The following is a 72,089-nucleotide window of genomic DNA, read 5'->3' on the forward strand; positions in this document are numbered from 1 at the left end:
ATCGAGCTGCACGCCGCAGCGGGTATTGTACATCGGTGAGTGATTGAGTGTGCTGAGCATAGTGAGAGTGAATGCGGGACAATGAGGTTAAGTACTCGTAGAGTGTGAGTACATGAGCTCATCATTGAGATGCATTGCATTTGACATGCGTACTTGTGATACATGCATAGAGGTGCATTTACTTCTGCTACCCATTTGTGGGGACATTTATGATTTTACCTGTATCTTGGCATGTAGGCATAGAGACGTACTTTCCTCATGCTATATGAAAATGAGACATCTTACTTATTATTGAAAGAAGTTTTGGGAAAAATCATAGTTTTCAAACTTACTCGTATTTTGGCTTTTTCGGTAAAAGATTTGGGTTTTCACTGAGATACTTGAAAAGAAATGCCTACTTTTCTGGAAATGTGAACAAACTGAGCCTTTTATTTCTGAGATACTCTTTTATTACTTGTACTATGCTGTTATGTTGAGTTGTGAAATATTGGTGTTGGACCCGACCTTCGTGTTAGCTCGTCACTACTTTTAACCTAAGGTTAGGTTTGTTACTAATTAAGTAAATGGGGTCGGTTGTACTCACACTACACTTCTACACCTTGTGTCCAGATGTTGGATGCTGATATTGCTGTATTCGATGGGAGCTGGATTGAAGATGTACCTGTGTCCCGGTTGTAGTTGCCTCTTGTTCGTGGTAGCTTTAGATCTGTAAAAATCTATTTATGTACTATTCAAACAGACTATGTATTTATTTCATTTCCCCTTTGTAAACTCTATTCTTAGAAGCTCATTATTTGTACTACCAATTTTTTGGGAATGTATTAGATTCGGATATTTCTTTACTTAATTGCTTTATTAATTGTTACTTGAATTGGTTAGTGGTTAATTGGCTTACCTAGCGGGTTAGGTTAGGTGCCATCACGACTAGTCGGATTTTGGCTCGTGACATACATAATCTAATCAACGTAACACAACATGAAAACAATACTAACAGTGGCCTCATAAGCAATATATTACTAGAAAAGAAACGCCATTAACATCAACTATTCAGGTGATACGTAACTCATAACAGATAAGCTCTCAACATCTTCATAGAACATACAAATGAACGTTTAAATTAAAGATGATATTTTTGGGCCATCACACCCATACTCCAATATGACATATATATGAAGCTCAAGTGAAGGGATTGCCTCTTGGTGGAAGAATCTAACTTTTTCTCTTTTTGGTGTTCTTGAAGATTCAACCCATTTCCTGTGGATTTGATCCATAATAATGTTAGTGTTATCACTAAATGATGTTATATAATCATCCTTGTGCTAAAACAACTTACCTTGAAGTGTATCCATGGTGGAAGAGCTCATCCTTCTCTCTAGAAATCAATTCCAAGTTGAAGAACTAATATTTTCTCTCTCTAAACCCCTTGTTTCAGCCCCTTTAAAATGGCCCCTAAAGCTGCGTAGGCTACGCAGGGTGGACTTCTATCCCCCTTTAGTTAGAAGCTGCTGGATTTGACTACGCAATGGTGCGTAGGCTACGCTGCTATGTTGCGTAGGCTACTCTACTATGTTGCGTAGGCTACACAAGACTCGCATAGCTGTTCTTCCACCCTTTAGTAAATAGGTCCTAACTTCTTGAGGGAATCTCCAAATAACAAACGGTTTAAATCAGTAGAAACTACACATAGACCTTGCCTTTGATAGGCTATACACCATATAAACCTTCATATCTTGAGAGTTATGATCATTTAAATTTAGGTCTTGTGCGAACTTACTTGAAACTTTACCCTATCGTATAATTTCCAACTTGACTTAGCCTTGGGGCTCTTCTTAGACCATAAACCATTCTTAATGCACCTCATACATATATTATCATGATCAATTGATATTATTCATATTATTAGTCTTGTTCATACCCGAATTAATATAATTAGTACCTGCCAATCTTCTTATTGGTCTTAAAACACTCCGAAATTTTTCGGGGTGTTCCATTCTCCCCCACTTAAGAACATTCGTCCTCGAATGTTTTGCAAGTCACTATTAGGCACAGTATTATCCTTATTTCACCTTAACCATCATCGTTAAATGTTTTTGACTTCATATTGATCTTAGATATTCTTCCTACATTTCAACTTTCTTAAGGCCCCAAAGTTTGGCTAACACTCTAAATTCTTAAAATTTTTTGCAGAGTATCCCCTGTAATTGAAACCATCCAAATAATTCAACTTGTCCAGAACAAGCCCCCACATGGGCACCAATTTCAACATAATTCAACAACCAAATATCTTTACATAATATGATGTCTAGGCCCCACACGGCCTCACATATATTCTCAATGTACAACAACAAACTAAGCCCCACATGGCTGTGCATATACAAAATTACATCAAACAACACTAAAACCATGAATCATGCCCCAATTCAAGCTTAATGAAACTAAGAAATTCCTACTTCTACATTCGATACCGAAACCTATCAAATCAAGTCCTATTGACCTCAAAATTTGGACACAAGTCATAAATGACATAACGGACTTATTCAAATTTTCAGAATCGGAATCCGGTCCTGAGATCAAAAGTCAATTCCCCGGTCAAACTTCCAACTTAAATTTCTATTTTCACCATTTCAAGCCTAATTTATCTACGTGCTTCCAAATAATTTTCCGAACATGCTCATAAGTCCAAAATCACCATACGGAGCTATTGGAATCATCAAAACTCTATTCCGGAGTCATTTACACATAAGTTGACATCCGGTCAATATTTTAACATAACCTTTAAACCTTGGGACTAAATATTCCAATTCATTCCAAAACCTTGTCGGACCCGAACCAATCACCCCGCCAAGTCACATAACAACTGTAAAGCACAAATTGAGCAGTAAATGGGGGAACGGGGTTGTAATACTCAAGACCAACCTCTGGGCTCAAAAACAACCATGGATTCGGGTAATTTAACTAATATTGAGTTAGAAACAATTACCCCGTTGTTTTCCCTGAAAATCTCCTGAAAATCCTCTCTCCGAGCTCCAAATCGGTAAAAATGGATGTCCAATTTTCAGAACTTAAACTCGCTGCCTAGTGATTTCTTCTATGCGATCGCGGACCAACTCACGCGATTGCGAAGCACAAATTTTCATTGCCCAAAAATAACTCTACGCGATAGCAGAAAATTCCTCGCGATCGCGAAGCACAGTCTCTGCAAGCCTACACTATCACGAATCTTCTCATGTGATCGCGAAGCATTAAGCACGTGGCCCAGCTCCTCCCTCTATTCCTCTTCGCGAACGCGGCCTAGCCCACACATTCGCAATGCACATCCTTGCCAAACCTACGCGATCGCGGTTAACGACACGCGATCGCGAAGAACAAAAATCAACACTGCCTCAATAAGCCTACGCGATCGCCGGTGCCTTCATGCGATCGCATAGAACAAATCTTACCTCTGTCCAAAAAAGCCTATGCGATCGCGGACCTTCTCACGCGATCGCATAGAAGGAAACGAGTAACAGAAAACCAGCATTTTTAGCAGTTTACCAAGTCCAAATTTCGATCCATTAAGCGTCCGAAACTCACCCTAGGCCCCCGAGACCTCAACTAAATACACCAACTAGTCATAAAACATGATACGAACTTAGTCAAAACCTCAAATCACATCCAACAACGCTAAAACCACGAATCATTCACCAATTCAAGCCTAATGAACTTTGAAACTTTCAATTTCTACAAATGACGCCGGAACCTATCAAATCACGTCCGATTGACCTCAAATTTTGCACACAAGCCATAAATGACATAACGGAGGTATTCCAATTTTCAGAATTGGATTCCGACCCCGATATCAAAAATTCAACCCCAGTCAAACTTCCAAAAAAATTGACTTTCGCATTTCAAGCCTAATTCCTCTACGGACCTCCAAATAATTTTCCGGACGCGCTCCTAAGTCCAAAATCTCTATACAGAGCTATTGGAATCATCATAATTCAAATCCGAGGTCGTTTACACATAAGTCAATATCCGGTTAACTTTTCCAACTTAAGTTTTCAATTATAAGACTAAGTGTCTCATTTCACCCCGAAATCCTTCCGGACCCGAACCAACTAACCCGGTAAGTCATAAAAAACTTTAAAGCATAAAGTTAGCAGTAAATGGGAGAACGTGGTTATAATACTCAAAATGACTGGCCGAGTCGTTACATTCTCCCCCACTTAAACATACGTTCGTCCTCGAACGTGCCAAGAGTTATTTCCAAGCCACCAAATCACTATTCCATCATACCACGCACGAACCCGGGGGTGATCCCACGTCATCGTATTATATATAGGCGTGACAACACAATACAACTGAAAATCATTAATTTAACCTTAGCCCATAAACTTAGAACCCAAATTTCCGACATCTAGAATTCTTTTCAAGACACGAATCTCATCTCTACACATTGTATAAGTTTGAACAAGTTGTATCAATCCATAACCATAACCCCATATATAATCACATAACATACTACACAACTCACATGCTCGCAACACCATTTCTGATCACAGTAACTACTCAAACCAACCGGTTTTGGTATTAACCCCATATCAAACAAAACCTCATTACAAAACCTTCGTACACTGCTGAAAATGAAAGACATACGCAAAATCTCATAACCCTTTATCAGATCAACAAGTCATGGAGCTTTCTTGCCCTAACAAGAATCATAATCTCCTTCTAAGATGACTTTCAATATTATCCTCCCAATAAACCGTAATAAATTCTGATAGTACCCATTCTAGGTCCAATGACCATATATTATTAAACACAACTATCTCACTGACAAGCCACACCAATACAACTCTAGCCACAACTGCCCAACCTGGTACCCAAAATGGAAGATGTCTCAAAGTAGAAAACTGCATTACAAGTTCAACAAGAACTACCACAACTGCAATGCTATAAGCTCATTATATATAGTGGAACCAAGACACACTAATTTAATAATAGTAACCAGCTCTTCTAGAGCTCCCATTAACATCACTCGCAGGGACAACTCGCGTGCTATAGTATCAATATCAGTATATGGATTCGCACGGACAACTCACATACCAATAATATAATATCTAGATTTGCACGAACAACTCACATGCTGCATGGACAACTCACGTGCTATAGTATAATATTTGGATCCGCACGGACAACTCACGTGCCATAACATAATCAGCCCGATATAGTCCCACGCCTCCAGTCCAAACATATCATATGGGAGCATTTAAACAGGTATATATGTATAAGCTAAATGAAAGAAGATTCCCATGCATCTGGACTGGTATAAATAACACGCTATAGTGTAGGCATGAGTAATTGTGCTATCACAGCTCAAATCGGTAAGTTAACGCAAAATTAGTAACTACCCAATTTAATTAGGGAATTAGCCTCTTTGTAACCTCAAGTATAGTCCAGATAGTTCTCAACAAAGGTATGAATACAAGAAACATTATAACTTTAATCTTAATAGTCAACTCTAGGCATATCATAACCTAAACATGTTTTTTTTCCGAGTAGGAATACTTGCCACGATACCCGCACATGGCCTCAAACCTCACATATATGTGCACTCATAGCGCGTAGCTATCACAAATAATTAACGCAACTAGTGCCTCCACTGAGTTTAAATAAAATATTCACCTCAACCAGGTCGCAACCTTGAAACAATATGCTTATAAGAACTCCAAGTCTCCAAATTCATAAGACTCATGAATCACCGTAGCTGATCCCAACTCCAGCACTCGAATGACTAACATATCTTTCATGCACGATCCTCTAACTAGGAATACTTCCAAAATTCTTCCGTGCCACGTAGCAATAATTTCAATATCAACAGTCTATCAACCAGGTGGGTACTATAATACCAATGAACATCTGTAAGTCAAAACATAATGTACCTTTTGAAATGCGCACCCTTCTCATGGATTATCGAGAAATTATAACATTCATCTAAATATCTGAAACTAACCATTCTGTCCAAAATTCGTGACCTTCCCTTCAAGAATGAACTTCCACCTTGTACATGTAAATCTTAATCCCGCACAACACACCACACCTATCATGCCATCATGTGACAAGTACAAGAATCTCATTATCATCATTAAGTCACTAGAAAATTACATAACCTATTAGATAGAAACCTTTCTCTTGCTTCATTCCAGGAGAAAATCACAATACACAACACGTTCCACACACCGGTAGAAAATATCCGGTTCAACCATGGTAGAAACCATCAAGAACACTTTGAAATCCATTTGCACATAACCAAGCTATCAAAACTAAATTCCTCTAACTCGACTAAGCCACACAGGTTGCCAAATCCGAGAGTATTGCCACAAAATACATGTAAAGCCCCACCTCATCATAAGAACCAAAAGAACCGAGCATACCATTACCATACTGATCCAACATGTTACCCATTTGTCCTATTTTCTCCGAGTTTCTTCTGAATTACCCTCAAGTTGACATTTCTCCTTGTCAGAAGCTACTATCCTTACCCAAAGCTTATTACAAGACATCCTAACATAATACCACACTGCCCTAAGGCCCGTAAGCCATTGTATTCTTCTTAAGCACCTCCATAAATACCACAACCGTAACACTCACTCTGAAAATACCTTATGTGAATTTCAAATTGTTCCTCTTTACTTTCTTATACGGAAATGTAGAATCCATAGTCAAATAGAATTACCACACGTCCTGATACCATCCAATGTACGTAACCGATTCTAGTGATATACAAATTTGAATGAATTTCAATTGCCACATATACATTTTGAATCTCTTAGAACCCTCTCGAGAGTCATCTACTCTGCTGAAATCTAATTTGCTCTGCCCCAAACGGATCGAAAGACATGTGCTCCTTTAGCACAATCAACACTCAAAGAAGTAACCAGGCCTTAACACAACCAATCAAATTCATACTTCGTGTGCACCACATCTTCAAAATAACAACTTAATCATTCCATAATTTTCATATTTTCATAAAATGCAATGTAACCTGTATCCAGGAATTTACTTACCCGAGTCATTCTTGATCTCCACCTCTACAAGTCATAACTAACCCACAAGTATGCCTCAGACCAAAATTAAAATTTAACATATATCCATGAAAATGAATTATCAATAGCAGACTCCCCCACTTGGCTCAAAGCCATAGAACAAAACACTCGATAACTCACAATACCCATACTTTATTACACCCATATACTTTATTAGCCTCAAATTGGCATATTGCTATACCATTTCGCAACCACAATTACCACGGAATCACTTAATATTTCTCAGTTTGAACTCATCAACACGACATAAAAATCTACTTCGCTCCATAATTAAACAACATGATAGATCCCTCAACGCACACACAACTCAAGATTGTACGTCACATCAAACGGGAATCAAGTACCCTATAGCAAACTCTTGAGTCACAAGTAAAATTTATTTGTCTCATTCAACTCATCTGGACACATCCCGCATTCACATCATACTTATCATATAGTCATTCAACTGCTCATCGAGCCACAAATTTCACTCATAGGAACACTACTGAACGCATAAGTCCAATTGCACAGGTTCTCACAACTAAAACTATCGAGCTTAAGCTGCAGTATAACTCCGGCCTCAAATCCTCCAGACTGGCCCATCAACAAAACACATAATACTCATCTCGAACCTCGTTCATGGAATCACAAGCCAGCAATACACAACTGATACTAAGCTCTCACATTCGCACGATAGAATAAATTTCGCACGATAGAATACAAGTGAAGTTTTCCTAAGGGTTCAGCAGCCTCTCGAATATAAGTACAGGCATCTCTGTACCGATCCACAAGACTCTACTAAACCTGCTCATGACTCGTGAGACCAATGTAACTTAGATTTAAACCACCACATCTTTTAAATTTAAAAACATAATTATTAAATTCAGCGGAAGAAAACCTCACAAATACAAATACAAACAGTCCCAAAACCCGGTGTCACTGAGTACATGAGCATCTAAATTAATACAAAGTATGACTGATAAAAAACATCACTGTCTACAATATAGAACAGTACAATAACTAAACAGGAATGGAATCAAGTCTGCGGATGTCAAGCAACTACTTTGATAGTCTCCAATAGAAATAACTCCAAAATCTAGCATCCGTCGTATCCGGAAGCACCTGGATCTACACACGAGATGCAGAGTGTAGTATGAGTACAACCAACTCAATAAGTAACAAGACTAACCTTTGGGCTGAAAGTAGTGACAAGATCCGCAGGTACAGTCCAGTATAAATAATGGTACAAAAATGTAGGCATGCTTTCAAGTTCAACAGTTAAACTCAGTACAAGTGAAATATATCAATATTGCATGATATAAGGGATATGACATCTCAGTAGAAAGGACTCATGTAAATACTGGTCACAAATTATTCTGTCACTCGGTACTGTTTATGGCCAATCCATCCTAGGGATATTCCGTCCCGTATATATATATATATATCGACCTACAATCAGTCACTCAGTACCGTATAAGGCCATTCCAGCCATGGGGTTATTTATCCCCTATGTAAATGATACAAACAAGATCTATGTCCGGGGAAAATTCATCACAACATATAAATAAGTAAAGTAAGTCCATGCCCTAGGAAGTCCATCCCGAATATATATAATCATCTACGCTCACTGGCGTGTGTACAGACTCCGGAGGGGCTCCTTCAGCCCAAGCGTGATATAAAGCCTATATGGCCTACTACAAGCGGGCAATCCCGATCCGTAAAATAATAAAGCCTATATGGCCTGCTGCAGGCGGGCAGCCCCGATCCATAAAATAGTAAAACCTATAAGGCCTGCTGCAGGCGGGCAACCCCGATCCATATAATAGTAAAGCCTATAAGGCTTGCTGCAGGCGAACAACTCTGATCCATATAATAATAAAGCCTATAAGGCCTGCTGCAAGCGAGCAGCCCCGATCCATATAATAATAATGTATAAAGTCAATATGGCCTGCTGTGGCACGCGGCTCGATCCCATAAATATCCTCACAATGGATGAATATGACTGAGTGTGAACTGTATATTTTTTGAATTAATTAATTCAAAAGCAACACGACCCCATGGGTCAAAAAATAGTGGCATGTAGCCTAAACATTATATTTAATAGGGGTCTCAACTCAATTTCTCTAACACGTGGAAAATGTTCAGATAATAACATGATTCATTAATTTTACAACTGCACAGGATTTATTCTAGACACAATTTCTATGGTGTACGTCCACATGCTCGTCGCCTATCGTGTGTGTCACCTAAACAATTTATATCATACCAACTTCGGGGATTCATACCCTCTGAACCAAGTTTAGAAATGTTACTTACCTCAACCTGTGTAATTTCTCACTTTGCTATGCCCTTGCCTCGAGAATTGGTCTCCGAAAACCTTGTATCTAGTCACAAATAACTCGATTTAGTCAATAAAAATTATTGGAATTAATTCCATAAGAAAAGACAAATTTCCCAACAAAATCCAAAATTTAGCTCAAAATTCGCCCATGGGGCCCACGTCTAGGAACCCGATAAAACTTACAAAATCCGGAAGCCCTTTCGACCACGAGTCTACCCATACTAATTTTACCAAATCCCGACATCAACTCGACCCTATAATCTTCAAATTAAACCAAGAGGGTTTTCTAAATCTTCCCACTTAATTCACTAATTAAATGTAAAAAAAAAAATCAATAATTTGGGTAATTTAACCAATATTGAGTTAGAAAGAGTTACTCCATTGTTTTCCTTGAAAATCTCCCAAAAATCCTCTCTCCAAACTCCAAATCGGTAAAAATGCAGAACTTAAACTCTCTGTCTAGTGATTTCATCTATGCGATCGCGGACCAATTCACGCGATCGCGAAACACAAATTTTCATTACCCAAAAATAACTCTACGCGATCGCAAAAAATTCCACGCGATCGCGGAGCATAGTCTCTGCAAGCCTATCCGACCACGAACCTTCTCACGCAATCTCAAAGCATTAAGCGCGTGGCCCAGCTCCTCCATCCGTTCCTCTTCGCGAACGCGGCCTAGCCTATGTGTTCACGATGCGCTGCCTGGCCAAACGTATGCGATCGCGGTTGACCTCACGCGATCGTGAAGAACAAAAATCAACACTGCCTCAACAAGCCTACGCGATCGCAGGTGCCTTCACACGATTGCATAGAACAAATCTCACCTCTTTCCAAACAAACCTATGCGATCGCGGACCTTCTCACATGATCGCATAGAAGGAAACCAGTGACAGATAACCAGCAATTTCAGCAGTTTACCAAGTCTAAAATTCGATCTGTTAAGCATCTGAAACTCACCTGAGGCCCCCGAGACCATAACCAAATACACCAACAAGTCCTAAAACATGATACGAACTTAGTCGTAACCTCAAATCACATTCAACAATGCTAAAACCACAAATCATACCACAATTCAAGCCTAATGAACTTTGAAACTTCCAATTTCTACAAACGACGCCGGAATCTATCAAATCACGTCCGATTGACCTAACATTTTGCACATAAGTCATAAAATGACGTAACAGAGGTATTCCAATTTTCAGAATCGGGTTCCGACCCCTTATCAAAAAGTCAACCCCTGGTCAAACTTCCAAAAAATTCGACTTTCTCCATTTCAAGCCTAATTCCTCTACGGACCTCCAAATAAAATTTCGGACGTGTTGCTAAGTCCAAAATTGCCATAAAGAGCTATCAGAATCATCATAATTCAAATCCGAGGTCGTTTACACGTAAATCAACATCCGTTTATGTTTTCCAACTTAAATTTTCAATTGTGAGACTAAGAGTCTCATTTCACCCCGAAATCCTTTCGGACCCGAACCAACTAACCCGGTAAGTCATAAAACAACTTTAAAGCATAAAGTTAGCAGTAAATGGGAGAACGGGGTTATAAGCTCATTATATATAGTAGAACCAAGACACACGAATTTAATAACAGTGACCAGCTCTTCTAGAGCTCACATTAACATCACTCACACGGACAACTCACGTGCTATAATATCAATATTTGGGCCCGCCCGGACAACTCACGTGCCAATAATATCAGTATATGGATCTGCACGGAAAACTCACGTGCCAATAATATAATCCGCCTAACATGATCCCAGGCCTCCAGTACAAACATATCATACGGGAGCAATCAAACAAGTACACAATGTATATGATAAATGAATTAAGATTCTCATGCTCCTGGACTGGTATAAATAACACTCCATAGAGTAGGCAGGTGCAAAGTGTGCTATCATCGCTCAAATCGGCAAGTTAATGCAGAAATAGTAACTACCCAATCTATTTAGGGAATTAGCATCTTTGTAACCTTAAGCGTAGCCCAGATAGTTCTTGACAAAGGTACGAATACGAGAAATGTTATAACTTTATGCTTAACAGTCAATTCTAGGCATATCTTTACCTAAGCATTCTTCCGAGTATGAATACTTGCCCTGATGCCCGCACATGGCTCAAACCTCACATATGTACGCATTCGTAGCGTGCAGCTATCACAAATAATTAACGCAATTAGTACATCCACTATTTTAAAATAAAATACTCACCTCAAATAGGCCGCAACCCTAAAACAATTTGCATCTTAGAACTCCCAGTCCCCCAAATTCATAGAACACATAAACCATCATAACTGATCATAACTCCAACACTCGAATGACTATCACATCCTTCATGCACGATCATCCCACTAAGAATATTTCCATAATTCTTCTGTGCCACATAGCAATAATTTGAATATCAGCAGTCTATCAACTAGGTGAGTACCGCAATACCAATGAACATCCGTAAGTCAAAACACAATGCGCCTTCTGACATGCGCACCCTTCTCAGGAATTACCAAGCAGTTATAACATTCATCTAAATATCTAAAACTGATCATGTTGTCCAAAATTCGGGACGTTTCCTTCAAGACTGAATTGTCACATAGTACATGTAAATTTTAATCCTGCACAACACACCGCATCTATCATGCAATCATATGAAAAGCACGAGAATCTCATCACCAACTCTGAGTCACCAGCAAATTACATACTCAATTAGTTAGAAACCTTCCATTTGCTCTCATCCAGGAGGAAATCACGACATACAACATGTCCCCCACACCGGTAGAAAATATTTGGTTTGAACCATGGTAGAAACCATCAAGAACACTTTGAATCCATTTGCACATAACCATGCTATCAAAACTGAATTCCTCTAACTCAACCAAGCCATTCAGGTCACCAAACCCAAGAATATTGCCACCAAAACATCTGTAAAGTCTCCACATCATAATTACCCAAAAGCACCGAGCATGCCATTACCATACTGGTCTAGCCTACTACCCAGTTGTCTTATTTACTTCGAGTTTCTTCTGAATTACCCTCAAGTTGATACTTCTCCTTATCAGAACTCCACGATCCTTACCCATAGCTCACTAGAACACATCCTAACATAAAACCACACCGCCCTAAGGCCCATAAGCCATTGTATTCTTCTTAAGCATCACAAAGTATCACAACCGAGGCACCCACTCTGAAGGACCTTATGTGAATTTAAAATTGTTTCTCTTCCCTTTCTTATATTAAAATGTAGAATCCATAGTCATACATAATTACAGAAAGTCCCGACACCATCGAATGTAAATAACCGATTATAGCAATATACGAATCCGAAAAATTTTCAATTTCAATATTTACATTTTGAATCCATTAGAGCCCTCTCGAGAGTCACCCACTTTGCTCAAATCCAAATTGCACTGCCCGAACGGGGCAAAAGGAATGTGCCCCATCACCACAACAACACCCAAAGAAGTAACCCTGCCTTAATACTACCAATCAAATTCATACTTCGTGCGCACTACATCCTTCAAATAACAACTTAATCATTCAGGAATTTCTTTATTCGAGTCATCCTCAATCTCAATCTCTGCAAGTCATAACCGATTCACATGTATGCCTCAAACCGAAACCAGTACAACACATAACCATGAAATCAAATCGTCAATAGCAGGCTCCCCCACTTGGCTCAAAGTCATAGAACAAAACATTCCATAACTCACAATATCCTTACTCTATTACTACCATAATACTGCATTCAGTTCAATAAAAATTATTTACAAGCTCAGGTAACACAAATCATAAAATACCTCAATCATCTGCTAAGCTCACCTTCATTCTCGTGATAGTCAAGTCAACTTTCTCAACCGGATTCAACTTCAAATCTCAACATATACACTCCGCTAGTAGAAAAGAAACTCTCCACTCAACATTATAAGGAACACACCTATGTAGATTACTTCGCAGGAGATAACCCACTTGCTTAGCCTCAAATTGGCATCTTGATATACCCTTTCGCAGCCACAATTACTACGCAATCACTTAATCTTTTCGAGTCCAAAATCATTAACAAGACATGAGAATTTAATTTGTCCCACAATTTAACAACGTGAAAGATCCTTCAACACATTCATACGCGAGACTATACGTCGAATCAAGACAGACACCAAGCACCTTTTTTTTTATCAAAAGGAAAATACTTCTCATCACATTCATACCATTTTAACACATCCCACAATCACATCATACTTATCATATAGCCATTTAACCATTCATCGAGCCACAAATTCTTCTTATAAGAACATTACCAGATATATGAGTCCAAATGTACAAGTTCTCACAACCAAAACTGTTGAGTCTAAGCTGCGGTCTAAACATGGCCTCAAGTCCTCTAGACTAATCCATCATCAAAACACAGAATACACATCTCGAACCTCCTTCATGGAATCACAAACTAGCGATGCACAACTGATACTAAGCACTCACATGCACACACGAATACGTTGAAGGAATTTAAAGAGTTATGTTTCAAGATGAATCAATTCCGCATGATAGATACAAGAAAGTGAATTTTTTACATCCACAAGAATCTACTAAACCTGATCATGACTCATGAGATCTATGAAACCTAGGCTCTGATACCAACTTATCACGACCCAAAATCTCACCTGTCGTGATGGAACCTATCTCAATGCTAGGCAAGCCGACAATCTTAATAAAATACCATATCTTTTAAGTTTGAAAACATAATATTTAAATTCAGCGGAAGAAATCTCACAAATATAGATATAAACACTCCCAAAACCCGGTGTCACTAAGTACCTGAGCATCTAATATTAATACAAAGTCTAACTAAGAAACATTGTCTGATAGTATAGAATAGTACAATTACTAAGAGAAAGAGAGAGTCAAGGTCAGCTAACGTCAGGCAGCTACCTTGATAGTCTCCAACGAATTGCACTCTGAGATCTAACAGTCGTCGTGTCCGAAAGCACTTGGATATGCACACGAGGTGCAGAGTGTAGTATGAGTACAACCAACTCAATAAGTAACAAGACTAAACCTCTGGGCTGAAAATAATGACGAGCTCCACAGGTACAGTCCAGTACATAAATAATGGTACATAAATGTAGGCATGCTTTCAAGTTCAACAGTTAAATTCAGTACTAGCATAATAGATCGATTCTGCATGATATGAGGAATGTGGCATCTTAGTGGAAAGACCTCATGTACTACTGATCACTAATCACTCGGTCGCTCGGTATTGTTTATGGCTAATCCAGCCCAGGGATATTCCATCCCGTATATATATACCCATCGACTAACAGTCAGTCACTCAGTACCGTATAAGGCCAATCTAGCCTTGGGGTAATTTATCCCCAAATGTAAATGATACGGACAAGATCCATGTCCAGGGAAAATTTATCACAATATAAATAAGTAAGGCAAGTTCATGCCCTGGGAAGTCCATCCCGAATATATAATCATCTACGCTCACTAGGGGTGTGTACAAACTCCGGAGGGGCTCCTTCAGCCAAAGCGTGATATAAAGTCGTTATGGCCTACTGCAGGTGGGCAATCCTGATTCGTATAATAATAAAGCCTATAAGGCCTGCTGCAGGTGGGCAACCCCATTCCATAGAGTAATAATATATATAAAGCCAATATGGCCTGCTGCAGGCGGGCAACCCCGATCCCATAATTATACTCACAATGGCTGAACATGACTGAGTATGAAATATACATTTTTAAAATATATAAATTCAACAGCAACACGAACCTGTGGGTCCCAAAATATCGGCACGTAGCCCAATCATGATCTTTAATACCAGTCTCAGCTCATTTTTCCTAACACGTGTAAAATGTTCAGATAACAACCTGATTCTTTAATTTTTACAACTTCACAAAATTTGTTCAAGTCACAATATCTATGGTGCATGGCCACACGCTCGTCAACTATCGTGTGCGTCACCTCCAAACAATTTATATAACACCAAATTCGGGGATTCATACCCTCGGAACCAAGTTTAGAAGTGTTACTTACCTCAACCTTCAAGCTTCGAAAACACTACAATGCTCCAATTTATTAAAATGTCCAAATATCATCCACAATTCAACATCTACCATTAGATACCCCAACTACATCAAAACAAATACGAAAAGATTCATAATTATCCATGTAGGTTTCACAATTCGGTAACAAGCCTTCAACCATCACAAATTATCCAATGGGCTCACCCATTAGCCTATTCAATTCCATTCTTATCATTTAATACTCATTTGGAGTCATTAGTAATACTATGTTAATTATCCAACATCATCAAGTCACTATTCATTGCCTTCTCCAACAAAACTCTAGGTTCAAGAACATCCATTTCAAGAACTAGTGTTGTATCTTATCCAAATGGTGATTCCCAATTATATTCGCTCATCAATTAAGTTATCAAGTCTATTGGAATCATTAGAAACTCAAGACATATGTATTTATATTAATTCATCTCTATTCATCTTCTTCTTTAACCAAAAATGGCATTCTCATGACCCACCCTTAGGATTCATACAATATCCCATTATAACTTCAAATAAAACTCATAACCATGATACCTATACTCTAATATGACATATATATAAAGCTCAAGCGAAGGGATTACCTCTTGGTGAAAGAATCTCACTTTTCCTCTTTTTGGTGTTCTTGAAGATTCAACCCATTTCCTATGGATTTGATCCATAATAATGTTAGTGTTATCACTAAATGATGTTATATAATCATCCTTGTTCCTATACAACTTACCTTGAAGTGTATCCATGGTGGAAAAGCTCCTCATTCTCTCAAAAATTCAATTACGCATGCTAGGTCTTGAAGTCCCGGTATTTCTTATAATGACAGTCGAACTACTAGGGAAATACTGAATAAGTAGATCCACTAGCCCTGTTAGCAAAAGGCGTGCCAAAATTGTGTCTTGAAACTCTATTTTGAAATGGAAAAGAATCATCGGAACCATATGAAGATCTTTCCCTAGCACCAATAGGAGCCAAGGTACTTCCAAAGGTGAGAAATGGAAATGCATTACTAGTCACCATTTGTTGGTTTTGTGCCTCTCTTTCAACTTCTTTCTTTATGCTTTCCATTGCCTCCTTCAGTTGTTGCAGTTGAAAAAAGCTAAGTTTTTTAATTGGAGCTTCCCACAAATGACCGATATCTCTCTTCCTTGCTTGTAGGGTTTCTCTACGATTTTTTTCCATTTGGAGAATACCCTCAATGTTCGTGAGCTCCATATTGAGATCACGAACACTAGCATTTTGATGAGCCACAATGAGCTGGTTATGGCCATTATTTGGTTGAAAGTTCCTTGTGAGAAACCTATCCACTACTGAATCCACACAAGGGTGGCTAAATAAGTAAACTTTCTTTCCTGGGGAAGTGTAACGACCCGACTTGTGATTTTAAGAATTTACGCACGTTCAGCGACATAAGGTCCCGAACAATTTTGTTATATTTATTATGACTTGTGTGTGCGGTCAAGTTTGGTTTTTGAAGATTCTGAATTAAATTGAAAGAACAATTCTTATTTTAGAAGCTAAAATGAAAAGAGTTGACCGGAGAGTTGACTTTTGCGCAAACGGCTCCAGAATGGAATTTTGATGATGTCAATAGCTTTGTATGATGATTTCAGACTTAGACGTATGTCCGGATTTGGATTTGAAACTCCGTAGGACAAGTCGGCACATTTCGGCGAAATGTTAGAAAGTGAAGTTCTTGAAATGTTCATAAATTCGACTGTAAGTATATTGATTGATAACGAGGTCATATTTCAATTCCAAAAACTAGAACAGATCCATTACATCATTTATGACTTGTGTGCAAAATTTGAAGTCATTCCGGATTGATCTGTTACATTTCAGTGCAAAATATAGAAGTTGGATGATTTGAAAACTCATAATTCGATCCGAGGAGCGATTCATAATTTCAGCGTTGTTTGATGTGGTTTGAATACTCAACTAAGTTCGTATTGTATTTTGGATATGTTGGTATATTTGGTTAAGGTCCCGAGGGCTTCGGGTAGATTCTGAGGTTAACGGATCGATTTTGACTTGAAGGTAACTGCTGGAAATTTCTGGGAGGTTGTTCATATTTGTTTCCGCTTTTGATTTTGACACTTGTATCAAATTGTATGTTTTAAAAACAATGGCTTGAATTATTATTATAATCGGCTTACCTAGTCTTAAAGATTAAGTGCCATCACGACGCTTGTGGTACGATTTTGGGTCGTGACAAGTTAGTATCAGAGCTCTAGGTTCATAGGTTCTACGAGTCATGAACGAGTTTAGTAGAGTCTTGCGGATCGGTATGGAGATGTCTGTACTTATCTTTGAGAGGCTACAGAACTTTTAGGAAATTTCAACTTCTTTCATTCATGTCGTGTGGAATTTGTTGATTTTATACTTTGAGCCTTTATATCTCTATTCTCTCACGGATGGAGAGGAGACGTGCTACCGGGTCAGCTGAACAGATAGTCGCGCATTGTGCTAGGGCCGCAAGAGGCCGAGGCCAAAGTAGAGGCTGAGTAAGGGCACGTGCCGTAGTTAAAGCACTTGTCAGAGTAGCAGTTGAGGAGCAGCCAGTAGCTTCGGTTGGGGGACAAGTACCAGAGACACCTGTTATTAACCCCGCACTTAAGGAGACTTTAGCACAGTTCCTAAACATGTTTCGTATATTACCTCAGGCAGGGTTGATCTCCGTTTCTCCCAATATTTCACAGATTGGGGGAGGAGTTCAGACTCCTACCACCCGTACTCTAGAGTAGCAAGTTCACATTGGTCAGGTTTCGGGTATATTACCGGTACAATCTGTTATTACAGGTTCCGCCTGAGTTAAGGCCAGAGGCTATCAAAAGAAGAACAAAAGAGATTTAAGAGGTATAGTCCACCTACTTTCAGTGGCATAGCTGCCTAGGATGCCCAAGGATTTCTAGAAAGAAAAAAAAATGTCACTGCATTCTCCTCACCATGGGCATTGTGGAAGTGAGCGGAGTTGCCTTTTCTACATTTCAGCTGTCAAGAGCAGCGTATCAATGGTGGCAAGTTTATGAAGATGATAGATCAACCGATGTAATACCACTAACTTGAGCTCAATTTTCGGAGATGTTTTTTTTGAAAGAGTTCATTCCCCAGACTCTCCGGGATGCGTGGTGCACAGAGTTTGAACAATTGTGTTAGGACACCATGACGGTGTCAGAATATGCCATCAGGTTCGGTAAGTTAGCCCGTCATACTCCTACTTTGGTTCCTACAAATAGAGAGCGAGTCCAAAGATTCGTTAAAGGACTCAATTATGATCGTAAAATTTTGTACGACTCATGAGCTACTGGTTGATACTTCATTTCGACTAGTGGTAGAAATTGCCAAGATATTACTATGTGTTCGGGGTGAAGGGCGGGCGGGTAAAGGGCATTCTAGAGGTGCATGCCCGACCCGTTGATATAATTGCTATGAATTGGCTGAGACCGATAAACCAGATGGTGTCGTTACAGGCATGAATTAATTTATAATAAAAGGAGAACTATTCTTATTTTGATTAGATTCCGATTATCGAGGTGGGAACTCCTATCATGCTCCTTATATGGTGGATTTGTGAATTTGTACTCCACTCTAATATTTATCCTTGTTGGGAGACTTGATGGTGTTAGCCCATGTCTATCATTTTTGTTTTGTACATTATTGTAGGCTATGAGTCCAAAAGGTGACTTTTTATTACTCACTACAGTGGGTTTTGATATAATTTTAGGATAATTCATTACAGTTTTATGAATTATATGCCCTACCGGTATGGGGGTTAATTATGTATTGTGAAATTGTTTCACATGATATATTAAAAGAAATGAAAAATCTCAGTGTCACAATGTGCAAAGTACTTGTGATTCAGAGTTGAGGATAGGATCCTCGCGGTGTAATGTGAGTTGGTATGCTTAACCCGGGCTACATGACGCAGTGGAAGTTATATCTGGATAAGATCCTTGTGATTAAATTCATTTGTTTTAAATTCTCCCTTTGTGAAATTTAATTTGTACTATAGTACTAATAGGGGATCATGCCTGATAGGCTTATTTGATAATTCTTTTATGTATTTCTGTGCATATTTAACCATAATTGTGATGTAAATATTGAGTTTTAGCCTGCGAGGTAAGTGCCCAGGCAGCGCTAAATATGACTCATTAATTTAGGTAAATAATTATGAGGTCTTCATGCCTCGCCTGTTGCTGTCAGTGTTGTAAAAATTTAAAACGAGATTTTGGTTAATATGAAGTTAATTATGAGCAACTATTATGACCCGAGATGTGGTTTTGGGCATACATATGATGTGTGCGTAGGCACGAATTGCTACAGCCATTTGAGACTAACAAATTGTGTTAATATGAAAATCAGGCCTTTTGAAATTAATTAGAGTGTAAGAAATTTGTTTTAAAGATTATAAATGAGGATAAAAGAAATAATCTCAACTGAGATGGTGTTGTCGGACTCATGTTAAAATTGTAGTAGCGTAGAATCACCAACGAGTATGTGTGTAATAGTACACTCAATAATTTAACATCCTCAAAATAACTCTTGGCACGTTCGAAGACGAACATATGTTTAAGAGGGGGAAAATGTAACAACCCGACTTGTCATTTTAAGAATTTACATCCGTTCAGTGATACAAGGTCCCGAGCAAATTCGTAATATGTATTATGATTTGCGTGTGCGGTCGAGTTTGGTTTTTAGAAGATTCGGAATTAAATTGAAAGAACAATTCTAATTTTATAAGCTAAAACGAAAAGAGTTGACCAGAGAGTTGACTTTTGAGCAAACAGCTTGGGAATAGAATTTTGATGATGTCAATAGTTTCGTATGGTGATTTCGGACTTAGGCGTATGTCCAAATTTGGATTTGGAAGTCTGTAGACAATTCGGCACATTTCGGCGAAAAGTTAGAAAATGAAGTTCTTGAAATATTCATGAATTCGCCCGTAAGTAGATTGATTGATAACGAGGTTAGATTTCGATTTCGAAAATTGGAACAGCTCTATTACACCATTTATGACTTGTGTGAAAAATTGGAAGTCATTCCGAATTGATTTGATATATTTCGGCGCAAAATATAGAAATTGGAAGATTTGAAAACTCAACTAAGTTCGTATTGTATTTTGGGACATGTTGGTATATTTGGTTAAGGTCCCTAACGCCTCGAGTGGATTTCGGGTGGTTAATGGATCGATTTGGACTTAAAGGTAGTTGCTGGAAATTTCTGAACTGTTGGTGCATTTCTTTTGCGATATTCTGGTCGCAGAAGCGAGGAAATCATCGTAGAAGCGACCTGGGCAGAGCTGGAGGGAGGTCGCAGATGCGGACAGTGTTGCGTACCTGCTCAAGCTCAGGTGCGATATCTTGAAGACGCAGAAGCGGACTGAGGCAGAAGCCGGGCATGATTCTCGCAGAAGCGATCCTTCGTCTCAGAAGCGACATCGCAGATGCGATGCTTCTGTCCGCAGGTGCAAAAATTGTACTGCAAGTGAGGATCGCAAATGCGAATTTTGGCCCGCAGATGCGGCATTTCTTTCTGAAGAAGCGAACTGGACAAAAACATTAAAGGACCAAAAATTGTAATTTCGCCATTTTCGATTGGATTTTTGGAGCTCGTTTTGGAGGAATTCTTCAGGACTTTAACTTGGGTAAGTGTCTTATACAAATGTGATTATATTTCCTAAATCCATGGTTATATTCATCATTTATTTCGGATTTAAACGGAAGAAATCCAGATTTTTGCAAAACTTTTCAAGAAGGGAAAATTATGATTTGGAGGTTGAGTTATTATCGGAATTTGATAAAATTGGTATGGTTGAACTCGTATCGGAAAGAGTGTTCAGATTTCGTTAATATTTTATCAAGTTCCGAGAGGCGGGTCCCGCTTTCTTTGGTTGACATTTTAGAATAAAATTATAAATTGACATTATATTATCCGAAAATTGTTCCGATGAATTTAATGAAGTTATACAATTAATTTTGTAATGACCCGACCAGTCATTTTGAGCATTTTCTCTTCGCTCGATAGTTTACGGGCTTGAGTAGCTCCGTAAGATGTATTATGAATTATGTAAATCGTCGGTTTTGGTGTTCAGGTTATTCGGGACTGATTTGGAAGAATGATTCTCAACTAGGGAGCTTTAAATTTGAAAGAGTTGACCAAGTTTGATTTTTTAGCATTTGATTTCGGATTGGAATTTTGATGGTTCTGGTAGGTCCGTTGGGTGATTTTGGACTTAGGAGTGTGTCCGGATTGTGATTTGGAGGTCCGTAGTGGAATTTGGCTTTAAATGGCGAAAGTTGAAATTTTGGAAAGTTTGACCGGGAGTGGGCTTTTTGATATCGGATTCGGATTGTGATTCCGGGAATTGGAATAGCTTCACTATGTTATTTGGGACTTGTGCACAAAATTTGAAGTCATTCCGGATTGATTCGCTATGTTTTGGCACGAGTTATTGAATTTCAAAGTTCAAAGTCCATAAATTACGATTGGAGGTACGATTCATCGTTTCGATGTTGTTATGCGTGATTTGAGGCCTGGAGTAGGTCCGTGTTATGGTATTGGACTTGTTGGTATATTCGCATGGGGTCCCGAGTGGCCCGGATGAATTTTGGATGAGGTTCAGATCATTTTAACTTCATGTGCAAAGCTGAAGGCTACTGGTTCTGGTATGATCGCACATGCGGTTGGTTTGCACAAGTGCAATGGCCGCAGAAGCGACAAAGGCATCGCAGATGGCAGAATAGTGCTGGGCGAGGAAGACCACATAAGCAGAGATTTGGGGGCATATGCGATGCCGCAGGTGCGGTAACCCGAGCACAGGTGCGGAGTTGGAGGTTGTCAGTAGAGGTCACAGATACGATGGAATTTCCACACTTGCGGTGGTGCAGATGCGGGCAGGGAGTCACAGAAGCGGAAATGTTGAGGAAGCCGGGCAGCGCAGGTGCGAAGTGTTTCCGCAAAAGCGGTGGGTCGCAGGATGTGCTAAGTAGAATGTTATATACAAGGGTTCGTGATTTTGGCTTCATTTTTACATTTTCAAGCCCGGGATGAGGCGAATTTTGGAGAAATTTTCATCATATGAATTGGGGTAAGTGATCTCTACTCGGTTTTGTTTATATTCCTTGTATCTATCTTCGATTTTAGCTTTTGGTTGATGAATTTTAAATAGGAAATTGGGGGGTTTTGGCCTAAAGTTTCATAATATGAAATTTTGAGTTTTGAACATCGATTTGGAGTCAGAATTGAGTGAAACTAGTATGGTTAAACTCATAATTTAATGGGTTGTCAGATTTTGTGAGTTTGATCGGATTTTGAGGCATGGGCCCGGGGTGTAATTTGATTGAGGAATCGATCTTTATCATTTGGAATTGTTTCCTTGGGCTGTATTTGATGTATTTTAGTTGCTTTTGGCTAGTTTTGAGCCGTTCGGAGTTCGCTACGCGCGTGATGGCATCTTTGGAGCATCGCTTGGCTTGCTTGATATTTGGTATTGCCTTGTTCGAGGTAAGTAAATTTTCTAATCTTAGTGCTGAGGGTATGAAACCCCGTAATACGTGTTCTGTGATTGGTATTGAGGTGACGCACATGCTAGGTGACAGGCGTGTGGGCGTGCACCATGTGAATTGGGACTCTGTTGTTTCTATGGCACTGTATAGTGGTCATATTTTGTCGATATCTGTGTTTTCACCGTGTGATAAAGTAATTGAGCTGTCAATCATGCTAGATAACATGTTTAGGCATTATACCGATACTGTTTGGACCCAAAGTGGTCGTTTCTTACTGTCATCTCACTGATTTCATTGATATTTCGTACTCAGTCATTTTCATGCATTCATATCATATCTCAGTCATACTTGTTATTTATTGGTACATCATATCATTGTTGTCGGGCTAGTTTCATGACATTGTAAGCCCGTGAGTGAGACTGGAGAGATTGATGACTGAGTGAGGTCGGGGTCCTGTTGTGAGGATATTGACACTATAGCACGTGAGTTGTCCATGCACATCCAGATGCTGATGCTATAGCACGTGACTTGTTTGTGCGGATCTAGATATTGATATTATGGCAGATGAGTTGTACGTGCAACACGTGACTTATCCATGCGGATTATAGCGCTTGGGCTGTAGGAGCCCCTCCAGAGTCTGCACAACCCCAGTGAGCATAGTCGACTATATATTATATGGATCGGGCTGCACGCCGCAATGGGTATTGTACACCGCTGAGTGATTGAGTGTGCGGAGCATTGAGCATAGTGAGAGAGGATGCAAGACAGTGAGATTGAGTACTCTGGGAGTGTGAGTAGATGATTCATCTCTGAGATACATGGCATTGGCATGCACATATGATTTACATGCATATAGATGCATTTTTTTTCTCACGTTGTACAGTATCACGTCATTGATGACTTTTTACACACATTGATATGTAGGCATAGAGAGGTATTTCACACTTTCTATCTGGAAAGAAAATGAAACATTTTACTTATTGTGGTAAGGATATTTGGAAAAATTACAATTTTCAAACTTACTCGTATTTTTGGCATTTTCGGTAAAAGATTTGGGTTTCACTAAGATACTTTAAAAACATGACTATTTTCTGGAACTGTGAACGAACCGAGCATTTTATTTCTGGGATACCTCTTTTATTACTTGTACTATGCTATTATATTGAGTTGTGGAATATTGGTGTTGGACCCGATCTTCGTGTTAGCTCGTCACTACTTTCAACCTAAGGGTAGGTTTGTTACTTATTGAGTACATAGGGTCGGTTGTACTCATACTACACTTCTGCACCTTGCGTGCAGATATCGACTGATGATGTTGCTGTGCTCGATGGGAGCTGGATTGAAGATGTACCTGCGTCCCGAGTGTAGCTGCCTCTTGCTCGTGGTAGCTTTAGATCTATAAATGTCTGTTTATGTACTTTTCAAACAGACTATGTATTTGTTCCATTTCAGCTTTGTAAACTCTATTCTTAGAAGCTCATGATTTGTACTACCAGATCTTGGGGATTATATTAGATTCAGATAATTTCTTAACTTATTTGCTTTATTGATTGTTATTGGAATTGGTTAGTGGTTAAATGGCTTACCTAGCAGGTTGGGTTAGGTTCCATCACGACTAGTTGGATTTTGGGTCGTGACAAGGTGGTATCAGAGCTCTAGGTTCATAGGTTCTACAAGTCATGAGCAAGTGTCTAGTAGAGTCTTGTGGATCGGTATGATGACGTCCATACCTATCTTCGAGAGGCTACAGGACATTTAGTATATACTTCCCATCTATTTTTCCTTATCGTGCGGCATTGATTCATCTTGAAGCGTAACTCTTTCAATTCCTTCCACGCATTCGTATGCGCATGTGAGCGCTCGGTATCGGCTGTGTGCTGACGGCTTGTGATTCCATGGTTGAGGTACGAGATGTGATTTTGGCATGCTGATGATGGACCAGTCTAGAGGACTTGAGGCCGAGTTTTGACGATGGCTTGAGCACGTAGATTTTGATTTTATGAGCATGTGCTTTTGGACTTATACGTCCGGTAGTGTTCTTATGTGTGGAATTTGTGGCTCGATGAGCGGTAGAATGACTATGTGGTGAGTATGATGTGACTGCGAGATGCATTCAGATTGTTCGAATGTGACGAGAAGAGTTTACTTTAGATGTAGCAAGGACTATGGGGTGTTTGATTTTTTTCTTGATTTGGCGTATGGTCTCGAGTTATGGGTGTGTTGAGGGATCTCTCATGTTGTTTAGTTGTGAAGTGAAGTAGATTCTCATGTCTTGTTGAGGAGTTCAGAATCAAGAAGATTAAGTGATTGCGTAGTAGTCGTGACTATGGAAGGGTATAGATAGATGTCAGTTTGAGGCAGAGCAGGTGGGTGATAAGTTTGAATTTTGACTGCTTATTTGCACTCTTTTACTTGCGTTTTAGCTCAAAATTGCTCAAAGGTATTCCCAAAATCTAACGAAAAATGCTTGCTTGCAGGAGTGTTAGAATATGAGCTAAAGAAATTAAAATCAACTCAAGAAGGAGTAATATTGGAGAAGGACAACAACAAGGCTAAAAGGGAACCGTGCGGACCGCAAAATATTGAGTACAACCGTAGATAATGAAGAAAACCTCTAACAAGAAATGACATATAATGTGCGGACCGCACAATTATGGTGCGGCCGCAGAAGACAGAGATCAGAGAGATGGGATTTCAAGATGAAGAAGAAATACGGATCGCACCATTTTTATGCGGTCGCATAATCAAGAGCGTGGCCGCACTCAATTTTATGCGGTCCGCAGAAATCTCACACAGCCAGAGCCTAAGATCAAGGAGTGCGGACCGCACTATAATTGTGCGGCCGTAGAAGCAAGAGTGCGGTCAGCAGTAGTTGAAGGAGTGCGGCCATAATCCAGAATTGTGCGGCTGCAGAACTTGAACCTGTCAAGACAAGTCTCGTTGTGCGGACCGCACACATAATTATGCGGCCACACAACCTCTATATGGGCATTTTTGTTAGATATTTTCAACTTAGTATAAATAGAACTTTTTGTCATTTTTTTAGGGTAAGTTTTGTTTTGGGAGAGCGATTGAGCCATTTTTCTTTACCTTTTTGAGTAATATTGTACTAGATTAGCTTCGAAACATTAGATTTTCTTTCCCTAATCAATTATTATGCATTCTATCTTAATTTCGTCTTGTATTTCTTCATTTTTCATGAGTAGCTAAATTTCTAGCTAGGGTTGTGGCCTAACCCTAGTGTGGGTACTTAATGGGTATTTGATTTAGGACTTGTTTGTGATTGGGATAGTAATATTTAGCCTAGTTCTTGCTTGAATTGAAGAATTAATGGTTGCAAATATTGATTCATGCCTAATTGACTTAGTCTCTACTTGAGAAAGAGAGACTAAGTCTAGGAAAACTTGACTACCAAGAAATTGGGGTGAACACAAGATATTGATAGCCCCAATTAAAGGGCTGAATCTGGAGATAGTAAGACCCGACTTGAGCATTTATCACTTGTTTTGTGCAATACCCATTTGGACTTGAGAAAGCCAAATTGGGCAAAACCACTCAAACTACCGAGAGGTATAGAGTGAGTAATTACGTGTGATTGCTATATTACAACCCCAACCAATCAAGCTTGTCCTAGAGTTTTCAACCCATTAAGTAACCACCTAGGTGGAAGTCATGACCCTAGATCTTTTATCATTTGGAAAACAACAAAAACCAAAAACATTGTCTCCTAGTTTTATAATTGCAATCAATTGTTTAAAGTAGAAGTAGAAACAACAAAAAGAATGCGGAAGTGTAATCTAAGGAATATTGTACAATTACACTAAATATATTCCTAATCCCAATTCTAACACCCTCAGGAATCGACCCCGTCTTGCGTTGGATTTTATTATTGCTTCGACCGCCTCACTACATATATTTGTGGTGTGAGTTTGGGCGACATCAATTTTTGGCGCCGATGTCGGGGAGTTAAACTGATTTAGCTATATATCTAGGTTTTTGTGTGATTTGTCTTCTTTTCCTTCTAATTCACTAATTTTGTTTTTGAATTGCTTATAGGTACAAGAATGGCTCTCAACAAGGAGCCCATTGGTAATTTGCCATTGGGGGAGGAAGTGGACGATGATCAAAAAGATGAGGTTCATCCCGAACCTCAAGCAAATAGGCAAGTCCGACCACCTCAAGATAATGTTCCCATCCCTCCCCAACCTCTACCAAGAGCGGTAGTGCACCGGGTGTTTCCGAACGAGGGTTATCCAAGTGCTATAGTCCCGCCCCGCATTAGGGCTGGCAAGTTCCAAATAACCAACCTGATGCTTACACTACTTGAGCAACAGAGATTCTTCACCGGGGCTCCAAATCACAATGCTTACAAGCATCTTAAGGGGTTCGTCGATACTTGTTGGGGGAGCAAGAAAACCAATGTTACTGAGGATGCGTTGAGGTTGAGGCTATTTCCCTTTTCTTTACTGGGAAAAGCATTGGACTGGCTAGTGAGATTGCCCAATCATTCCATCCATACATGGGATGAGTTGGCCGAAAAAATCATAGCCAAATTCTTCTGTCCAGGGCACATGGCTACACTACGGGATGAAATTCTAGCATTCAAGCAAGATCCCAATGAGCCATTGCACGAGATTTGGGAAAGATATCGTACCATGGTTAAAGAGTGCCCGAATAATGATATGACTAAGGCCATGATCCAACAAACCTTCTACAGGGGGATCAACTTAACAAATCAATATGTGGTAAATCAACTCGCCGGCAGGAACTTGATGAACACACCTTATGCCGAAGCTTGTGAAATTATGGATGAGATGGTGGATACCTCATCGGCATGGCAAAGTAGGGCTAATGTTCCGCAAGGTGACCCCAATGTCATTCACCTACACTAGGAACTACATGATCTTGGGCAAGCTATCGCAGAGTTAACAACCACAATAAACCAATTGGAAAAAGCTCAACTGCAACAAGTTCAAGGGCCGAAACAAGTGAATGCGATGGAAGGCGTAAATATGATGATGAACAAGAGACGACAAAAAGGTCAACAAGGGAAAAGCCGTCTGGAACAATTCATGCAAGATGATAGTGAGTATGACCAAGGTGATTCGTATAATGAGAAAGAAGAAGAAGTGCAATACGTCACCAATTATCAAGGTCAAAGAAACAATGCTCAAAATCAATGACAATGGAGATCACAAGGAAATTGGAACAACCAAAGCCACCAAGGCAATTGGAGTGGGGTCAACAACAATCAAGGCAATTGGGGAAATAACAATAATCAAGGCAATTGGGGTGGCAACAATCAAATTAATTCGAGAGGTAATCAAGGAGGGTGGAATAACAACGACAAACCGGGGGTCGAGTTTTCAAAGGCCCCCGATGATCCAACAACCGCGCAATCTACCTCCCTATCCTTCTCAAAGCCCGAGCTCTTCTAACAATGAGATGGGACAGATTGAAAATATGTTCCAACAAATGATAGAGAAAAATGCCGACCCTAATGCTCAATTAGCATCCCACAACACTTCAATATGCAATTTGGAGATTCAACTTGGCCAAATCTCACAAACATTGAACACTCGTCCTAAGGGGGCACTACCAAGTGATACGGTGGTGAACCCAAAGGGTGGGAATAATATGGGACATGCTATGGTCGTGACTACGAGAAGTGGAAAAAGTGGAGATGCAACCATCCCAAATCAAAGAAGAATTGTGGATGATGATGTTGTGGTTCAAGAAGATGAAATTCCAAACAATGTGGTTTAAGCTAATGACGAAGTAAGAATTGGTATTGATGAAAATGTGGAGGAGACACAAGAAGAGGTGAACCCGTCTAGGGAGCACGTGACTGATATAGCGGAACCGGTAGTGCCGAAGGCTAAGGCACCAATGCCCTGGCCTCCTCCTACATACCCCCAAAGGCTTGCAAAGCAAAATAGTAAGAACCAATTCAAAAAGTATATTGACATGATGAAGAATTTGTCTATCAATGTACCATTGGTTGAGGCATTGGAATAAATGTCGGGTTATGCAAAGTTCATGAAGGACTTGGTCACCAAGAAGAGATCGATGAATTGTGACACTGTCAAGATGACACATCAAGTGAGTGTTATTGTACACTCAATGGATCATAAATTGGAAGATCCGGGTGCGTTCAAAATCCCTTGCACTATTAGGAGCACTGACTTTGCCAAAGATTTATGTGATTTGGAGGCAAGTATCAACTTGATGCCCTACTCTATGGTCAAAACTTTGGGAATTGGGCAACCAAGACACACATCTATGAGGTTGCAAATGGCGGATCCGACTATGAAGAGGCCATTGGGAATTATTGATGATGTGTTAGTCCGAGTTGATAAGTTCATCCTTCCAGTGGACTTTGTGATCCTTGATTGTGAGGTTGACTACAAGGTGCTTATTATCTTGGGTAGACCTTTCCTTGCTATGGGGAAGGCTCTTGTTGATGTGGAAGCCGGTGAGCTCACTTTCCGGGTGGGTGATGAAAATGTGGTTTTCCATGTGTGCAAATCGATGAGGCAACCAAATAGCAACGAAGTATGTTCGTTCGGGGATTTAGTGACCGGAGTAATTGTTGATGATGCTAGTGCTGTGATGAATGTTGAGGATACCTTGGAAGCTGTGTTGCTCAATCATGATGATGATGAGAAGGAAGGCTTTGTGGAATGTGTCAATGCTTTGCAAGGAATGGGGTCATATACTTATGAACCTCGAAAATTGTCCTTTGATCTTGAGAACCGAAAGACTCCTCCAACAAAGCCCACAATTGAGGAGCCTCCCACTTTTGACTGTCCTTCTTTCCTCTTGCTTGACTAACGTGCAGGTAGATTCTACTTTGGCGGTGCTCCAAAAGAGGAAGAAAGCTATAGGTTGGACATTGGCAGATATTCGGGGTATAATCCCCGCCTTTTGCATGCACAAGAATATTTTGGAGGAGGATTCCAAACCTTCCATGGAGCATCAAAGAAGATTGAATGAAGAAATGCGAGAGGTCATGAAGAAGGAGATCATGAAGTGGTTGGATACCGGGGTTATTTACCCTATTTTCGATAGCTCATGGACTTCTCCGGTGTAATGCGTCCCAAACAAAGGGGCATGACTGTGATAACTAATGACAAGAATGAATTGATCCACACAAGAACTGTCACCGGGTGGAGAGTGTGCATGGACTATAGGAATCTCAACAAAGTCACTCAGAAAGATCATTTTCCGCTTCCATTTCTTGATTGAATGTTGGATAGGTTGGCCGGACGTGCTTTTTATTGCTTCCTGGATGGATACTCCGACTACAATCAGATTCTTATTGCTCTTGAGGACAAATAGAAGACCACTTTCACCTGTCCATATGGTACCTTTGCATTCTCGAGGATGCCATTTGGGTTATGTAATACACCGGCGACTTTTCAATGGTGTATGATGGCTATTTTCACCGATATGGTGGAAGATATTCTTGAGGTCTTCATTGATGATTTCTCTGTCGTTGGGAATTCTTTGATGAGTGCTTGAACAACTTGGACAAGGTATTGGCAAGATGTGAGGACACTCACTTGGTTTTGAATTGGGAGAAATGTCACTTCATGGTCGAGGAAGGCATTGTCCTCGGTCACAAGATTTCAAAGTATGGTATTGAGGTTTATAAGTCCAAAGTTTAACTGATCTCCAAACTCCCCCCCCCCCCATATCCGTGAAGAAAGTGAGGAGCTTTTTGGGTCATTCGGGGTTCTATCGCCGATTCATCAAGGATTTTTATAAGGTGGTGAACCCTTTGTGTAAACTTTTGGAGAAGGATGCCAAGTTCCATTTAAATGAAGATTGCATGAAGGCATTCTAGTTTCTTATGTTCAAGTTGACTACTACTCCTATTATTACCGCACTGAATTGGAGCTTGCCATTTGAGCTCATGTGTGACGCAAGTGATGTGCCTGTTGGAGCGGTGTTGGGGCAACGTATCAACAAATTCTTCGATCAGGTCTATTATGCAAGCAAAACCATGAATGATGCCCAAGTCAAGTACACAGTGACCGAAAAAGAGCTACTTGCTATTGTCTTTGCTATGGAGAAGTTCCGCCCGTACTAGATGGGTACAAAGGTGATTGTTCACACCGACCATGCGGCGCTTCAGTATTTGATGAGCAAGATGGATTCTAAGGCAAGGTTGATGCGGTAGTTGCTTATATTGCAATAGTTTGATCTAGAGATTCAAGACCGCAAGGGTAGTGAGAATCAAGTGGCAGACCACTTGTCCCGATTACAAGAGGAGGGGAGGACACATGATGGCCTTGAGATAAATGATTCATTTCCCAACGAGAAATTCCTAGCTATTTCTATGACCGGGATGCCATGGTTCGCCGACTTTGCCAATTATCTTGTGAGTGGCATTGTACCGAATGAGTTCTCTTCAAACCGAAGGAAGAAACTCAAACGGGATTGCCTTGACTATTATTGGGATGAGCTATATATTTTCCGGATATGTACCGACGGTGTGATCCGACGATGTGTGCCGGAGGAAGAACAAATGGGTATTCTTGAGTCTTGCCACTCTTTACTGTATGGTGGTCACCATTGTGGAGAAATAACGACAGAAAAAGTTTTGAGTTATGGGTTCTATTGGCCTACTCTCTACAAGGATGCTAGTGAGCTTGTCAAGGGGTGTGACGAACACCAAAGGGCCGGTGGGATCTCAAAGAAGAATGAAATGCCACTCACCACCATTTTGGAGATAGATATTTTCGATGTGTGGGGTATTGATTTTATGGGTCCGTTTGTTAGCTCTTGTGGGAACACCTACATTCTAGTTGCGGTGGATTATGTATCTAAATGGGTTGAGGTCATTGCTTTGCCTAACAATGAACCAAGGAGTGTGGTGGCATTCTTGAAAAAGAACATCTTCACGAGGTTTGGTACCCCAAGAGCCATTATTAGTGATGGGGGTTCGCATTTTTTTAACAAGGATTTTGATACCTTACTCACAAAGTATGGTGTCACTCACAAAGTATCAACCCCCTACCATCCTCAAGCAAGAGGACAAGTTGAAGTCTCCAACCGGGAGATAAAATGTATTTTGTCAAAGACAGTCAATGCCAACCGAACGGATTGATCAAGAAAACTTGATGATGCTCTTTGGGCTTATAGAACGGCCTACAAAACACCGATAGGGATGTCTCCATACCGGTTAGTGTTCGGTAAGGCATGCCATCTTCTGGTAGAACTTGAGCATAAGCCATGTGGGCTTTGAAGAAGTTGAACCTTGAATGGGATGTCGCGGCAAATCTAAGGGTGTCACAATTGAATGAGCTTGATGAATTTCGGTATCATGCCTACACACGCTCGTCCCTTTACAAGGAGAAGATGAATTACCTCCATGACAAGTACATCCACAACAAGAAATTTAAAGAGGGTGATCTTGTGCTATTGTTCAATTCCCGGTTACGGATGTTTCCGGGCAAGTTGAAGTCAAAATGTTGTGGCCCTTTTGAAGTGGTGAATGTAACCCCCTTTGGTTCTCTAGATTTGAAAAATAAGAATGACGAGGTGTTTAGATTCAATGGGCACCAGGTTAAATATTATCTTGGCAAGGTTGATGATGGGCACATTGTGGCGGTCCTTCATTTCAAATGATTGGTAATATGTGTCGTGCCGCGACATTAAACCAGGCGCTTCTTGGGAGGCAACCCATGTCTCTTTTCTTTTTCTCTTTCTCCTTTGTTAGATAGGCTTTGTTTTGTGCTAACTAGTTTTGAAGTATATGCAGGAATGGGTGTGCATTGCAGGGACTAAGCATGAAAAATTGGCTATGTGTCACAAAAGTGCGGACCGCACCAAAATTATGTGGACCGCACAATCACTCTGCGGCCGCACAATTCGTTGTGCGGTCGCACAACTGGAAGACCAAAAATGCATGTTCTCTGTAGTTTGTCCTGCCAAAATTCCTTAACAATTTGCGGCCGCACACAAAATTGTGTGGTCCGCACAAATTCTGCGGCTGCAATCACTTTTGTGCGGACCGCAGAACTTCTTCAAAGGATCAGGTAAAGAGTGCGGACCGCACTCAAAATTGTGCGGCCGTACTAACGTAAGTTTTGGGTCCGACGGGTCAACCTATAAATAGGGCTTTTCAATACTTTTCACACTTTACAATCTCTGAACTCTCAAGCCCTAAGAAAACAAAGTGCATCCCCCACTAGTTATCAAACTTCAAGCATTTCATATATGTAGATTCTTACCTGCACCCTTCATTACTGGTACGTTCATTTCATCTTTAGATTTTTTATCTTCTCTTAGTTTAGTTCTTTTGTCTAGGGTTAATTTCATGCCTAAAAATGTCAATAGTTAGTTATCTTTGCTCAAATTTATGTGGGTAGCTTCATATTTGTTAATTGGGGCCTGGGTAAATAGCTAATCATGCTTAATTGTTAGGGCCATGTCTAACTCTTGCAAAACTTGTATGAATCGTAAAGCAGTGCCGTGTTAATCCAAATTGTGCGGCCAAACACACTTTCGAGCGGTCCGCAGTCTATAAGTTAGGGTATCTGTATGCTTGAATTCTGCGGACCGCACTCAAAAATATGCGGTCAGTAGTGAAATTGTGCGGTCCGCAGACAAAATTGTGTGGTCCGCACTGTTAAATGATCAGAGACCCAGTAGTCTGATCCTGGGGTTGTGCGGCCGCGCTCAAAATTGTGTGGTCCTCACTTTTGATTGTACGGCTGCACTCACTTTTGTGCGGTCCGCACTGCCTCTCCTGAGACGGTTTATCCACAACTAGCCTACAACGGTCATGTATGTATTTGAGTCCTATGACTAGCCATCCAGAGAGTGATAAGCAAGAAGGCTACGGCTAACAGAGTCCCTAAATCATTAGACACTAGTGAGTGTCTCCCATCTAGGGAAGTTTCTACTTGGTTGATGAATCATCTTCCACTGCTAGTTCTTCTAAATGTTCGGAAGAGGGTAGCCATGATTTTGAGCCCTCTTCCTCACATGACCCGATTGCACCAATCAATGATGATGACGTCCCCCGGATGACAGTAGATGGGGAGACACTCAAGTGGGTGGTCTTGAGAGGACAAAGAAGAAGGAGATGTGGGAGGATATATTCGTGAGCTTGACAGCCTTCAACATGTTCCGGGAATTGTGGCCCCAGAGATCGCTCACACTTGAGCGACAGTTCTTACTCAAGGATTTGGATATTCATAATCCAAATGTCCTTAGACAGTTCAACGAGCGCAAGGGGTAGAAGTGGTTCAACCAAAGTGTCCTAGATGCAAATGAGCACTTGGTCAAAGAATTTTACGCAAACGTGGCTCACATCAAGAAGGGCACCAAGATAACCAAAGTGCGAAATATAAAAATCAAGTTTGATGCCTGCTACTTGAACAAGTATGTGGGGTTTGAAGAAGTGGAAGTTGTTCAGTATCTTGAGAGGCTAGCTATGGGTGATGCAGCTCACCCGTGGCTGGCTAAGATTTTGGCTGCTAGAGGACCACCACCCCCGTGCCTCACAACAGGGGTTCCCATAGTCAGGGACACCCTTAACTTTGAAGCTAAAGGGTGGCAGACTTTTGTGTGCAGCCGCATTAACCCGTGCTTGAATGAGAACAACCTCCCACTTCCCCGAGCAGTTCTAGTGGCTTCGATTATGGCTGGGTACCCAATCAATGTGGGTGCTATAATGTCAACCAACATCACTTTGGTTGTCCAGAAGGATGATAGATCCTAGACTTACCCGAACTTCCTCACAGAGTACTTCAATGATCAAAAGGTGGAGCCGAGACAGTATGATACTAAGGTAAAGGCCAAGAAAGGCTCATGGTACCACCTACAGGGTTCTGACAACCCGGAGTTCAAGGGTAAGGGAACTACCTCCGCTGGCCACTCTGAGGAGCCAACAATAGTAGTTACTAATTCAACTGCTGAGCCTTCAACATATGCTATGCCTTCCACAGCAGCCGAACCTTCCACCGGGACAGCAGACATGCCACCATCTTCTTATTCCAGACCATTAGCTCCATTATAAGTGCCAACTTCATCTACTTATCCACTGACTACGCTGCGAGTCTCCCAGACATTGGCGAGTCTCAACAACTAGATGCAGGCAGCTACTTCAAAGCTATATGACATATCCAGTGTTGCTGCAGCACAGTCATCTGCCCAGGCTGCACCACAGGTACCTCCGTCAGGGGAGGAAACATTGATGAAGATTCTAGACAACCAAAAGACCATTTTGGAGACTCTGGTGGCACATGGGGATGTCATTGAGGAGTTGGGCAAGCAGGTAAAGAAAATGCGGAAGTCTCAAGCTTCGAAGAAGTCAGTGGATAAGTTGACAACATCAGTTACCAAGGTTGCATCTATTGGAGATCTACCACTGGATTTACTTATGGAGACACCACTAGCAGTTCCAACAGCACATGCAGCACCAACAATACCTGAGGCGCCAGAGGCAATAGCCGGCCAGTCTGAGGAGCCGATTGCGACTGCCCACACTGGTGAGGAGATGATACAGATGCTTAGCAACCCTGTTGTCCCTCATCCAAGTGATGATGAGATATAGCTAGAAGAGACCGAGGATGCTGAGGATGCCATTCAGACTGAGACCACATTGGGAGTTCTCTTAACTCTCTACCCCTTCTTGTTCTTATTTTTGATAAGCATTGGGGACAATGCTCATTTTTATTCAGGGGTGGCCTATTTTGATTGATTTGACATTGACATTTGGTCTGTAACAACTCTTATACTATTTTTCTTTTATCTTTATTTTCTCTTTCGTTATGTATATATTCTTCCCTTTCCCTTGATGTTCATATTCATTTTCCCCTCGGTTTGTATATTCGTTTGCCTTACTTTTCGTAGTTTAGCTTCTTTTGTTTATCTTTATTAATAGTATAACTTCTTACTTATTTTAGAAACTTCTTTTTGATTTGTTAGCTTCTTTTTTACGTTTGAGTGAACAATAAACCTTTGGTTTTCTTAATGCCACGGTTCTTTCCAAAAGTGGATTTTGTGTGAACTGGGTAGCTCTTCCCAACGATATATGGCGTGAAAACCTTCTTAAGGGATTGAGTTCGTTTTCTTTTATGTTTAGGAAAAAAATAGTAGTAATGAATAAAAGGGTCTCTAAGATGCTTCACTTGGTACCAACACATTTACCCATGACCTTATGGTTAAAAACAAGTTCTGGTAGAAATTAGCTCTAGTTGTGACCTTTTGACTCTTGTGTTGACTTAAGAAATCATCGAATGGTTCAGTCGAGCCATTTTATATTCGCAATCTCAACTAGGGTTATTGTGGGCCCTTGACTCTATTCCCTTTAACAATCCAGCAGCGTCAGAGGTGAGGTATTGTATTGCAAGTCCAAGTACCAGTGCTAATAGTCTAGAACTTACCCCAAATGTTTTTCTAGGAGAAATACTAAGTGTAGCTTGGGTTGAGAAATGATTGTAGGCTCTCCTTGGTCCAATTTGAAATTTAAAATCTTCCATAGCCTACCAATGTGATATTCCTAGTCAACCCATTTGAGCCTAAGCCATTTTTCTTTCAATAACCACGTTACAAGCCTTTATCCATTTGGTAATGACCCTCTCTTGGCACCCGGTATTTCCTTAGTATTCTTGAGAAAAAATTGGAAAAACATAAGTTTGGGGGGAGAGACGAGGAGTTTGAAAGTAATATAAAGATATACAGAAGTGAAAGAAATGAAGAAAAGAGAAGGAAAAGAAGTCCTGCGTGATTTCAAGTCCTGCGACCACAACTCACATCCCGAAAAAGTCCTGCGTGATTTCAAGTTGAGTAAGCTTGCATTAGTGGTGATTTACATGAGGGGCAAGCATATGGTACTTAAACTCGTACTTCTGACATTCTTTTGAGAGAGATGAGCGAATTTTTCACTATCCTTGAATTGAATGTTTCATTCTAAAGTGAGATTTGCTAATGGAGAGTAAAGGAGGAGGAGTTTGGGATCCATACTGACCTACATAAAAGAGCAAGCTTCCTTGATGAATAAAGTCAACTCTTGATGCTCTTGTGTCACATTAGAACTATGGTACTCAAAAAGTCAAATCATTGCATTTTTGATAATTCATTCGTGTTGTGAGTAATTGTTGCTCCCAATTGATGTGTGATTGATTCACCTTAGGCCAGCTGAAATAGCCCTTTTTCTAGTGGAGGTGGGAACTACCTTAATTGCTTGAGGACAAGCAAAAGCTTAAGTTTGGGGGAGTTGATAAGTAGGGATTTTGACTACTTATTTGCACTCTTTTACTTGCGTTTTAGCTCAAAATTTCTTAAAGGTATTCCCAAAATATAATGAAATATGCTTGCTTGCAGGAGTGTTATAATATGAGCTAAAGAAATGAAAATCAACTCAAGAAGGAGTAATATTGGAGAAGGACAAAAACAAGTCTAAAAGGGCACTGTGCGGACCGCACAATATTGAGTGCGGCCGCAGATAATGAAGAAATCCTCTGACAAGATATGACATGTAAAGTGCGGACCGCACAATTCTGGTGTGGCCACAGAAGACAAAGATCAGAGAGATGGGATTTCAAGTTCAAGAAGAAATACGGACCGCACTATTTTTATGCGGTCGCATAATCAATACCGCGGCCACACTCATTTTTATGCGGTCTGCAGAAGTCACACCCATCCAGAGCCAAAGATCACGGAGTGCGGACCGCACTATAATTGTGCGGCTATAGAAGCAAGAGTGCGACCGCACTTACAAATGTGCGGTCGGTAGTAGTTGAAGGAGTGCAGCCGCAATCCATAATTGTGCGGCAGTAGAACTGGAACCTGTCAAGCCAAGTCTCGTTGTGCAGACCGCAGACATAATTATGCGGCCGCACAACCTCCGAAGGGCCATTTTTGTCAGATATTTTCAGCTTAGTATAAATAGAATATTTTGTCATTTTTAGGGTAAGTTTTGTTTTGGGAGAGCACCTGAGCCGTTTTTCTTTACTGTTTTGAGTAATATATTACTAGATTAGATTCTAAACATTAGATTTTCTTTCCCTAATTAATTATTATGCATTCTATCTTAATTTCTTCTTGTATTTCTTCATTTTTCATGAGTAGCTAAATTTTTAGCTAGGGTTGTGGACCAACTCTAGTGTGGGTACTCAATGGGTGTTTGATTTAGGACTTGTTTATGATTGGGTTAGTGATATGTTGCCTAGTTCTTGCTTGAATTGAAGAATTAATGGTTACAAATATTGATTCATGGCTAATTGACTTAGTCTCTACTTGAGAAAGAGAGACTAAGTCTAGGAAAACATGGCTAACAAGAAATTGGGGTGAACTCAAGAAATTGATAGCCCTAATTAAAGTGTTGAATCTAGAGATAGTAAGACCCGTCTTGAGCATTTATCACTTGTTTTGTGCAATACCCATTTGGACTTGAGAAAGCTAAATTGGGCAAAACCACTCAAACTACTGAGAGGTATAGAGTGGGTAATTGTATGTGATTGCTATATTACTACCTCGACCAATGAGGCTTGTCCTAGAGTTTTCAACCCATTAGGTAACCACCTAGGTGGAAGTCACGACCTTAGATCTTTTATAATTTGGAAAACAACCAAAACCAAAAATATTGTCTTCTAGTTTTATAATTGCAATCAATAGTTTAAAGTAGAAGTAGAAACAACAAACAAGAATGTGGAAGTGTAATCTAAGGCATATTGTACAATTACACTAAATATATACCTAATCCCAATTCTAACTCCCTGAGGATTCGACCCCGACTTGCGTTGGGTTTTATTATTACTTCGACCGCCTCACTACCTATATTTGTGATGTGAGTTTGGGCGACATCAGTGGGTTATCTCTTGTGAGGTGTCCTGAGGTTGTGTGGTCCTTATAATATTTTGTAGAGAGTTCTTTTTACCAGTGAATGATATATGCTGCAATTTGAATTTGGATCGCTTGTGGGAGTTAGCTTGACTATTACAAGGGTGAATGCGAGATTCGCAGATGATTTGAGGTAATATATGGTTTGTGTTACATAGGTTTGCGAAGAGTTTAGTTGAATTTTAGTGCGGGATTCTGGCATTAATAGAGTATTGGTATCATGATATTATCGACTGTTTTGTTCTATGGCTTTGAGCCAAGTGGGGGAGTCTGCTATCGACGATTTATTTGCATGATTATGTGTCGTATTGATTTTGGTTTGAGGTATGCTGGTGAATCAGTTATGACTTGCAGAGGTCGAGATCGAGGATGACTCGGGTAAAGGAATTTCTGGATATAGGTTGTATTACGCTCTATGGGTATATGGGAATCATAAAACAATTAAGTGGTTATTAGCGAAGGATGTAAGGTACATGGAGTAGGAATTTGATCAATTGCTTAGGAGTGTGGACTACTCCCTTGGGTGTTGGTATACTAATGGGGCACAGGTCGTTCGGTCCATTTGGTCAGTTCAATTGATATTTGAGTAGAGTGGATGACTCTCGAGATTGGTTCTAATGAATTCAAGAATTATATGTAGAAATTGAGAATTTCGGATTGGTATATGGCTAGGATCTGATATTGCATGGGATGGTGTCGAGACTTGTGGTATTTTTATATCATTGTGGATTATGCATTTTAGTATCAAGAAGGTGAAGGAAACAGTTTTAGGTTCACATAAGGTCTCTTTAGAGTGGGTATCTCGGTTATGGTGTTTTGGGGTGCTTAAAAGGGAAGTCGGCGGCTTATGGGCCTTAGGGCGTGGTGGTTTTATACTAAGGCCTCTTGTGTGGTGAATTTTGGTTAAGCATCGTGGTGCTCCAGCAAGGAGAAGTATCAATTTGCAGGCAATTTTGAAGGGACTTGGAGAAATAGGACATCGTGGTAGTAGGTTGGGTTAGCACAATAATGGGTATGATCGGTTCTTTGGGTACTTATGACGTGGCTAGTCTCTATAGGTGTTTCGTGGCAATGGTCTTGGGTCTTGGCAACCTGCGTGGCTGGGTTGAGTTAGAGAGATTCAGTTCAGATTGCTTGGTTATGTGCAAATGGGTTTCGAAGAGTTCTCAATTGGTTTTACCAAGGTTCGAGGGGTATATTTCCTGCTAGCGTGAGGAGCATGTGGTGTATAGTGAATTTCTCCTATATGAAATCAAATGGAAGGTCCTTGGATAATTGAGTATGTAGTTGCTTGTGACTCGGAGCGGACTATGAAGTTCTCTTATTTTTCATATGATGGCATCATATATGCGGTGTGTTGTGTGGGATTGAGATTTACGTGAGTGGGATCACAGTTCTGTTTGGAAGCATGGACGGTTTCAGATGACTAGTTAAATGATATTACTATTTGGTATGGCTTGATGAGAGTATACATTTCAGAAGGAGCAATATGTTTTGATTTATGGATACTTTGCTGGTATTGTGACACTCTTCTGGTTGATCGACTGCTGATATTCAAATTTTCCTATATGGCATGGAAGAATTTTAGAAGTATTCCTCGTAGGATGATCGTGTATGAGAGATGTATTAGACATTAGGGCGGTGGAGATGGACTCGGATATGGCAATTCGTGTGTTTTATGGATTTGGAGGCTGGGAGTTCTCAGGAGCAGATTGTTTCATGGTTGTGGACTGTGAAGTTGTGGTCGAAGCTAGCCAAAAGTTAGTATGTGTTATGATTCAGTCATTGTGGACTTTCGGAGGGTTATTTATCTATCTATGGGTGACAAAAGCTGATTTGGGAGTCCATTTGTAGGCCCAATTAGGATGTGTATTCTACACCGAGCTGGATTGGTTGGCTCCATACTGCTACTATTGAGGGATGTACCATTCGGTTGTTGTTGAGATTATTCGTGTTCTGAAATGATCTGTGAGTTACTCTTCTATGCTACGAGGAGTTGTGATTCGTTGGTTGTATGCACACACGGTGCAATTCTATTGGGGCCTTCTGGCAGAATTTGCGCGAGATGGGTATTTAGGTGATGCATGATTGATTGCGCATTGGTTATGTTCTTTCGAGTTTGTGTGGCATTGTATAATTTGTTTCTCCATGGTTATGATAGTGCACTTTGAGTAATTGATGTCTGATTGGGCGTGGTTATTGATTTTGAGCGCGGTGGCTGAGATATTTCATATGGATCAGTGTTTGGATGGGGTCACGCATTGCAGCGGAGTTATGTTAAGATATGATCCCTTGTGTTAGATTCGTGTGTTATGGTTCTACGGTATGTGATGGGCTCTTAGCATTGCGTTGGGGTGGTAACCGTCGAGCTTGCGGGACAATTCTCTTGTCTGGGTCATTTTTCCATGATTGAGTACATTTGGAATGTTGCTTATTAGTGCATGGCTTGCACGGGTTGTGGCTTAAGATAGTATTGGTGTTGCATGTCAGTAAAGTAGCTGATATTTGATAAGATAAAGTCGTCAGACCTAGAATGGATACTATCGGAATTGATTAGGGCACGGTTGGAAGGATAATATCGAAAGTTGGCTTATAAATTTTCTATAGTTCTTGTCAAAGGAGACGGAGTACCATGACTTGTTGATCTGATGAATGGATATGAGTTTTGCATGTTTCTTCCATCATTGGCAGTGCACAGATGTTTTTTTTAATGATGTCTTGTTTGATATGAGGTTTATTACCGTCATTGGGTTGTTTTGAGCAGCTACTATGATTAGAAATCATTGTTTCGAGCATTTGAGCTATGTGGTATTTGAGTTTTGAGTATTTGAGTTATGGTTGTGGCTTTTGGTATAACTTGTTCAGACTTATACATTGTGTAGGTTACTGGATTCAGATCTTATAAGAAATTCCGGATGTTGGAAATTGGATTCGAAGGCTTGTGGGCTAGATTGAATTGAGAAATTTCGGTTATGTTGTGTTGTCGGGCCTGTATGGGATATGGTGACGTGGGGTCACCCCCGGGTATCTGCATGGTAAGGTTACACGGCGGTTTGATGGCTTTGAGAACAACTCTAGACACGTTTGAGGACGAACGTATGTTTAATTGGGGAAAGATGTAACGACCCGACCGGTCATTTTGAGCATTTGCACTTTCCTTGATAGTTTACGGGCGTGAGTAGCTCCGTATGATGCATTATGACTTATGTGAATCGTCGGTTTTGGTTTTTAGGTCATTCGGGACTGATTTGGAAAAATGATTCTCAACTAGGGAGCTTTAAATTTGAAAGAGTTGACCAAGTTTTACTTTTTAGCATTTGACCTCGGATTGGAATTTTGATGGTTCTGGTAGGTTCGTTGGGTGATTTTGGACTCAGGAGAGCGTCCAGATTGTGATTTGGAGGTCCGTAGTGGAATATGGCTTGAAATGGCGAAAGTTGAAATTTTGGAAAGTTTGACCGAGAGTGGACTTTTTTATATCGGATTTGGATTATGATTCTGGGAATTGGAATAGCTTCGTTATGTTGTTTGGGACTTGTGCGCAAAATTTGAAGTGATTCCGGATTGATTTGCTATGCACGAGTTATTGAATTTGAAAGTTCAAAATCCATAGATTTCGATTAGAGGTGTGATTCGTCATTTCGATGTTGTTATGCGTGATTTGAGGCATCAAGTAGGGCCGTGTTATGTTATTGGACTTGTTGGTATATTCGGACGGGGTCCCGAGTGGCCCGGGTGAGTTTCGTACAATGTTCAGATCATTTTCACTTTATGTGCAAAGTTGAAGGCTGCTGGTTCTAGTATAATCGCACCTGCAGTTGGTTTGCGCAGGTGCGATGGCCGCAGAAGCGACAAAGGCATTGCAGTTGCGAGAATAGTGTTGGGCGAGGACGATCGCAGAAGCGGATATTTCGGCGCATATGCGATGCCGCAAGTGCGGAGTTGGATGGTGTCAGCTGAGGTCGCAGGTGTGATGGGATTTCCGCACCTACGATGGCGCAGATGCGGGAAGGGAGTCGCAGAAGCAAAAATGGTGAGGAAGCTGGGCAGCGCAGGTGCGAAGTGTTTCCGCAAAAGCGGTGGTCGCAGGTGCGACGAATTTTCTACAAATGCGGATGTTGTGGGCAGAATGTAATATTCAAGGGTTCGCGATTTTGGCTTCATTTTTACATTTTCAAGCACGGATTGAGGCAATTTTTGGAGTAATTTTCACCATATGAATTGGGGTAAGTGTTCTCTACTCGTTTTTGGTTATATTCCATGAATCTATCTTTGATTTTAGCTTCTTGTTGTTAAATTTTTAAAAGGAAATTGGGGGTTTTGGCCTAAAGTTTCATAATATAAATTTTTGAGTTTTGAACATCGATTTGGAGTCGGAATTGAGTGAAACAAGTATGGTTGGATTCGTAATTAAATGGGTTGTCAGATTTTATGAGTTTTATAGGGTTCCGAGGCGTGGGCTCGAGTGTGATTTTTGGCCGGTTTTGGGTTTTGATTGAGGAATCCATCTATATCATTTGGAATTGTTTCCTTAGGCTGTATTTGATGTATTTGAGTTTCTTTTGGCTAGTTTTGAACCGTTCGGAGGTCGCTACGCGTGTGATGGCATCTTTGGAGCATCGCTTTGCTTGCTTGGTATTTGGTATTAGCTTGTTTGAGGTAAGTAACTCTTCTAATCTTAGTGTTGAGGGTATGAAGCCCCGTAATACGTGTCATGTGATTGGTATTAAGGTGACACACATGCTAGGTGATGGGTGTGTGGGCATATACCATGTGAATTGGGACTCTATTGTTTCTATGGTACTGTATAGTGTTTCTATTTTGTTGATATCCATGTTTTCACCGTATGATAAACTAATTAAGTTGTCAATCATGCTAGATATTATGTTTAGGCATTATGCCGATACTGTTTGGACCCATAGTGGTCGTTTCTTACGGTCATCTCACTGATTAAATTGATATTTCGTACTCAGTCATATTAATGCATTCTTATCATATCTCAGTCTCAGTTGTTATTTATTCATACATCATATCATTGTTGTCGGTCTAGTTTCATGACATTGTGAGCTTGTGAGTGAGACTGGAGAGATTGATGACTGAGTGAGGCCGGGGGCCTGTTGTGAGGATATTGATACTATAGCACGTGAGTTATCCGTGCATCACGTGAGTTATATGTGTGGATCTAGATACTGATATTATAGCACGTGAGTTGTCCGTGCAGCATGTGAGTTGTCCGTGCGGATTATAGCGCTTGGGTTGTAGGAGCCCTTCCGGAGTCTGCGCACCCCCAATGAGTGCAATCGACTATATATATGTGGATCGGGCTGCAAGTCACAACGGGTATTGTACGACGATGAGTGATTGAGTGTGCGGAGCATTGAGCATATTGAGAGAGGATGCGAGACAGTGAGATTGAGTACTCTCAGAGTGTGAGTACATGATTCATCTCTGAGATACATGGCATTGCCATGCACACATGACATACAAGCATATAGATGCATTTTTTTTTCTCATGATGTACAGTATCAAGCCATTCATTACTTTTTACACACATTGATATGTGGGCATAGAGAGGTATTTCACACTTGCTATCTGGAAAGAAAATAAATCATTTTATTTATTGTGGTAAGGATATTTGGAAAAATTACAGTTTTCAAACTTACTCGTATTTTTGGCATTTCCGATAAAAGATTTGGGTTTCACTAAGATACTTGAAAAGCATGACTATTTTCTGGAACTTTGAATGAACTGAGCATTTTATTTCTGAGATACCTCTTTTATTACTTGTACTATGCTGTTATGTTGAGTTGTGGAATATTGGTGTTGGACCCGACCTTCGTATTAGCTCGTCACTACTTTCAACCTAAGGGTAGGTTTATTACTTATTGAGTACATGGGGTCGGTTGTACTCATACTACACTTTTGCACCTTGCGTGTAGATATCGACTATTGATGTTGCTGTGTTCGATGGGAGCTGGATTGAAGATGTACTTGCATCCCAGTTGTAGCTGCCTCTTGTTCGTGGTAGCTTTAGATCTATAAAACTCTGTTTATGTACTTTTCAAACAGACTATCTATTTGTTCCATTTCAGCTTTGTAAACTCTATTCTTAGAAGCTCATGATTTGTACTACCAGTTCTTGGAGATTGTATTAGATTCAGATAATTTCTTTACTTATTTGCTTTATTGATTTTTATTGGAATTGGTTAGTGGCTAACTGGATTACCTAGCGGGTTGGGTTAGGTGCCATCACGACTAGTCAAATTTTGGGTCGTGACAAATTTGAATAGATTTGAGCTGTCCGGAGGATTAATTCAAGAAAAACGGCTATTTTGGAATATCAGCATAACTTCAAAAAGGTAAGTATCTTGCCTAATCTTGAGTGGGGGAAATTACCCCTTAGGCATTGAGTCTTATGTGTAAATTATGTGATTTAAAACCGTGTACGTAAGGTGATGAGTACGTACTTGGTTTATATGTGAAAATTCTATCCGTTGAAATTCGTAGATGCCCTTATGCATTAAATTGGAAAATTGTTGAAACTTAGTAAATCCTTGATTTGTCATGCCCCATTTCTTGTTTGTCGAATTTGTATTTTTTATGATAATTTGGTGTTATTGTCACTTGGGCTTTTATGTGAATTCCATGTGTCGTTGATTTGATAATTTTCTTGGAATTAAATTCAATATGGAATCCTTATCTGCAAATGATTATTAAGAAAGTTTAAAATGAGGCATTAATTTATATTTATTAAAAATTTAGATTAATGAAGGTGTTGTCCTAAGCTGAGTTACTTTTCCATCTCTGTTGTTGTTTTGAGGTTTTATAAACGTTGTATGGAGCCTTGGGCTATTTTTTTTTAGAAATTTATAGATTTTCTATATCTTTGGAATTGGTTGTGGGCATTGGGCAAATTGTAATATGAATTGATAGTGTTGTGTTGTCGTGATAATAGTTTTTGTAAATTGCTGTGTGATTTGAGTTATTATTATGAGGATATAAGGGTTGCATTCCTTTGTTGATATTATTTGGGTATAAGGGTGGCATTTCACTGTGGTTATGTGTGTTGGGATATTTTCTGAGTGAAGTGACAGGAGTGGCTATTATACGGAGTGATAAGCATGGCTATTGATATTATCAGGGCGGAGGGATAAGGGAGGCTATTATAGGAGTGATAAGGGTGGCTATTGTCAGGGGTGATATGTGATGGTGTGGGGTTATTGTGTTGATAATTTTTATGTGATGATGCGGGGTTATTGCGTTGGTAATTTTCATGCGATGTTGTGATTTTTCTTGTGTTTATTCATATATCTTGTACAACTTGTCTTGTTATTTCGGTAAACTTGATAATAGTCTAATCTATGTTGAAATCGTGAGCCCATGGCTATTGCCGGGCAGATTATATTATATGGGATCGGGTTGCACGCCGCACCATGTATGATTAATGTCATATGGGATTGGTTTGCACGCCGCAACATATGAAATATGGGCACGAGGTGCCGGGAAAAATATGATGATTTTTATTATTGGCACGTGAGTTGTCCATGCGGTTTTGATAGAAATATGGGCACGGGGTGCCGTGAAATATGAAAATGGGTTGGGACCCATGTTACAGAAATATGAAAATGAGTTGGGACCCGTGTTATAAAAATATAAAAGTGGACTGAGACCCGTGTGTTTATGATTATAAAATGAGGTGTCACATAGTGACTTTTATTTGAAAGAAATATCTTCGGAAGGTATTTATTCGAAAGAATTATATGTGAAAGATTTATATTTGAAGTTAATTGGTTGTACTTGTGTTCCTTATTCGTTTGAATAATAATTATGGTGTTCTTGTTGCCTTACTGTTTATATCACTGGTTGATTTTTGTTGCTATCACTGCAAGTTGTTTTCCAGTACTATTGTATACTGCTATATTGCACAGGTTATTTGACTAGTGAGTGTCTTGAATGTACCTCGTCACTACTCCACCGAGGTTAGTCTTGATACTTACTGGGTACCGACTGTACTGTACTCATACTACACTTCTGCATATTTTTGTACAGAGCCAAGTATTGGAGATATCGGATTCGGACAGAGATTAGAGTGTGATCGCAATGATTCAAGGTACGGTTGTTTTGTCGTTGCAGACACTTGAAGTATTTTTATTTTTATTGTAGTGTCCACTCTTATTCGAACAATATTGTATATTCGATCCTTGGGATCACTGCATGTACTCAGTTAGAGTTTGCGACTCAATATTACCAGTCTTGGGAGGTTGTTTATATTTGTTTCCGCTTTTGGTTTCGACACTTTTATTAAATTGTATGTTCTAAAAAAATGGCTTGAATTGTTATTATAATCGGCTTACCTAGTTTTAGATACTAAGTACCATCATGACGCCTGTGTTGGAATTTTGGATCGTGACAGAAAAATACCACAAGGGTGACTTCAGCACCACATAGTGTATAAAGTTCACTAGCCTTCTTGAAGAGACCAGCACGACGCTTAGAAAAAGTCACTTGCAAATTACTCTCGTTCTGCATCTTCACCATATCAACCTTTTGGCGACCCTTACTCCTTTTTTCCATGGCTAATTAAACACTCGAGATTTGAGAAACAAAGAAATTGGTGATTTTAAGTCTCAACACCAAGAGCTTTATGTAAGAAACTGTTATTTTTCATTCTCATTGTAATTGTTTTAGGTAAATGAATTCAAATAACTTGGGAGTCTAGAAACTTATGTTGTTTCTTTTGTTGAAGGATTTGAACCAAACCCATTTTGCCTCCATTCTTTGTTTCTTTGTCTCGCTAGCGCCAGAGTTTAATGATCATAATTAGACAATAAATATTTTCTTACTTTGAGTATTGCAGTTGGCCACCATTTTATTTGAGAACAAGATGAAAAATAATATTAAAAAGAAAATACTAAATGATCTGTATAACCTTTTGTTTTGATACGATGTTGTTTAACTAGGCTATTTTATTGTTTGAGGAAAATGAAATCAAATAACTTTGGCGTGCAAAACTTTATGTTCTTTCTTTTTAAAAGGACTTGAACCAAACCCATTTGGCCTTCATTCATTGTTTCTGTCTCGACAACACTAGTCCTTAATGATCATAATTAGACAATACATATTTTTTCTTAATTAGAATTATGTTATTGGATTGCACTTGACCACCATTTTATTTGAGCATCAAGTTAAAAAATAGTTTCAGAAAAGAAAATATTAAATAATAATATAACCTTTTATTTTGCTAATATGTTACTGTTTACCCTAAAATTTTGAGTAACAATTAAACTTATTTAGTGGTTTCAAGAATACGTGATTTAATCCAATACTAATTGATAAACAAGGAATTAAATAGATAATATGAATAGTAAAAAATAGCGAACCAGTGTTCTGGCAGTGCTTTCGACTTCGATTCGAGATGGTCGCGAGGTTGGGTAACAAGAATGATGAAGAACAGAAAATAAACAGTGATGAGCAGTAATAGATAGTAAGTGAAATAAAGAAAGCAGTGTATGTATATATGTTTATCAGTGAATCAATCGCCCTTACAAATGAATGGGGTCCCTCTTTTTATAGTAGATGAATCCTAAATAAGGTACAATTCTAATAACGAAAACAAATCCAATGATTTGCGTCAATAACCGCTTGATTCGATCTGTTCCGGAATTTCCGCCGAGATCTTCGGTCGGTTGATAATATATCGCCATTCCGTTATTATGCCTTACTCAAAGTCGGTCATGCTCGGTCTCGATCTTCATACTCCATACTCTGCCATTGAGCTCGAGCCTGGTCTATTACGAGCTTACTCTCGAGGCAGCTCCTCGTGCCTCTGAAATCGGACATGTCCGATTTCGACCGTATACAGATAGTCTTCGCATTTCTTGGAATAAAATGATAAGAAACGGTTTGAGCCTTGATTTTCCGAAACCTCGATCATGACGTCGTCCTCATGACGTAAGTGACGGATGTGATCTAAACGTACCGTCGGTTCAGTTCCCTAAATCATTAATGCCTGTCAGTTAGCGGTCGGCCACTAGCGCCACCGAACCGTCGCCGCGAGCCTATAAATACCCGCTCCTTCATTGAATCAAACTTTACTTTTGCTCTAATCAAACCTCTAAATCTTCGCACTCTTTTCGCCTCCTTATCGCCCTCTTTAGAGCCACCTTCGTTAGCACTGAAACCACTAGTTTTTTATCTTCCTTCGCTCTTCTTTACTTATACAAATGGTGAAAACCTCAAAGACCGTACCGCAGAAGGAGAAAACTTCTTGCTCCTCTTCCTGGCCGTCCGGCGGCAAGGCACCGGTGGAACCGCTTCCCCGCGAGTATGTTCCCGGCCCGTGTACTCTAAAATCCGACTTTAAGGTCGAAAACCCTTCATCGATCCCGGGCCAATGTGAGCATGTGTCGATGTACATGTGATCAATAACAAAGAGTTATCTCGAGGCCATGAAGAGGGACTGGAACTGGGGTCCCGAGGTCGTGGTGCAAATTCCTGCTCCTGAAGAGAGCATCACCACTTATGTGGAGGGGTTCCTAAGTGTTTAAACTTACCCCTTCACATTGGGTCCCCTCGGCCCAGTGATTATTGATCTCTGTAAAAGATATAAGGTTACCCTCGGCCAAATCCACCCTTCTCTATGGCGCATAGTAATCATGTTGCGCTTCTTCTCTAGCAAGGCCGAGGGGCTAGAGTTTACTCTAAATCACCTCATGCGGTTGTACCGGCCTCGAATCTATCAAGGAAAAATCAGGCTCCAATGCCGGGCAACGAAGGCCTTGATCTCAAGCATCGATGAGGACAAGGATCGAGGTTGAATGAGCCGTTTTATATGGGTGAGGACCAGCGATATTATCCCGGAAGAGAAGATGTCGTTCCCTGAGGAGTGGAACTTTGACCATAAGTGATCTTCTATACATTGTTCTTCGTACCTTCTTCGACTTCACCCAATACCCCTTTCAGCATGCAGAGATTCCTTGGATGCCTCAAGCGGTACCTCACCTCGAAGATTGGGTTCAGAAGTTAGCCTCAACTTCCACTTATGCCGAACAGGCATGGCGTGATTTGGCAAGGGGCAGATGGCAGGCCAAGAACTACGGTAAGGATCTCCTTTTTCACGTTCTGAAACACTTTTTATACTTCATTAGTCACTAATTTTCTTTCATGCAGGCCTGACCAAGGATGCCATTTTGAGGCCTTCAAGTCGCGAGGAAGAAACCAAGTCCCCGATTCCGAAGTCGGGGGAAGACAAGAAGAGGAAAACTGCCTCGTAATCTGGGGACCCCAAGCCCAAACCTCGAAGGGTGAGGAGGAAATTAATCGTTCTCATGATGCACTCGGTCCAAAAACTGAGAGACGAAGAAGAGGAAAATGCCTCGGCACTGACGGTTCGACCTAGGAAAGCCGTCGAGGTCACCAAACCTTCTAAGCCGAGGGCGGCTGCTAAAATCAAGCCTCATGTCGAGGAGGCATCCAAAAGGAAATCGGGTGAGGATCTCGAATTACCAGAGGTCAAGATCGTTTCTCACCCATCTGCAACTACACCAGACGAGGCCGGTTCTGAGACCCCAAAGATCGATCAGGGCATCCCAAGCAACTTGCTCGGGACTATGATAGCAGGTCACTTGCCTTCTCTTTTGACTTTTTCTGAGGAGGCCCTAATGGAAGTTCGAGAGTTGAAAACCCCTGATATAGGAGGAGGCTCTAGAGTAGGGGATCCCTTTCGAGATTGCTTTACTGGAGTCGATGATGCCTCTGATATCAGCGACACTTCTATTCTTTTAGAAGAGGCTCAACGCCTCTTATCTCGGGTAAGAATCAGTTTACTGCACTTCTTTTCTTTACTCTTTTTTTTTCTCTAAATCTGACTTGTGTTTTCCTTTTTTTGTATAGGCTTCTCCAAGTTTTTAGCTGACCTCAGCCAGTGTGAAACCGAGCTCCAAAAGGTCTCGGAGGAGAGGAACGCTCTAAAGCTTCTTTGCGGCCAAAAAGACGAAACTATAAAGGACCTTCAAGCGGATTTGGCCAAGGCTCGTGAGGAAGAGGCCGAGCTAGATAAGCAGGTGAGCATCCTTTTGACAAAGTATGGACCCGACCCAACTGTGGAGGCTAATACTTCATTATCTCAGCTGTAGCAAAAGGTTGAAAGGATCAAGCTGCTTCGGGGAGAAGTCGATCCGGTCAAGGCCAATTTGATCGGTGGAAGAAGAATATGGACCGCCTGGCTGCGGAAAAAGAAACTACCTTGGCCAAAGTGTCATCGGCCGAGGTGAAATTTTGGGGCATCAAAGAGAAATGTTCAGCCCAAGCCAAGAGAATCGAGGAGCTTGAAACCGGGCTTGCTGAGGCCAAGGAGGAGATCGAGAAGACAAAGTTCATAGCGGAGAACTCAAATGCAGCTAAGGGAGGCTTCTGACCGATTGCAATGGATCATTGACTCAACAAAGTGTCAATCCCGAAGGGAAACCCTCGAGGAAATCCATACTCGATGTTTTGACCTCTCTGAGGAGATAACCCGAGCCAAGGTGCTTGAAGCTAAAGCCAGGCAGCTTGCCTCCTTCGATGATGAAGATGATGATGAAGAAGGCATTCGAGGCGGATTCGATGAGGGGCCTGAAGGAGAAGTTGCTCCCAAAAAAACTTCTTTTTAATGTCTTCTCAGTTTTTTGTTCAAACGTGTTTTGTGCTTTTGCCTTGTGAAAATTTTGTTGTTGCAGCCTCTGTAATCGAGTGAACACTAATTCGAACTTAGAACAAACCCTTAGGTTTTTTATCAAATAATGGGTAATTTTCGAATTTATAGTAACATACCCCTTAAGGTTTTATGGTGGATCCTTGAGCTAAATTCAAGTCAACTTTATTTAAACTCGGAATAGTGGAACCCTTAGGTACGAGTTGAATGAGAACAAAGTCTTGAACTCTAAATGTATTGGCCCTTAGGCCCTTTTAGGTTGGGCCCATATGACCTCTAAATGACGGCTATTATTTCCCCCTTTCGGCTTAAAAGACTTAAAACACTTCTTTATGTCTTAGAATGCATTTTTTACCCATTGGGGTTTTTGAGGGTACGATGTCAGTTGAAACCCTTTTGCTTTTTGTGCCTTAGCACGTTTGTGTTAAAGATAATTTGATACCTCTTAAGGTTTTTCTAGGGCTGATTTTATCGAAGCCCTGCAGATTATTTGCCGAGGGTAGCCTTTTTTAACCGATTTTTCAGAGAATATGAAGGCCTATCATTATTGCGGAATTCGGACATCTCTGAGCTACGTTATTTAGGTCGTAGCCTTTAGTTTGGCCGTAGACTTCGGGTACGTAGTTTGGCCGTAGCCTTTAGTTTCGACGTAGCCTTCGGGTATGCCTCTTGGGCTTATTTCCCAATAACATTTCGAAGTTGTTTGAAATGTCAGTCCCCGAGAATGGTGGCCTTGGCCTATAGATCGAGGGGTGCCTCTTTGAGATCTTATGAATTTAAGTTTTGATAACTCGAATATGCCTATCATCGATGGTAGTCCCCGAGTGTATATTTGCACGTTGGCTCTTGAGTCGTTTCTCACAAGATCATAAGCATGAGGTTTGTATAGTAGAGGTTTTTCTTCGAGACACAAAATGTTTAAATGAGAATGCTTCTTGGAAAAGTATACACATGCGCACATGTTTTGCCATTGGTGCTCGACTTGACCGTTTGGCCCATTACAAAGCTTCCCTATCGAGGCCTTTTGACATGAATTACTATTCTCAAGAATACAACATCCGAGGGTGATGCCCTTCAGTATTCGAGTTTGATTGCAAAGAAGCCTTGGATACTGTTGAATTATCCTCAGACAGCACATAATTGTTGCCTCGTTAAAAACCTCGCCGGAAAAACCTATTTGGGATAAAAACCGATCTAAGGGAAAAAGAGTGAAACGCGTACTTTAAAACCCGAGATCTCGATGTCTTTGGTCGAACTCCTGAAATGAGCTAGCATCGAATATATATAAACGAAAGAAGGGAGAAAGTCATACCTTAACAATAATATCGTTTGAGAAGTGTTATGTTCCAGTTGCCTGGCAGTGGTTCGACATCCATCGTTTCGAGTTTATAAGACCCTATACCGACTATATTGAGGACTTGATAGGGTCCTTCCCAATTCAGGATGAGCTTCCCTTCATTAGGATCTCGAGTGTTGATGGTGACCTTTCTTAGAACTAAGTCCCCGACCCTAAAGTGGCGAAGGTTGGTTGTTCTATTGTAGTACCTTTCGATTCGTTACTTTTGTGCAGCCATTCAAATGAGTGTCGCTTCTCATTTTTCATCTAATAATTCAAGGCTAGTATTCATAGCCTCGTGGTTTGATTCCTCCGTTGCATGTCAAAACCTGGTGCTGGGTTTTCCGACTAGAATCAAAGCTTCGGAGCCATATACTAAGGAATATGGAGTTTCTCCTGTACTGGACTTCGATGTTATTCGATATTCCCAAAGGACTTCGGGTAGAATTTCTCTCCACTTCCCTTTAGCTTCGTTCAACCTTTTCTTCAGGTTTTGGATGATAGTCTTGTTCGTTGATTCGGCCTGTCCGTTCCCAATAGGGTGATACGGTGTTGACAATATCCTTTTTATTTTATGGTCTTCGAGAAATTTTGTCACTTTACTGCTGATAAATTGTTTACCATTGTCGCATACTATTTCTGTGGGTATCCCAAATTGGCACATGATGTGATCCCAGATGAAGTCGATAACCTCTTATTCTCTCACTTTCTCGAACGCCTGTGCTTCAATCTATTTAGAGAAATAGTCAGTCATAAATAAAATGAACTTAGCTTTACGTGGGGCTGATAGAAGAGGGCCGTCGATATCCATCCCCATTTCATGAATGGCCATGATGATAGGACTGAATGAAGTTGTTCTCTGGGCAGATAGATCATCGATGCAAACCTTTGACTTTCATCACATTTTTGAACAAACTCCTTAGTGTCTTTTTCCATGCTATCCCAATAGTATCCTGCTCTAATGATTTTGTGAATCAGTGATTCGGCGCCGGAGTGGTTCCCACAAGTGCCTTTATTGTAACGACCAAGCCGGTCGTTTTGAGTATTACAATCCCGCTTCCCTCTTTACTACTCAAATTGTACTTTACAGTTGTTGTTTGAATTGCCGAGGTAATTGGTTCGGGTCCGGTAAGGTTTTGGAATGAATTGGAACACTTAGTTCTAAGGTTTAAAGCTTAAGTTAAAATAGTGACCGGATGTCGACCGATATGTAAACGACCTCAGAATTTAATTCCGATGATCCCAATAGCTCTGTATGGTGATTTTTGACTTAGGAGCGTGTCCGGAAAATTATTTGGAGGTCCGTAGTGGAATTTGGCTTGAATTGCCGAAAGTTGAATTTTTGGGAAGTTTGATCAGGGGGTTGACTTTTTGATATCGAGGTCGGAATCTAGTTCTGAAAATTTTCATAGCTCCGTTATGTCATTTATGGCTTGTGTGCAAAATTGGAGGTCAATCGGATGTGAATTGATAGATTCCGGAGTCGTTTGTAGAAACTAGAAATTTCTAAGTTCATTAGGCTTGAATTGGGGTGTAATTCATGGTTTTAGCATTGTTTGAGGTGATTTGAGTGTTTGCCTAAGTACGTATGATGTTTTATGACTTGTTGGTAAATTTGGTTGAGGTCCCGAGGGGCTCGGGTGAGTTTTGGATGGTTAACGGATCATTTTTGGCCTTGGTGAGATTGCTGATATCTGTTGCTGCATTTTTCGGATTTTCTCTTTCACGTTTGCGAGTGGGCCCTCGCATTCGCAAAGTGGAATTTTAGGTAGGCAGGATTTGCTTTTCACGTTTGCGAGGGGGTCTCGCATTCGCGAAGAGAAGCTGGGTTGTGCATCACGTTCGTGTATGGGGTATCGCGTTCGCGAAGGGAAACATAGTGGGCATGGGTTTTGCCTTCGCGTTCGCGAAGGGGAGCTCTCGCGAAGAAGGGCTCCTTTAAGCATCGCGTTCACGAGCAGTGTCTCGCATTTGTGAAGAACAAATGTTGGGAAGCACATTTTGTGCTTCGCGAACGTGAGGGACCTGTCGCGTTCGCAAAGAAGAGAGGTTTGGACAGAAAGTTTAAGTTTAGAAAATGGGGCTTTGTCCCATTTTCAATTTTTAACGATTTGGAGCTCGGATTGAAGCGATTTTTGGAAAATTTTCAGAGGAAACAATGGGGTAAGTGTTCTTAACTCAATATTGGTTAAATTACCTGAATCCATGGTTGTTTTTATCATTTAATTGGTGAATTATGTTGGAAAAGTTTGAAAACTCTCTTAGTTTAAATTGAGGATTTGAAGGCTGAGTTGTGGTCGGATTTGAGTAATTTTTGTATGGTTGAACTCGTGGTTGAATAGGGGTTCGGGTTTTGTGATTTTATTGGATTCCGAGACGTGGTCCCCATGAGTGATTTTTGGGCGTAATTTCGGATTTTGTGAAAATATTAGTATTTTGATATGGAATTAATTCCTATAAATTTTGTGGGCTAAATAAAATTAATTGTGACTAGATTCGAGCCGTTTGGAAGTTGATACACGCATAATGGGATTTCTGGAGCATTATTTAGCTTGCTCGATATTGGATTCGGCTTGTTCGAGGTAAGTAACTCTTCTAATCTTGGAGTTGAGGGTACGAACCCTGAATATATGCATTTTGTGAATTTATGGGAGGTGACACACATGCTAGGTGACTGGCGTGTGGGCGTACACTATAGAAATTGTGACATAATTGTTTCTATGGAATTTTATAGTTAAATAATCTTGGCATTTTCCATGCGGTTTTATGTGTTAAAGAAATTGAGTTGAAAAGTATATTAAAAAAATCATGTTAAGGCTATGTGCCAGTATTATTGGGACCCACGGAGGTCATACTGCTATGAATTATTGTGTTAAATTGAAAACTCATACTCAGTCATATTCATTTCATTGCATATCTTAACTCATTTTTATGACTCTATTTTGATGCATATAAATGTTTTGGGCCGAATGCCCAATTTTACTGAAATGCCCGAGTGGCTTGATTTGTGAGGATGAGTGTGGATCGAGGCTGCCCGTCTGCAGCATACTTTATGACTGAGTGAGGCCGAGAGCCTGATTGGTGAGGATTAGTGTGGATCGGGGCTGCCCGCCTGCAACAACATACTTTATGACTGAGTGAGGCCGAGGGCCTGATTGATGAGGATGAGTGTGGATCGGGGCTGCCCGCCTGCAGCATACTTTATTATTATCGCACGTGAGTTGTCCGTGCAGATTATAGCGCTTGGGCTGAAGGAGCCCCTCCGGAGTCTGTGCACACCCCTTGTGAGCGCAGGTACCTACTGAGTGCGAGTGTCGAGTGCCGAGTGCTGAGTGACTGGGAGGCATGAGTGATTGTGAGGTATGCCCGAGTGGCAAGAGTGATTGTGCGGTATGCCCGAGTTGCAAGAGTGATTGTGAGGTATGCCCGAGTGGCACGAGTGACTGTGAGATTTGCCCGAGGGGCTGTATATGAGTGATGTTCTGCCCGAGGGGCTGTTTATGATTTTATCACTGAATTGCATCGCATTGGCATGCACACATGACATACATGCATAGAGATGTATTTTTCCTCATGCTGTACAACATCACATCATTCATGATTTCTCACATATTTTTTGACAGATGGGCATAGTGATACATTTGTTTTACACGGGTTATCCGGAAGGAAAATGAAACATCTTATTTATTATTGACAAGGTTTTGGGAGAAATTTATTATTTTCAAACTATTCATATTTTTGGCAACTCCAGCAAATGATTTGGGTTTTCACTGAGATATTTGAAAGGAAGAACTATAATTTTTGAAATCATTATTTGGCTGAGTATTTTATCCCTGAGTTATTTTTCGTATTATTTGCTTTATGTTGTTATGGATTGTTGTGGACTATTGGTTTTGGACCCGACTTGGTGGAAGCTCGTCACTACTTTCAACCTACGACTAGGTTTGTTAATTACTCAGTACATGGGGTCGGTTGTACTGATACTACACTTCTGCACATTTCGTGCAGATGTTGGCTGTTGTTGTTGCTGTGCTCGATGGTTGTAGGACTTGAAGATGTACCTGTGTTCCTATTGTAGCTGCCTTTTGTTCTGGGTAGCCTTAGATTTATAAAAGCTCTATTTATGTATTATTCAAACAGACTATGTATTTATTTCATTTCCGCTTTGTATACTCTATTCTTAGAAGCTATGATTTGTACTACCAGTTATTGGGGAATGTATAAGGTTAAGATAATTATTTTCTTAAATTTCTTTAATAATTGTTATTGGAATTGGATAGTTCAAAGTTAGCTTACCTAGCGGGTGTGTTAGGTGCCATCACGACTAGTTGGATTTTGGGTCGTGACACTTTATGGACATCTCGTAAAACATAATTGGTTCCTCCTGGTCCCAAACACACTGTCAATGGTCCATCAAATGTTCTTCTGTATAATGTTCCATCTTCAGCCAATGTGAATCGAGCAGCTTTGGTTCGTAGGGTTCTCGACTCTTTAGGGTCCGAGGGGAGCTTTCCATTCTTCAAGTATTCAATATATTTATTCCTCCAATCATAGGTTAATCTTGTAGAGTTTATCTCAGCATGACCTTCCTCGATCACAGATCTCGAGAGTTTAACGACAGTCCCCGAGCTGATTTCATCTTCCTCGACCGATGACCCCAAGTTTGCAAGTGCATGGACCTCAATGTTTTGTTCTCGAGGTATATGCTGTAAAGTCCATTCCTTGAATTGGTGCAAAGTTACCTGCAACTTGTCCTAATACCTTTGCATTCTATCCTCTCGAACTTTGAAGGTTTTGTTTACTTGGTTGACCACCAGTAAAGAGTCACACTTGGCTTCACTGACTTCTTCCCCCAAGCTTTTAGTTAGCTCGAGACTTGCAATCATGGCCTCATACTCGACCTCATTGTTAGTCAACCTAGAAGTTTTGATATATTGCCTAATAGTACTACTCGTGGGCGGCTTCAAACAATGCCTAGCCCGCACCCCTTCACATTTGAAGCACCGTTTGTGAAAAGGGTCCATACCCCCGATGACGTACCCAATTTTAACAAGAGTTCCTTTTCAACTTCGGGAAAGAGGGTTGGCGTGAAATCGACCACGAAGTTCGCTAAAATTTGAGACTTGATGGCCGTCCGTGGTTGATATTCGATGTCGTATCCAGTGAGTTCGACGGCCTATTTGGCCATCGGCCCGACAATTCGGACTTGTGCAAAATATAACAAAGAGGGTAAGTGGTTAAAATGCATATTGGTTGACATTGAAAGTATGATCTTAACTTTTTAGAGGTGCTTATCAGTGTAAGGGGCAATTTTGGTAAGTGTGGATATCTAGTTTTTGCTTCTCCTAAGGTTCGGCATACATAATAAACAGGAAATTGCGTACCTTTCTCTTCTCGTACTAGGACACCACTTACCGCAATTTTTGATACTGCCAAGTACAAGTAAAGCTTCTCAACTGCCTTTGGAGTGTGAAGCAGTGGTGGGCTGGATAGGTATCGCTTCAACTCTTCCAATGCCTGTTGGCATTTCGGGGTCCAGGCAAAATCGTTCTTCTTTTTGAGTAAAGAGAAAAATCTGTTGCTTCGATGCGATGACCTCGAAATTAATCGGCCTAAGGCAGCTATCCGTCCAGTTCGCCTCTGTACGGCTTTTACACTATCCATGATGGCGATGTCTTCGATGGCCTTGATTTTATTGGGGTTGATCTCGATCCCCCGATTCGATACCATGAAGCTAAGGAACTTTCCAGAACCAACCCCGAAAGCATATTTCTCGGGGTTGAGCTTCATGTTGTATTTCCTTAAAATCTCGAATGTTTCCTGCAAATGAGCCAAATGGTCCTCTACACGCAGGGACTTAACTAGCATGTCATCAATATAAACCTCCATTGATTTACCTATTTGTTCTTCGAACATTTAATTCACTAGGCGTTGGTAAGTAGCTCCTGCATTTTTTAGCCCGAAGGGCATTACATTATAACAATATGTTCCATACTTGGTGATAAATGAAGTCTTTTCTTGGTCTTCCGGGTTCATTTGGATTTGATTGTACCCAGAATAGGCATCGAGAAAAGTAAGGATCTCGTGGCCGGCCGTGGCATCGAAAAAGAATCTTCGGGGAATGCCTTGTTTAAATCCTTATAATCTACACACATTCTAAGTTTATCCTCTGTTTTAGGGACTACAACTACATTGGCTAACCATTCGAGATATTTCACCTCCCGAATGGATCCTATTTTGACAAGTTTAGTTACCTCGTCCTTTATGAATGCGTGCTTTACTTTGGACTGGGGTATTCTCTTTTGCTTCACCAGTTTGAATCTAGGGTCCAGGCTTAGCCGATCTGTCGTTACCTTCGGTGGAATCCCTATCATGTCTAAATAGGACCAAGCAAAACAATCTATGTTATCAATAAGAAATTGAATAAGTTTTTTCTTGAGTTCGGGGGTTAATATCGTTCCTAGGTATACCTTTCACTCGGGCAGGTATTCGATCAATACAACCTGTTCCAGCTCTTTGACTATTGATTTGGTGGCGTCTGTATCTTCGGGAACAACAAAAGTTCGAGGGGTCAGAAATCCCTCCTCTTCTTCTTCTATCTCCCGCTTCCCCTATTCGGTCGAGGCTGGAGGCTGTGATTGCTATTTGACGTCCTGTTTATATTTTATGTTCGACCTTTTCGAAGTTGATAGTGTCGATATCGGTGTTACAATCGACTGCAAACATTTCCTTTGCATCTTGCTGCTCCCTGTATACTATTTTTACACCGTCTAATGTCAAAAATTTTATCATTTGGTGGAGAGTCGAAGGGACTGCTCTCATATTGTAGATCCAAGGCCTTTTGAATAGGGCATTGTACCTCATGTCGCCCTCGATCACTTGGAACTTAGTATCTTGAATGGTTCCAGCCACGTTCACCGGTAGAATAATCTCCCCTTTAGTTGTTTCACTGGCCATATTGAAGCCGTTTAGGACCCGAGCTGCGGGCACAATTTGATTTTGTAGGCCGAGCTGCTCCACAACCCTCGATCGGATGATATTCGGTGAGCTACTGGATCCACTAAAACACGCTTAACTTGAACTTTATTTAATAAGTTAGAAATTACCCGAGCGTCGTTGGGCTGAGAAACGCCTTTTGCTTCTTTGTCATTGAATGATAAAGTACTTTCGGACACATAATCTCGGGTTCATTTTTCCCTAGTGATTGATACCTTAGTGCGTTTGAATATGGGTCCCCGTGGAATGTCGACCCCACCGATGATCATATGAATGACATGTTGCGGTTCATCCTGACGTCTCTTTCTCTGAAATAATTCTTGGCTCGATTGCTGAGGAAGTCTCGAAGGTGGCCCTCATTGAATTGACGGGCTACCTCCTCCCTTAATTGCCTACAATCCTCGGTTTTGTGACCATGCGTGCCATGATACTTGCATATCAAATTTGGGTTTCTTTGAGAAGGATCAGTTTGTATGGGTCTGAGCCACCTAGTATCTATGATCCTTCTGATTGCCAATACAATGCCTGATGCATCAATGCTAAAGTTATATTCCGATAACTGAGGTGCTTCTATGGGATTGGCATACTTGTCAAAACCACTCTTGCTCATAAGTCCTCGAGAATTCTGTCCTCGATCACTTCTCCGATCGTTTTGGGTGGAATTGCATCCTGAACCATTATCCTTATTTTTCCTTCGATTTGCAGTATATGGTTGATATAGGTCTCTGTTCCACCTTGGCTCCCTGTCGACGTCCCTCTGGTTTTTAACTGCCGACCTGTTTGGATGTGCTGAACTGGAAGGGGCTCCCAATTGATAGTCCTTGACCCTGATCTTCGTTAGGTATCGATTGTGCACATCTTCCCAAGTTATTGCTAGATATTCGATCAAATTTTGTTTCAACTGACGTGATGCTATCAAACTCCGCTTCTTTAAACCTTGGGTGAAGGCTTGAACGGCCCAATCATCTGTGAACGGTGCAACTCAATGCGTTCTATTTGAAATCGAGACACGAACTCCCTCAACATTTCATTATCCCTTTGTCTTACCTTGAAAAGGTCTGATTTCCTCGTTGCGGCCTTTATGGCCCTGAAGTGTGCCTTTACGAAAGAATCTGCTAACATGGCAAATGATTCTATGAAATTTGGTGGCAGGTTGTTATAACAAATCATTGCTCCCTTCGAAAGGGTCTCTCCGAATTTTTTCAACAGCAAAGATTAGATTTCGTCATCCTCTAAATCGTTACCCTTGATGGCACATGTATATGAAGTAACATGCTCGTTGGGATCGGTGATACCATTATATTTGGGTATGTCTCGCATACGAAACTTCTTTGGAATAGGCTTCGGAGCCGCACTTGGAGGAAAGGGCTTTAGTACAAACTTCTTTGAATCCATCCCTTTCAAGATTGGCGGTGCCCTCGGTATCTGATCAACGCGAGAGTTGTATGTCTCCACTTTTTTATCGTTGGCTTCGATTCTCTTCTCCCCTGATTCAATTCTTTTGGTGAGCCCCTTGAGCATTTTAATTATCACAGGATCAGTCCCTGATTCGTTACCATTTGGCCTCTCCGGTACTGGCTCAGTACGACGAGTAATTTCCGGCTCGATTTTATTAGGAGCTTTATGTTGATTTTGTAACTGAGGAATAGCGGTTTGCTGAGCCTGAAGCATTTCTTATATTACTTGGAGACTGACTCCCTTGTCTCCTCTGCCCGGTGTTCCTTGGCCACTAGATCAGCCTTCTCTGTGTACACTCCCATCGAGATCTGTGCCTAGTTTCGCATTTAGAGCAACGTGCGAACTGACATCGACGGGGTTGGCAACCGGTGATCCCCCGTGATTAGCCTGTGGCACTTCGATTCCTGGAGCAATCACATTTTTGTTTTTACCATGGAATCTGAGGCCATTGTCACCGTGTGTGGATGTGTTTTGTGAGTTTGACATGTTTTAACCTGTAAGTAAAGATAATTGACAAGAACAAGCGTAAAAAAGTGTGTTTCACCAGAATCAGTACTGAAAAATCACTATTATCCTTAGCCCCACGGTGGGCGCCAAACTGGTTACCCTAAAATTTCGAGTAACAGTTAAACTTATTTTGTGGTTTCAAGGATACGTGATTTAATCCAATACTAATTGATAAACAAGGAATTAAATAGATAATCTGAATAGTAAAATAAATCGAACCAGTGTTCTGGCAGTGCTTTCGACTTCGATTCGAGATGGTCTCGAGGTTGGGTAACAAGAATGATAAAGAACATAAAATAAGCAGTGATGTGCAGTAATAGATAGTAAGTTAAATAGAGAAAGCAGTGTATGTGTATATGTTTATCAGTGAATCAATCCCCCTTACAAATGAATGGGGTTCCTCTTTTTATAGTAGAGGAATCCTAAATAAGGTATAATTCTAATAATGGAAACAAATCACATGATTGGCGTCAATAACCGCTTGATTCGATCTGTTCCGGGATTTCCGCCGAGATCTTCGGTCAGTTGCTAATATCTCGCCATTCTGTTATTATGCCTTACTCGAAGTAGGTCATGCTCGGTCACAATCTTCAGTGAGCACTTCGATCTTCATGCTCCATACTCTGCCATTGAGCTCGAGTCTGGTCTATTATGAGTTTACTCTCGAGGCAGCTCCTCGTGCCTATGAAATCGGACATGCCCGATTTTGACCGTATACAATTATTTACGTAATTGTTGAGATATTTGATGTGTGAGATCAAGTGTAAGAGGGCGTTTATAAAACTTATAATTTATTCCAATTTAAATTTTAGGTGTTTTTAATTACAAAATTCTTTCACTTGTCATGAGTATTAGTATTAGGTTTTATAAGGGGAGTCGTAGAAATATATAACATTTTCCGGAGTATCTAAAGCATCAATCGTGAGGAGTTTATTTTGTAAAAGTTTTAAAATTACTCAACAATTACTTTAAGATTTTAAATCGAAATGCTCAAATATTTTTATACTTTAATATGAGTAAGAGAATAGATACTTTCACACTATCTAAGGCTTATGAATTTGTAAGGTCATTTTCTAAGCAAGACTAACAAGAAAATATCCATAGAACTAGACCAAACTTCGAATGTACAGAAAATTAAAGCATCATAGGAAATATTTTTTTAACTTCATTTTAAATATGAACTTATTAAAACTTATACGATAAAAGTGCTATGTATTTTAATCACTTCCGTATATAGAATGATGGTAAAGTCTTGCTTAGCTAAACCTTGCGTCATAAACCTTAAATAATATGAAAATATTTATTCGCTTACTCATATTCAAGTATGAAAATATTTGAGCATTTTGATTGAAATATTAAGGTAATTAGTGAGTAATTTTGAACTTTTACAAAATAAACTCCTCATGAGATGCTTTACAAAATAAGCTCCTCATGAGATGCCTTAGGCACTCCAGAGAGAAATATTATATATCTCTACCGGCTTTACTCGTAAAACCTAATCCTAATACTCACGACAAGTGAACGAATTTTGTAATCCAAACAATAGGTTATGTAATCCTTGGATTTACTTGTAACCTTTATATACTCGTAAATATTTTGATACTTGTTGTGACACATTGTACATGTCTAAAATGAGGGAGAAAATTATGTCAAAAAGCATAGTATCCAACTCATCAAACCGATCATTTTAGGGAAAGTTACTGACAATTGCAAAACTCGTGTTATTAAAATAAAAGCTTATATTGATCATTTAACATCTTCTTTTTTTAATTCTAAGGCTAAATTCCTAGAATTGTACATAACTCAAAATCCCTACAACTTAGGAGCAAACATCTTGGTTTTAGAGCGTCCAGTCCTTAACTAATAGGCTATAGAGCAACTCTTTTAGACGAGGTGGAACGATTTCACAAATGCGAAATCAGTAGATTGTAAGTAAATAAACTTATCTTTAGACTTAATTCAGCAACGAAAACCTCATTTTGATTGTGTTCCCTATGCAATTTCCGCAAAAATAGTGATTTTTGTTTTACTCTATTTTGATATACCTCTTACCAACTCGCATTTCTGGCAGTTAGTTTAAAGAGGCTGGTTTGAGATATATAATAACAAGCAGAATAGAAGAAAATAATGTAAAATGTTTCACCTGAAAGTGACTGCCTTACTAACGGATGACAGCGGAAAGCATACTCATCAGCAAAGAAAAAAAACAAAATTGACAAGAGCAGATAGCTGCATAGCCAATAATCAAGTAAAATAAGAAAGATCCAAATTTTACTTTGATACTCGGGCAAGACAGCAGTATAAGTACCAAATATTCCAAGGTAGAATAATTATCTACATTATTGAAAAAACTCGCTTTCCTTTATCAATATGTTCACAAAGCAGATATTCAGAAAATCAGAGTAACATCTGTACTCTCAGCAACGGAAAACTGTAACCTACCGATTTTGTTGCTACAATGTAATATTTCAAAGAAAAGCTATGTGTGGAACGATGGTGTAACGATTCAACTGGTCATTTTGATATTTAGAACCCCGTTCCCCTAAATAAGACTCCCCATATCTACTTTTATTAATTTAAGACTTGCGGGGATGGTTGGTTCGAAATTTGGAAGTGATCGGGTTGAAATCGGAACAATTGGTTCCTTAGTTTGGCTTTAAAGGGCAAGTTTGACTTCGGTCAATATTTTGAGAAAATAACCCCGGAATCGGGATTTGAAGGTTCCAACAGGTTCGAATGATGATTTTGGACTTAGGCGTATGTCCGAATCGAGTTTTGGATGACCCGGGGGCATTTCGGCGCCTATTGTGGAAGTTGACATTTTTGAAAAATTTCATAAATTTGGGATGAAATACATTCCAATGTTATCGATATTCGTTTGGGATTTCGAGTATGGAAATTGCTCCGTATAATAATTTTGGTATTGAGAGCGCATCCGGAAGTGTATTCGGAGGTCCGTAGATCATTTTGGAGTCATTTAGCGAAAGTTGGAAATTTGGATAATTTTAAAAATTTGACCGGGGAGTTGACTTCTTGATATCAGAGTCGGAATCCAGTTTCGAAAATGTTTATAGCTCCGTTATGTCATTTATGACTTGTGTGTAAAATTTGAGGTCAATCGGGCTTGAATCGATAGGTTTCGAGTAAGTTCGCACGAGACCTAACTTCAAATGAGCATAACTCTCATGATACGATGTGTTATATAGTGCATTACCTATCCAATGAAATATCGTTGAGTCTCATTTCTACCGCTTCACACCGTTCGTCAATTGGACATTCCTACAAGAAGTTATGACCCAATTACCAACGGCTGGGAAAATGCGATTATGCGGCAAATTGTGCGACCGCAAATCAATTATGCGAGCCGCAAAACAGGTTTATGACCCGCAAAATGGTCGCCGATATGCCCGGCGCACACCACTTCTGGGCATCAGTTTTGCGTTCCATTGTGCGACCCGCATACCTATTGGCGGTGCATTGTGTGATCGCCTACCTGTTTTCGGAGGGTTAATTTTTTTATTTTTATAACCCGACCCCATTTTGATAAATAGGTTTTGGGGCTTATTTTGTGGCAATTATCTGATAATTTTAGAGAGAAGTGAAAGTGTTCTAGAGAGAGAAAGTAGATAAAGTGTCTTGTTCATCGAATTCTTGTCCAAGCCTTGAAATCCAACAAGAAATCCCTCAAGTTCTTCATAAAAAAGGTAAGGTTCTAACCCCTAATCTTCAATTTCGAGTTTGGGTAATGATGGGTGATTAAGAGTATGATTCTTGGGTGTAAGAATATTATTTATACGTATCAATAAAGTTTATGAAAAGAGTGTTGAGTTCAAATGGGTAAAGATTGGGTTGAAAATAAAAGAAATCTTCAAAAACTTTAATTGAAGATTTGAGAGTCGAGTTGATGTCGGAATTTGGTGAAATTTATATGGACGGACACGTGGTTGGATGGACATTCATATTTTATAACTTTTGTCGGGTTCCGAGACGTGGGCCCCACAGGCAATTTTTGAGTTAATTTCGAGTTTTATTGAAAAATGTAGTATTTTCTTATGAAATTAATTTCTATAATTTTAGTGATTGTATCAAATTTATTTTAGCTAGATTCGAGCCCTTCAGAGTTAGATAATCGAGGAAAAGGCCTTCTATTGGATTAAATTGGAGCAAATTGATGTAAGTCTCTCGTCTAATGTTGTGAGGGAGAAATTACTTCATAGGTGATTAAATTAATAATTGTTGTTAATTGTGAGGGCTACGTACGTACGAGGTGATGAGAGTCCGTGCGTTGCTACTATTAATGCTAAAGTCCGGGAAGTTTAGGACTCAAAAGCATGAATTACTTGTATAAATTGTATTCTTAGTGAATATTAAAATATGAAAATCTCATATGCTTAATTTTCTGTTTAAATTAATTAATTATTAAAAAAAATTGTTCATTCTCCTGAATTTATCTTATAATAAGTATACTCTCCGTTCGGAGATACTTAAGAAAATGTCCTTTTTTCTTGTGGAGCGGGCCGAATGCCTCGACAGGATTTATGCATCTATGGATCGTGCCGCCCGTCCCTCGACAGTGTACACGATACTCTGGATCGGGCCGTACGACCTCGGCAGAAATCGTGCCTAATAATAATAATTACACGATACTTTGATAGTTTATTGCAGCTTGTGAAGATAATTGATAAATTGGAAATCTTTGGAATTTAAAGAATTATTTATCTCTGCTTATTAATAAAATATTGTTATTCCTGTAAATGAGGCTAATTGATAAATTGAAATTTTATTGGAATTGAAGGAATTAAATTAATATATTGAGAATTGTTGCATTTGACTGGTTAAAGAAAATCATTGTAATATCTATAAATCATGTTTATCTAGATATTGCTATTTTTATTTCATTTATTATTATTGACTCTTACTGAGTGTCAAAGTCGGCCATCTCGTCTCTACCTCTTCGAGATTAGGCTTGATACTTACTGGGTACATGTTATTTTTCGTACTCATGCTGCACTTGCTGCACATTTTATTGTGCAGGTACATATATGTCTAGCGGCCTTGTGGGCGCAGAGGTGTGGTTACAATTATGGGGACATAGGTGAGCTGCATTCTGTATTACGATCCGCATCCAACTGAGTCTCTTTCAGAGGTTTTATATTTTTCCTGTCTAATTTGAATTCCGGACAGACGCTGTATTTTATTTTTAACTCCCTAGCAAATGCTCATGCACTTGTGACACCGGTTTTTGTGAATGATTGTGAATTGTTTAGAAATTTAGTTGCTAAAAGTATTTATCATTTACTCTATGAGTTTTATCTTTATTATTTCATTGAAGAAATTTTGATTTTAAAAATACTAAAATGGGTAATTAAGCTAAGTATGTATTGTTGGCATGCCTGACAGCGATGTCCGGCGCCATCATGACTTTTAATGGATTTTTGGTCGTGACATATGGCAGATCAACACTCTTTGCACTATGTATACTTAATAAATTTCATGGGAAAAAACCTCCAACTTCGTTCCAATTCAGGTTTGAGGTTCCACTTTATAATTGATAGTTGTAGCTGCCTAAGCAAGATTATAGCTCTGTGGCCTATGTCATCCTAGCTTTGCCTTTGGCAGTGTTTTAAAACGTGTTTTCTGGACGAGCCCTCGGGCGAGGCGTACCAAACACTGAGGCATACTAGTGGAGCGAAAGTACCGTGGGGCGTACGCACCAACTTTCTGGGTGTTTGCCTAGGTGTAAGCCCCATTGTTTTGGGCCTTTATTTGGGGCGTAAGCCCCAAGGACGTTTTCAAATTTGAGCCAAAATTGCTTGATAAATCCTTTTCTAAAATTTAAATATTCAAAAATTATTTCTTAGTGAGTTTTCAAACTAAAAATATCAAAAGTCAACATTTTTTAATTGTTTATTTTAATTTCACAATCCTTTCTCTTTGTCATTTACTGAGAAACAAATACACTTTTGACCTTTGTCTGCAAAATGCAAAATACAAAACGTTTGGCCTCTAATTCCTACTGTCACGACCCAAAATTCCCACCTTCGGGACCGTGATGGTGCCTAACATTTCACTTGCTAGACAAGCTAACGTTAGAATATAATTAGCCATTTTAAACAAAATTTTAAATTAATTAATAACAAGAAAATAACTATGGAAATAAAGTCTGAAATAAAGTGAATATTCCATAATAATCGCGATATCTAAATACCAACCCAGAACTGGAGTCATAAGTACACGAGCTTCGAGAATAATACAAATAAGGGTCTGAATAAAATAAAATTGTCTTAAAGGAAACACACAGCTAAAATAAAGTAGACGGGGACTTCAAAATTGCGGATGCTGTGCAGTTATACCTCAAGTCTCCTCTGGGTGGTTAAATCCGAGCAAGTCTATAGTACGCCGCAGGGACCAACTTCGAAATCTGCACAAGAAGTGCAGAGTGTAGTATCAGTACAACCTACTCCACGTACTGGTAAGTGTCTAGCCTAACCTCGACGAAGTAGTGACGAGGCTAAGGAAAGTCACTTACATTAACCTGTACGCAATTAATAGTAATAAAAACAATAATAAAAATAAATCAGGTAATAATTTTAACAGTTGAAGCGAACTCAGCAATCATAACCAATTATTATTTCAATCAATTTCCGTTGAGGCGTGCAACCCGATCCCACAATATATTGATATTCAATTCCATTGCGGCGTGCAACCTGATCCCACAATATATTCATATTCAATTCTGTTGTGGCGTGGAACCCGATCCCAATATATCTTTTTAATCAATTTTGTTGCGGTGTGCAACCCACTCCTCCAATATATTCATTTCAATCAATTTTGTTGCGCGCGTGCAACCCGCTCCACCAATATATTCATTTCAATCAATTCTGTTGCGGCATCAGTTGGTATTAGAGCATTAGGTTACATAGGTCTCACGAGTCACGAGAAAGCTTAGTAGAGTCTGAAGGATTGGTACAAAGATGTCTGTACTTATCTTCCAGAGGCTATGGAGTTTAGGAACAATTTCACTTCTATTCTACTATGTCGTGCGATTTTATTCTATCATTGACGATTGAACTCTTCTATTCTTGTCTGATAGCAAATGGCGATAATACGCATTGCGTCTACAACCAGACAGGAGCCAGAGCCCCCAGTGACAGCTATGACTAGGGGCAAAGGCCAAGGCAGAGGCTGAAGTCGTGCTAGAGGCTGAGGCTGAGGCTGAGGCTGAGCTCAATCTAGAGCTCGAGCAGCAGCACCTGTTGTAGAACCTTAGGTGGATTTAGAAGCAGAGGTTCCAGCTTAGACGGTACTTGTTGGAGTAGTTCAGGCTCCAGAAGGATTCATAGCTACTCCAGTACTTCGGGATGCTCTAGTCCGTTTGGTGAGTCTTATGGAGGGTGTGGCCCAAAATGGTACCTTTTCTAATGGCACCAACCATCTCATAGGCTGAGGGAGGAGAATAAACTCCCACTACTCCAACTCCGGAGCAGATAGCTCCCCAGTATCGGGCTCTAGCAGCCCCGCCAGTTGGGGTAGTTTAGCTGAATGTTGTGGCACAGGCCGGTGATAGGCCCTCCATGTCTTCTGAGGCTTTATTGAGATTGGACAAGTTTATTAAGCTCTTTCCAATTCACTTTAGTAGTGCACCTTTTGAGGACCCGCAGGATTATCTTCACCGCTGTCATGAGGTGCTGCAGAATATAGGAATAATTGAAAGGAACGGGGTCGATTCTGCTGTGTTTCAGATGATTGGCTCCACCAAAAGGTGGTGGAGAGATTATGTATTTACTAGACCAGCTGGTTCAACTGCACTTACCTAGGAGCAGTTCTCACAGCTATTTCTGGAGAAGTTTGTTCCTATTACTCTGAGAGAGGAGTACCGCAGGGTATTTGAGTGCCTTCAATAGGGTAGCATGATCGTCACCCAGTATAAGACTCGATTTGTGGACTTAGCACATCATGCCATCATCTTGCTTCCTACTGAAAGGGAGAGAGTGAGAAGATTCATTGACAGACTCACTTATACTATTAGGCTTCAGATGCCCAATGAGAGAGGGAGTGATATTTCCATCTAGACGGACGTAAATATTGCTAGGCGAATCGAGTTAGTTCATGCTCAAGAGAGAACCAATGTCAGATAAGAGGCCCTGTCATTCCAATAATTTCAGAGGCGCCTCTTCTTGAGGTATGTCACGCCCCAAACCTAGGAGCGAGACAAGCACCCGGTGCCCCACCTAACTTGGCGTGCCAAATTGCGACTAAGGGACTCTGAACATATAATGTCATACTTTGGCCATGGGGCCACCTTGCAAGACAATTTGCGAAGCAAAATATAAAACTGAATGGAAACTAGCGCTTACTAAACATCAATATAAAGCTAGGCCGAAAAGGCCGTCATAGCTACTACAACTGACAAACCACCAAATTATACATACCAGGCCTACAAACCCAACATACTGCACTAACCAACAGGATATGTCTACAAGTCTCTACTGATAGATATATTGTGATCGGAACAGGGCCCCGACCTACCCATATTATATATCTAAATACATACATAAGATGCACACAAAAACTTAGACCCGATAACTCCGAAGGATGTGGAGCTTACCGATCAAGCTAAACTCTGGAAACACCTACTGAGGAGGTCTACTCGTCTGTCTATCTGAACCTGCATGCATGAAATGCAGCGTCCCCAGAAAAGGGACGTCAGTACGAAATAATGTACCGAGTATATAAGGCGATAACATAACTGAAAGTTGAAACTGAACTGATAATATAATAACTGAAAATAATTGGGAGTCGAAGATGATCTGGAGATATACTTACCCGTTGATGCTGACTCAACTCCTTCAATATAGTAAGTAAAATAATTGTACGGCCTTATAAGGCTCGGTATATATAACTGCTCTGCCATAGTAGGCTCGCTCATAGGCGCTCGGCCATACTAGGCTATGTATCTCGACCATGCTGGGCTCGCTCATAGGCGCTCGGCCACAGTAGGCTCGGTATATAACTTTCCATCTGATCAGAAGTTGCCCAATAGGGGCCTGCCCATCGATTATAGCTCGATGGTAATGAAAATACTGTAATACTGTATATATAGGCTTACTGCTGTCTTGACTGGAAGAAGACAATACTAAATTGAATATAGAATCTCGATAAGGAATAATATTGTAACTTATGAGACTAGAATAGTGTGAATAAATTCATGAATATGAACTTCTCTTTTTGTCTCATTACTAACACATGTAGCTACGAGATCATGCCAAAATGAAGGAAGGCTTAGCCTTAACATACCTTATCACAATCTTTCCAATCACCAAGTTGAACTCACCTCTTTGCACCTTAATCTACAAGAATGATAATAATACTATCGTTAAGTTACGAAAGGTACAACTATCGCACAACGAACAACAAACTTATTTTGTATTAAAACAGGCAGTATCTCCCCTATAATCCTTACTTCCTCCAAATTCAAGATAACACCAACAATACAAGAACAGAACAATAACAACATATATACATCATATTCCAGCCCTATATACACCATCAAATACTACAAAACAGCCCAACACACCCCAATCTCTTCATACACAAAACGACCATCGTAGTAGTGTCAAACGACCCGAAAATGTTATGACGAACGACCAGACAACCACCCTACTTTTATATGGTGTTTCTACACCCCATTCCTCCTCCAAAACTCCACAAAATAGTAGTAAAACACGCAGCCCAACAGCAACATAAAATAGTCCACAAAATAGTCCGCAACAAGTGAATAACTCGAACTCACGGCTTCCGATCACCGTCCCGTGAGTTCTCACAAGTATAGAACGACTTACCATGAATTTATAGAAGAAAAACTGGATGAAAGAGAGCAGTAAACTCACCTTATTTGTTGTATAACTCAGCTCCTATCTTGGTTCTTCAAACTCTAGGTTTTACCTCCAATTAGAACTTGAAAGGGAGAGAAAATCAATTACGGTTTGTGGGAAATGTTTGGGAGGATTCTTTGCAGAGCTTATGTCTAGTTATTATGCTCTATTTTAAGTCTAATATACGAAGAAAATAGGCCTTTAAAAGTCCTCTTTGGACGACCCGAAATGGCCCATTTTTGGGCTTTCATTTAAGCAAGTAGGTGACACACCTACTTGTCACCTAGCAGCTTGCGCAGTATCGCAAAAATGCCCATATCTCACTACTCCGATGTCATATTGACAAACGGTTTAATGCATTGGAAAATAGACTCATAGATATTTAATTTGATGGGTGGAACACCCCATAACCCT

At 40.2% G+C, this 72,089-nt stretch overlaps 1 protein-coding gene across 1 annotated transcript; it reads right to left on the reverse strand.

Annotated features, from left to right (window-relative positions):
- Positions 1–16,280: 16,280 nt before the first annotated feature.
- Positions 16,281–47,386, reverse strand: LOC142173600 (agamous-like MADS-box protein AGL62). The gene is made up of 2 exons (XM_075239224.1): positions 47,229–47,386; positions 16,281–16,806 (listed from the first exon to the last, which is right to left on the reverse strand). The coding sequence occupies exons 1-2, from the start codon at positions 47,384–47,386 to the stop codon at positions 16,281–16,283; spliced, it is 684 nt and encodes a 227-aa protein (XP_075095325.1).
- Between the last annotated feature and the right edge of the window lie 24,703 nt (positions 47,387–72,089).

This window comes from Nicotiana tabacum, chromosome 19 (genome assembly GCF_000715075.1).
Source record: "Nicotiana tabacum cultivar K326 chromosome 19, ASM71507v2, whole genome shotgun sequence".
NCBI lineage: Eukaryota > Viridiplantae > Streptophyta > Magnoliopsida > Solanales > Solanaceae > Nicotiana > Nicotiana tabacum.

Coding starts and splice junctions, on each gene's coding strand:
- LOC142173600 (XM_075239224.1), bottom strand. CDS start 47,386: ATGGAAAAAAGGAGTAAGGGTCGCCAAAAGGTTGATATGGTGAAGATG. Junction 16,807..47,228: donor GAAGTCACCCTTGTGGTATT/TTTCTGTCACGA, acceptor GGGTCGTTACAC/TTCCCCAGGAAAGAAAGTTT.